The following is a 72,089-nucleotide window of genomic DNA, read 5'->3' on the forward strand; positions in this document are numbered from 1 at the left end:
AAAAGTGAGATAACGGAGTTTTACATAGATTCATGCAGTTTTTGAGCTCAGAGTTCAACATAAATGCATGCAGTTTTTGAGCAAAGTACAATGTAACCCTGTAAGTACAAATTCACCCCACAAAATATGCGTGTGCATGTGGGACTTTGTCTGTGTGCGTGTGTGTGTGTCTGAGTTGGGGGTTGTGAGTGTGAGAACGTGTATGCGTGTGTGTAGTGAGTGCAGAGTGTCTTAAGTCTTTGAGGGGGTGCGTGTGTGAGTGTGGGAGTGTGTGTTTCTGTAAGGGTGTGTGTGGGTGTCTGTGTGCGCATCTGTGTATATGTGTGTCCGTGTGTACGTGTGTATAGGAGTGCCTGTGTGTGTGTGTGAGAGTGTGTGTGTGTAGGAGTGTTTGTGTCTGTGTATAGTGCAATGGTGGTCACCTGTGATGTGACATGAACCCAAGGTCCCGGTTGAGGCCCTCCCTATGGGTACCGAACTTAGCTATCAGCCTCTGCTCGGCCACTTTTCGCTGCTACCTGTCCCAAAGCCCGCCTTGGAGGATGGTCACCCGAAGGTCCGAGGTCAAATGTCCTGGACCACTGAAGTGTTCCCCAACTGCGAGGGAACACTCCTGTCTGTTGATTGTTGTGAGATGCTGCCTGGCCTGCTGTGCTTTGACCAGCAACACATTTTCAGATATACACAGACACCCACACCTGATGAAGGAGCGTCACTCTGAAAGCTAGTGTGCTTCCAATTGAACCTGTTGGACTATAACATGGTGTTGTGTGATTTTTAACTTGGTTTATCAACATAAGTCATCCTTTATCTACTTGTGACCAGCCAGCTCGGTGTCAGTTGCCCGAACTGAGGAGATTCTAATCTCCTGGTTATTTTTTTTTCCCTTTCTTGCCTTCACACGACCACCTAACTGCAGTAGTGCTTATATTTTCCCCAACACCCATGTTGTATGTGTGCAGGTATGAGATACAGTGTACAAATCTTTATTCCATTTCCACCACCAGGAAGAAAGGGAACACTAGAGTGGCCAGTGGCAAACAATGCCTCTCTTCTCTCGGTTATATATTTTCTCTTTTGTTTACAGAGTCAATCCCCTAAACTGAGGAGACTTTAAACTCCTGGATATATTCTCTTTTTCTATCTTTGCCCCACTCTACCGCCTGACAGCGATAGTGCTTATTTTTCCCCAGCACCCATGTTGTGTGTGTGCAGGTGTGGGACACAGTGAAGAACAACAAGTGTGTAGATCTTTATTTATATTTCATCACCATCAGGAAAGAAAGGAAACACCAGTGTAGCCAGTGACAGAAAATGCTGCTTTTTTAAGTTTTTTTTGTCACACATCCAGCTTCCTCAACCCCCACACTACCACCTAACTGCGGTAGTGCTTATTTTCCCCAGCACCCATGGTGTGTGCAGTTGTGAGACACATTGAGAGACAAAAGTGCACAAATCTTTATTCAATTTCCACCACCAGGAAGATAGGAAAACACCCAGGTGGCCAGTGACAAAAAATGCTGCTTTTTTGGGTTTTTTAAAATTATTTTATCAAACAAATTACAAAACAGTTTACAAAAAACATTTACAGCTGTACAAGAGACAGCAATTTTACAAGGGAGAGGAGCAGCAAAACTAGGCCCCAAACCCTACTATTTGACATTTTATAGGGAGATGAGGACAAACCTCAAATCCCAGTTCTACATATAACAAGACAGTGACAATGACATTTGTACATTAAACAATACGGTTACATACAGAAGTGCAGACAATACAGACCCAGCAAGCCCCCACCCCTCCCACCTTCCGACCACTCTAAGGCAGCCTGCCCCTACCCACTTTCCAGTTCTCTGTCCACCCTGTGCCTCTTCCAGTTCTCGGTCCCCCCTCACACACCTTTCGACCACCTCTAGGACAGCCCGGCCCAGTACCCGCCCGGGGTGACAGCGGTTTGGACGGCCTACCCACCTTCCGGCTTCACTAACCACCCTCTGCACCTTTCGACCACCTCTGGGGCAGCCAGCCCCGGTACCTGCCCGGGGTGACAGCGCTGAGGATGGCTACCCGCCTTCTGGCTCTCGGTCTGCCCCTACGTACCATTGGGCTCTCACCCACCCCATTGCACCTCTGACCAGTGGGCTATCCTAGCACACCTTTCAACCACCTCTAGGGCAGCCCGTCCCCTTCTCTGGGACGACAGTGTGTAGGGTAGCCCACAAGCCTTCTGGATCTCAGCCGCCCCTACGCGCCTTCTGGCTTTCGGCTGCTCTGACACCTTTCGACCACCTCTAGACAGCCCGTCCCGATTACCCCTTATCGGGACGACGGCGCTCAGAACAGCCTACTCACCATCTGGCTCTCGGGGTGACTGGCATCAGGGTGGCCTACCCACCCTCTAGCTTTCAGGACAGTCTACCAACCTTCAGGTTCGCAGGATGGCCTACCCACCTTACAGCTCTCGGGGTGACAGCTTTCAGGGTGACGCATGAGCCTCCCAACTCACGACAAGGCCTGCCAGACCCAGGGACACACAAGACAGTGCAGGTGATAGATACAGGAAACACCACAATATATAAAAAAAACACAAAGTCCTTTCTGGTGCACAGTTCAAATCCATACATGGAGTCTTCAAGATATAAAATCCATTGCCAGAAAGAGTCCATTCCAGTATACAATGTGCGTGGTCAGAAATAGAGTCCGCTCCAACCTGCAGAGTCCATTACTAAAAACAGAGTCTGCAACCAAGGGCAGAGTCCACTCCTGAAGGCAGCAAATGCACACCCCACAGCACACAGTTGTTTAGTCTCCATAGAGTCCTGGCCTGGCCTAGCCTAGCCTTGGAAAACCAGGCCCACTCACAGGAACTGTACATTGTACAGGTGCAGTTAACTCACAGCAGTTTGGTCAACTCTTGAGGGAAAGGTGTTCTCCCAAACTCCAGGATACAGCAACTGCTCACCTCCCAGCACACACACAGGTGTTCAATCTTCAGAGGCCCAGTCCCAGGGCTAGGCCTACCCACAAGAACAGCTCCTCTGGTAGAATGTATGTCTTCCACAAAGGCTCAGTCCAATCACCAATAAAAAGTGAAAATACATACAAAAAGCAAAAAAAACTAGAGTCCAAGGGCTAAGTCCTACCATAAAAGTAACATTGTCCTTTTCTCAAAAAAAAGTGTGAAAAGAGTAACACACAGGCTGTAACCAGCCCATGTGAAACAACAATCCCCTAATGAGAACTGAGTTACACCTGAAACACATTGTGTACATCAGGAGTTTAACAATCAGTCCTCACTAAAAGGAAGGCCAGTTAACAAACTGGCTAAATAATTCAGCCAGTTCAGAAATCAGGTTTCCCCTTCCAGAAAAAATGGGAAGCAGAAACCAACGGTAACGTACTGATTGTAACACCAGCCAGCACAGAGTCAGTCCCCTAAACTGAGAAGGCTCTGAATCTCTTGTTTTTTTTTCACTTTTTCTTCTTAAACCCCACGCTACTGCCTAAATGCTGTATTGCTTATTTTTTCCACAAGACCCATGGTGTGTGTGTGCAAGTGTGAGACACAGTGAAAGACACAAAGTGTACAAATCTTTATTCAATTTCCACCACCAGGAAGATAGGAAAACACCCGGATGGCCAGTGACAAAAAAATGCTGCTTTTTTCTGGTTATATATATATTTTTTCTTGGTTATTTTTTTTTCCTTCTTTAACACCCACACTACCGCTTAACTGCAGTAGTGCTTATTTTCCCAGCACCCATGGTGTGTGCGTGTAGTTGTGAGACACAAAGTGCACAAATCTTTATTCAATTTCCACCACCAGGAAGATAGGAAAACACCCAGATGGCCAGTGACAAAAAAATGCTGCTTTTTTCTGGTTATATATATATATATTTTTTCTTGGTTATATTTTTTTTTCCTTTTTTTTTCTTCTTTAACACCCACACTACCGCCTAACTGCAGTAGTGCTTATTTTCCCAGCACCCATGGTGTGTGCGTGTAGTTGTGAGACACAAAGTGCACAAATCTTTATTCAATATCCACCACCAGGAAGATAGGAAAACACCCGGATGGCCAGTGACAAATAATGCTGCTTTTTTTTGGTTATTTTTTTTTCTCCTGTTCTTAATTTTATTAAACAAATTACAAAACAGTTTACAATAAACATTTACAGCTGTACAAGAGACAGCAATTTTACAAGGGAGAGGAGCAGCAAAGCCAGACCCCAAACCCTATCCTTCAACCATTTTACAGGGAGATGAGGACAACCCTCAAATCCCAGTTCCACATTTAACAAGACAGTGACAATGACATTTGTACATTAAACAATACGGTTACATACAGAAGTGCAGACAATACAGACCCAGCAAGCCCCCACCCCTCCCACCTTTCGACCACTCTAAGGCAGCCCGCCCCTACCCACCTTCCAGTTTTCGGTCCACCCCGTGCCCCTTCCAGTTCTTGGTCCACCCTCACACACCTTTTGACCACCTCTTGGACAGCCCGCCCCGGTACCCACCCGGGGTGACAGCGGTTTGGACGGCCTACCCACCTTCCGGCTTCACTAACCACCCTCTGCACCTTTCGACCACCTCTGGGGCAGCCCGCCCCGGTACCTGCCCGGGGTGACAGCGCTGAGGATGGCTACCCGCCTTCTGGCTCTCGGTCTGCCCCTACGTACCATTGGGCTCTCACCCACCCTGTTGCGCCTCCGACTAGTGGGCTATCCTAGCACACCTTTCGACCACCTCTAGGGCAGCCCGTCCCCTTCCCTGGGACAACAGCATGTAGGGTAGCCCACAAGCCTTCCGGACCTCAGCCATCCCTACGTGCCTTCTGGCTCTCGGCTGCTCTGACACCTTTCGACCACCTCTAGGACAGCCCGTCCCGATTACCCCTTATCGGGATGACGGCGCTCAGAACAGCCTACTCACCATCTGGCTCTCGGGGTGACTGACATCAGGGTGGCCTACCCACCCTCTGGCTTTCAGGACAGCCTACCAACCTTCAGGTTCACAGGATGGCCTACCCACCTTCCAGTTCTCAGGGTGACAGATTTCAGGGTGACGCATGAGCCTCCCAACTCATGACAAGGCCGGCCAGACCCAGGGACACAAGACAGTGCAGGTGATAGATACAGGAAACACCACAATATATATAAAAAAAGAGTCCTTTCTGGTGCACAGTTCAAATCCATGCATAGAGTCTTCAAGATATAAAATCCATTGCCAGAAAGAGTCCACTCCAGTATACAATGTGCGTGGTCAGAAATAGAGTCCACTCCAACCTGCAGAGTCCATTACTAAAAACAGAGTCTGCAACCAAGGGCAGAGTCCACTCCTGAAGGCAGCAAATGCACACCCCACAGCACACAGACCATCTCCCAGACCATCCAGGACCTCATCACCTCAGGGGATCTCCCATCCACCGCCTCCAACCTCATAGTCCCACAACCCCGCACCGCCCGTTTCTACCTCCTGCCCAAAATCCACAAACCTGCCTGCCCCGGCCGACCCATTGTCTCAGCCTGCTCCTGCCCCACCGAACTCATCTCCCAATACCTTGACACGGTCCTGTCCCCTTTAGTCCAAGAACTCCCCACCTACGTTCGGGACACCACCCACGCCCTCCACCTCCTCCAGGATTTTCGCTTCCCCGGTCCCCAACGCCTTATTTTCACTATGGACATCCAGTCCCTGTACACCTCCATCCCCCATCACGAAGGACTCAAAGCCCTCCGCTTCTTCCTTTCCCGCCGCACCAACCAGTACCCTTCCACTGACACCCTCCTTCGACTGACTGAACTGGTCCTCACCCTGAATAACTTCTCTTTTCAATCCTCCCACTTCCTCCAAACTAAAGGAGTTGCCATGGGCACCCGCATGGGCCTCAGCTATGCCTGCCTCTTCGTAGGATATGTGGAACAGTCCATCTTCCGCAACTACACTGGCACCACCCCCCACCTTTTCCTCCGCTACATCGATGACTGTATCGGCGCTGCCTCGTGCTCCCACGAGGAGGTTGAACAGTTCATCAACTTTACTAACACCTTCCATCCCGACCTGAAATTCACCTGGACTGTCTCAGACTCCTCCCTCCCCTTCCTAGACCTTTCCATTTCTATCTCGGGCGACCGACTCAACACAGACATCTATTATAAACCGACTGACTCCCACAGCTATCTGGACTACACCTCCTCCCACCCTGCCCCCCTGTAAAAACGCCATCCCATATTCCCAATTCCTTCGTCTCCGCCGCATCTGCTCCCAGGAGGACCAATTCCAACACCGCACAGCCCAGATGGCCTCCTTCTTCAAGGACCGCAGATTCCCCCCAGACGTGATCGACGATGCCCTCCACCGCATCTCCTCCACTTCCCGCTCCTCCGCCCTTGAGCCCCGCTCTTCCAACCGCCACCAAGACAGAACCCCACTGGTTCTCACCTACCACCCCACCAACCTCCGCATACAACGTATCATCCGCCGCCATTTCCGCCACCTCCAAACGGACCCCACCACCAAGGATATATTTCCCTCCCCTCCCCTATCAGCGTTCCGCAAGGACCATTCCCTTCGTGACTCCCTCGTCAGATCCACACCCCCCACCAACCCAACCTCCACCCCCGGCACCTTCCCCTGCAACCGCAGGAAATGTAAAACTTGCGCCCACACCTCCACACTCACTTCCCTCCAAGGCCCCAAGGGATCCTTCCATATCCGCCACAAGTTCACCTGTACCTCCACACACATCATCTATTGCATCCGCTGCACCCGATGTGGCCTCCTCTATATTGGTGAGACAGGCCGCTTACTTGCGGAACGCTTCAGAGAACACCTCCGGGCCGCCCGAACCAACCAACCCAATCACCCCGTGGCTCAACACTTTAACTCTCCCTCCCACTCCACCGAGGACATGCAGGTCCTTGGACTCCTCCACCGGCAGAACACAACAACACGACGGCTGGAGGAGGAGCGCCTCATCTTCCGCCTGGGAACCCTCCAACCACAAGGTATGAATTCAGATTTCTCCTGTTTCCTCATTTCCCCTCCCCCCACCTTGTCTCAGTCGGTTCCCTCAACTCAGCACCGCCCTCCTAACCTGCAATCCTCTTCCTGACCTCTCCGCCCCCACCCCACTCCGGCCTATCACCCTCACCTTGACCTCCTTCCACCTATCCCACCTCCATCGCCCCTCCCCCTAGTCCCTCCTCCCTACCTTTTATCTTAGCCTGCTTGGCTCTCTCTCTTATTCCTGATGAAGGGCTTATGCTCGAAACGTCGAATTCTCTATTCCTGAGATGCTGCCTGGCCTGCTGTGCTTTGACCAGCAACACACTTGCAGCTGTGATCTCCAGCATCTGCAGACCTCATTTTTTACTCTTTGGCTAAATAATTCAGCCAGTTCAGGTATCAGGTTTCCCCTTCCAGAAAAAAGGGGAAGCAGAAACCAACAGTAACACACTGACTGTAACACCAGCCAGCGCAGAGTTAGTCCCCTAAACTGAGAAGGCTCTGAATCTCCTGTTTTTTTTTCTCTTTTTCTTCTTAAACCCCACGCTACTGCCTAACTGCTGCAGTGCTTATTTTTTCCCAAGACCCATGGTGTGTGTGTGCAGCTGTGAGACACAGTGAAAGACACAAAGTGTACAAATCTTTATTCAATTTCCACCACCAGGAAGATAGGAAAACACCTGGATGGCCAGTGACAAAAAATGCTGCTTTTTTTTGGTTATATATATATTTTTTTTCTTGGTTATATTTTCTTTCTTTTTTTTCTCTTCTTCTTTAACCCCCACACTACCGCCTAACTGCGGTAGTGCTTATTTTCCCCAGCACCCATGGTGTGTGTGTGTGTGTATTAGTTGTGAGAGACACAAAGTGCACAAATCTTTATTCAATATCCACCACCAGGAAGATAGGAAAACACCCAGATGGCCAGTGACAAAAAATGCTGCTTTTTTTTGGTTATATATTTTTTTTATTTTATTAAACAAATTACAAAATAGTTCAGTTCACAAGAAAACATTTACAGCTGTACAAGAGACAGCAATTTTACAAGGGAGAGGAGCAGCAAAACTAGGCCCCAAACCCTACCGTTTGACCATTTTACAGGGAGATGAGGACAACCCTCAAATCCCAGTTCCACATTTATCATTACAGTGACAATGACATTTGTACATTAAACAATATGGTTACATACAGAAGTGCAGACAATACAGACCCAGCAAGCCCCCACCCCTCCCACCTTTCGACCACTCTAAGGCAGCCCGCCCCCTACCCACCTTCTGGCTCTCGGTCCACCCCGTGCCCCTTCCAGTTCTCGGTCCGCCCTCACACACCTTTCGACCACCTCTAGGACAGCCCGCCCCGGTACCCACCCGGGGTGACAGCGGTTTGGACGGCCTACCCACCTTCCGGCTTCACTAACCACCCTCTGCACCTTTCGACCACCTCTGGGGCAGCCCGCCCCGGTACCTGCCCGGGGTGACAGTGCTGAGGACGGCTACCCGCCTTCTGGCTCTCGGTCTGCCCCTACGTACCATTGGGCTCTCACCCACCCTGTTGCGCCTCCGACTAGTGGGCTATCCTAGCACACCTTTCGACCACCTCTAGGGCAGCCCGCCCCCTTCCCTGGGACGACAGCATATAGGGTAGCCCACAAGCCTTCCGGATCTCAGCTGCCCCTACACGCCTTCTGGCTTTCGGCTGCTCTGACACCTTTTGACCACCTCTAGGACAGCCCGTCCCGATTACCCCTTATCGGGACGACAGCGCTCAGAACAGCCTACTCACCATCTGGCTCTCGGGGTGACTGGCATCAGGGTGGCCTACCCACCCTCTGGCTTTCAGGACAGCCTAACAACCTTCAGGTTCGCAGGATGGCCTACCCACCTTCCAGCTCGCAGGGTGACAGCTTTCAGGGTGACGCATGAGCCTCCCAACTCATGACAAGGCCGGCCAGACCCAGGGACACACAAGACAGTGCAGGTGATGGATACAGGAAACACCACAATATATATATAAAAAAAAAAGAGTCCTTTCTGGTGCACAGTTCAAATCCATACATGGAGTCTTCAAGATATAAAATCCATTGCCAGAAAGAGTCCATTCCAGTATACAATGTGAATGGTCAGAAATAGATTCCGCTCCAAACTGCAGAGTCCATTACTAAAAACAGAATCCGCAACCAAGGGCAGAGCCCACTCCTGAAGGCAGCAATGCACATCCCACAGCACACAGGTGTTCAGTATCCATAGAGTCCTAGCCCAGCCTTAGAAAACCAGGCCCACTCACAGGAACAGTACATTGTACAGGTGCAGTTAACTCACAGCAGTTTGGTCCACTCCTGAGGAAAAGGTGTTCTCCCAAACTCCAGGATACAGCAACTGCTCACCTCCCAGCACACACACAGGTGTTCAATCTTCAGAGGCCCAGTCCCAGGGCTAGGCCTCCCCACAGGAACAGTTCCTCTGGTAAAATGTATGTCTTCCACAAGGCCTCAGTCCAACCACCAATAAAAAGTGAAAATACATACAAAAAACAAAGAAAACTAGAGTCCAAAGGCTAAGCCCTACCATAAAAGTAACATTCTCTTTTTTTGAGAAAAGGACAAAAAAAAGAGTAACACAGGCTGTAACCAGCCAGTGAATCAACAATCCCCTAATGAGAACTGTGTTACACCTGAAACACACTATGTGCATCAGGAGTTTAACAATCAGTCCTCACTAAAAGGAATGTCAGTTAACAAACTGGCTAAATAATTCAGCCAGTTCAGGAATCAGGTTTTCCCCTTCCAGAAAAAAAGGAAAGCAGAAACCAACTGTAACACCAGCCAGCACAGAGTCAGTCTCTTAAACTGAGGAGACTCTGAATCTCTTGTTTTTTTTCCTTTTTTTCTTTTTTCTAACCCCCACACTACCACCTAACTGCGGTAGTGCTTATTATTTTTATCTCCAGCACCCATGGTGTGTGTGTGCAGCTGTGAGACACAGTGAGAGACAAGGTGTACAAATCTTTATTCAATTTCCGCCACCAGGAAAAGTAGGAAAACACCCGAGTGGCCTGTGACAAGCAGTGCCCTTCACATCAAAGGGCAATGCTGTGTGAACAAACAGTGAAGGGGAGGGCAGGGAGTAAATCAAAATAGAGTTGGAGGGGGAAATGATGCACTCCACTCCCTGCGGCACCCACCTCTCCCTGAACAACTCCAGGGTGTTGGTGGACACCGCGTGCTCCTTCTCCAAGGACACCCGGGCCCTAACGTAACCGCGGAAGAGGGGCAGGCAGTCGGCCCTAACGACCCCCTCCACGGCCCGCTGCCTGGACCTGTTTATGGCCAGTTTGGCCAGGCCCAGGAGCAGACCCACGAGGAGGTCTTCAGACCTGCCCTCCCTCCTCCGCACCGGGTGCCCGAAGATCAGGAGCGTGGGACTGAAGTGCAACCAAAAGCAGAGGAGAAGGTTTTTAAGAAAATCAAAAAGGGAGTGCAAACGCCCACACCCAACATACACATGGTCCACGCACTCCACAGCACCACAGAACAAGCAGTTGGGCTGGGAGTGCGTGAACCACCGCAATCTGCGGTTGCAGGGGACTGCTGCGTGCAGCACCCTCCACCCCAGATCCCCAAGAGAGAGGACTCCAGCATAGAGGGCCCTCCACTGGGGATCCCCACCGCCCGGTGGCAAATGGGCACACCAGGGCGTGTCCGGGCGGTGGATGAGGGAGAAGAGGTGGATGGTGTGCAGCAGCAGTCTGTACAGGGCCCGCCTTTTAACATCCTTGAAGGGGACAAAATTAAAATTTCGGAGGCGGCTCAGGTTGTGGGGCACAGGCTCCCGCGGGAAGTACGGGACCTTGGGGCCGATGTGAAATTCCGTCCGGGCAGGGGTGAGCGCGGACGGGATCCCACCGCACACCTGAGCGTCCTCCAACTGGTGCACTACGTCGGGTCCGAGCACTGCCGTTTTAAGGCGTCGGATGCCGGTGGCCATGTACCAGACGTCTACCGCTGCCCTGCTCGCTATGTCTTGCAGCAACGTCCAGCCCAGGCCCCCGGCACGTCCCCGACCCTGGTCACCCTCGCCGCCACGGCCCTCCCCTCCGACAGCCACTCGAACCCGCGAGCACGGAGGTGCGGATTCCTGAGCAACGGCTCCCTGACGACAGCCGCTACTCCTGCCGGAGGGTAGGCGCGACGTGATTCGACCATGTTCCAGACAGTGATCAGGTCCTGGTAAAAGACAGGCAGCACCTGGAGGGCGACCTCCAAACCGTCACGATCGACGAACAGGAGCTGCCTGTCGTAGTTGAGGTTACGCACATGGCGGAAAAAAATACGTCGCCAGGGCGCACCACCTAGGAGGAGGCTCGACGTAAAGGTATCGCTGCAAGGTCTGAAAGCGGAAGGTCGCGACCTGGGTGCGGACGCACACCAGCGACTGACCGCCCTCCTCAATAGGGAGACTCAGAACCTGCACAGCGACCCAGTGCATCTTTTTGTCCCAGAAGAAGTCGACCAATGTTCTCTGGATGTCAGTGACAAAGCCAGGAGGAGGGACCAAAGTGACCAGCCGGTACCACAGCATGGCGGCCACCAGCTGGTTTATGACCAGCACTCGGCTCCTGTAAGATAGCACTGAGCAGTCCTGTCCAGCGGCCTAGGCGAGCCGAGACTTTGGCCTCCAGCTCCTGCCAGTTGGCCAGCCAGGATTCCTCGGTCGGGCTGAGGTAGACCCCCAGGTAGAGGAGATGGGTGGTACTCCAGCTGAACCCCCGAAACTCCTCCGGCAGAAAATCCACCCGCCACGGACCCACCAGTAGCCCGGAACATTTGGCCCAGTTGATCCTGGCGGAAGACGCCGCCGAGTACACAGCCTGGCACTCGCGCATCCTCCCCAGGTCAGCCGGGAGGGTGAAAGTGAGGAGCACGTCGTCGGCGTAGGCTGAAAGGACCACCCCCGCGCCCGCGCCGCGCAGAACCAGCCCCGACAACCTCCTCCGCAAGAGGCGCAGGGAAGGCTCCACGCACAGGGAATACAGCTGGCCGGACAGGGGGCAGCCTTGACGCACTCCTCTCCCGAAGCGAAGGGGCGCCGTCAGGGACCCGTTAACTTTAACCAGACACTCTGCGGCGGCGTACAAAAGTTGGATCCGGGCGACGAACTGCGTCCCGAACCAGAATGCCCGCAGAGTCCCGAGCAGGTACTCGTGATCGACCCTGTCGAACGCCTTCTCCTGATCGAGAGACAGGAAGGCGCTCGGCACACCAGCCCGTCGGCAGAAATGGATCAGGTCCCGGACCAGATGGACATTGTCTTGTATCCTCCGGCCCGGGACTGTGTAGGACTGGTCCGGGTGAATCATGTGGGCCAGCACGGAAGCCAGGCGAGAAGACAACACCCTGGCGAAGATTTTGTAGTCCGTGCTGAGGAGGGAGACCGGGCACCAGTTCTTCAACGAACGAAGGTCCCCCTTCTTTGGCAGCAGGACGATGACCGCCCTGCGCCAAGAAAGGGGCAGCTCTCCGGCATTTAGACACTCCCCCAGGACCTGTGCGTAGTCGCTCCCCAGGACGTCCCAGAATGCCTTGAAGAACTCCACAGTCAGCCCGTCCAGCCCCGGGGATTTGCCCCTCGAGAGCGCCGGTCAGCTCCTCTAAGGTGATGGGAGCGTCGAGCCTTCCGACGTCCTCCGGGCTGAGCTGCGGCAGGTCCTCCCACACTGCGGAGCATCCTCGCTGGACGGATCCGGAGAGAACAGGGCCGTGTAATAAGATCGGACGTGGGCCCTGATACCCTCCGCATCCGAGACGAGGGACCCGTCGTCGGCCAGCAGCACAAGGAGCTGCTGACGGGTGCCACGCCTTTTTTCCAGCGAGTAGAAGAAGGGGGAACCGCGGTCCAGGTCCTGGAGGAGCTGGAGCCGTGATCTCACGTACGCGCCCCGAGCCCCGACGAGCTGCAGGTCCCGGAGCGCAGCCTTCTTCTCTTCGTACACCCCGCGCAGGGCCGGGTCCGCGTCGGGCTGACCGAGGCGTGACTCCAGGTCGAGCATCTCCCTCTCCAACTCCCCGATCCTGGATTTCCGCCTCTTTGTCGACCCCCTCGCATACTCCTGACAGAAGACGCGGACGTGAGCCTTGCCCACGTCCCACCATAGCCTCAGGGAGGGGAAGCTTCCCCGCTTCCTTCTCCAGCCGGCCCAGAAACGACAAAACGAGTCCCGGAACCGCTCGTCCTCCAGCAGCAGGTTGTTAAAGTGCCAGTACGCGGAGCCCAACCTGGCACCGAACGGAAGGAGTTCCGCCCACACCAGGTGATGGTCCGTGCACGACACCTGCCGCGTGGAGGCCTTCGGAAAACAGGAGGCGTACGCCCGCGCAACGTACAGGCGGTCGATTCTGGACGCTCCGACCCCAGGCCTCACGAAGGTGAAGGCGATGGAGTCAGGATGGAGATCCCGCCAGACGTCCACCAGGTCGAAGGACTTGATCAAGTCCCCCAACCTCCTCCCCGACGCCGAACTCGTGCGGGCACCGCCGTGGTCCCTGTCCTCGAGGACGCAGTTAAAATCTCCCGAGGACGGCGCACTGGTTCTCGTCGATGGAAGCGAGATGAGCGGACACTTCTTCAAAGAAGCTCGCTTGCCTCGGCCCGGCCAGGGGAGCGTAGACATTCACCAAGTGAAGCACTGCGCCCCCCAGCCGAACCGTCAGGTGAAGCAAACGGCCTGGCACTGGCTCCCTGACCCCCAAGATCTCTGGCTGAAAATGCGGGGCCAACAGGATAGCCACCCCGCCAGATCTGTGGGTGAGGTGACTCATGTAGACCCCCCCCTCGCCACTCCAGGAGCCAGGTAGCTTCGTCTCCCGGGGTAGTGTGGGTTACTTGCAGGAAGCACACCGCATACCTCCCGTTCCAAAGGGCCGAGGGGGTCTGGAATCTGCGCTGTGACTCCCTGCTGCCGTTGATGTTGAGGCTGGCTATAGTTGTCTCCATGTCGGAAGTATAGTGCAACCACCACCAGTAAACAGTTAACAAAAACTATGTACATTTTTACTGGGAGGACGAGAGAGGGGCACAGAAGTCCCTCGCCCTCACCAGGAGTGCTCCCAGGAAGTTCCTGACTCGCTTTCGCTCATTCACATCAAGCCCGGACGCCTGGCGCGCAGCGTGGGCTGACCAGTACACTCTTTCAAAGGAGCTCCAGCGGTCGAGCGCCAGTTGGTCTCTATCCCGACGACTCAGAGTTTCCTCGACAAATTCCCAGAGTTCCTCGAGGGGGATGAGGAGATCGGTGGGGAGCACCTGGCACCCAAAAATCTCGCTGGAGACGGACTCCGCGTCATCCCCGGTGTCCACCACCGATCCAGAACCCTCCTCCGGGAGGTCGCCTTCGGTCACCGACCCCTCCCCCACCGAGAGGATGGGGGCTGGTCCGGCACCGCCAACTGGCCTCAAACCTCCAGTGACCCCACCCCCAGGGTCACCTTCAGTACCTTCCTCGGCGCACCCCTTCCCGGAACGCCCTGAGTTCGGGTCGCCGGGTGGCAGAGGCTCGGGGCCCCGCTCCTCTCCTGACACCGGGACGCCCGGCTCGGGGAAAAGGTCCTCCCCCAGGGCCAAGGCCCCTGGAAAAACAGTCTGGGAGGGAGGAGCGAGGATAACACCTTCCTCGCCTCCACCGCTCAACGACCCAGCAGTGAATAAAAGACTGTCGTCTACACCATGGCCCATGTTGTTATTAAAATCCTCCCCAGGGGCTGGAGGAGTTATGGCGGTGGAAGGCCCGGCTGTCGCCCCTGGGGGTTTGGGCAGGTCGGGCCATGGTGCAGGATAGTGGGGGGACACCATCAGCTCATCGCCTAGAGAGGGGAAGCACCACCAGCACTAAAGGGGGGAATTTATGGGTCTTCCCCTCCCCGCCCGCCTTGGTGGTCATGGGGCCCGAGGTCCCTCCCCCCAGCCTTTCCCAGAATACAATTGGCTGGGGGGATGCAGGGGGCGTGGCCAGGGTGGGGAGAGTCAGCTGTGTCACTTTCTGCCCCGCCCCTGGTTTATCAGGTGATGGCGGGCGGGGCAGGGGCCCAGTTTCCTCTCCGGGACCCAGAGACACGGTCGCTGCAGGAAGAAGAGCAGCGGTGGTTCCCCCCAGGTTAGTGCCAGGGGGTAGCTGGGTGGGGCGGGGCTCGGTTTCTAGAGGAGGGGTTGAAGCCCCAGGTGTTCCTGTAACGAGGTGGAGGTGGGGGGTGGGGGGGTCGGGGTCAGTGGGACCGGGATCAGGTACGGGTTTGGGGGTCAGGGTTCCTGCGCCGGGGTGACGCTGGCACGGCCGCAGGGGCATTGTTGTGCCGGGGCAGGGCAGGTCGTGGGCTACGTGGAGGGGAAGGGGATGGGGATAGGGATACGGTGGTCTCCCTGTGGGCGGGCTTGACGCGTTGCGTCTTCCTGAGCGCCTTTTGTCCGGTCAGACGCTCACCCTTCTCCCTGCCAGAGGCTGAGGCACTGGGAGCCTCCAGCTTAGCCCCCGGTGCTGGGGCTTTTGGTGTTGACTTTGGGGGAGGGGGAGTGGGTGCGGCGGCGCCACCCGCAGCCGTTGGGGTGGGCTGGGCAGCCTTCTGGGTGGGGCAGTTTTTTCTAATATGCCCCACCTCGCGGCACAGGTGGCACCGTCCAGAATGCGCGGTATGCCGCGCCCTCATGGAGGACAGTGAACGAGCCTCCGTGACCTCCTCCCGGGCCAGGCAAATAAACACCTGGCGTCAGAAGGAGTATACGTGACGGATGGCGGGGTCCTTAAGACCGAGCAGGAGCGGTTGAACACCTGACCGGATCTCCCCCAAGGTGTTGAGGTGGGGAAGAAGGAGTTCACTGGCAATGAAGGGCGGGACGTTGGAGATCACGACTCTCTGGGCCGTGACCTCCAAAGGGTCGACGGGCAAATGTGTCCCGCCCACAGTGAGCCCCCTCTCCATGGCCAGGTGGACCGCCTGCTCGGTCTTCAGGAAGAAGACGGCCTTCCCGTACATGCGGGCCGCAGCAACAATGGCCAGTGGGCCGACCACACTAGCCATGGCCTTATTGCAGGCCTCGATGGTCATGTTGGGATGGGGATAGGCCTTTACCCCCCAGGCGTTTGGTCAGGTGCCTGAAGGGGGATGCGGTTGTGGCCGGGGTTGGGACAGCCGAGCCTAAGGCAGCGGCTACACCGGCGTAGGTCCGGCTGAGCCCTGCGACCTTCGGGCTCGCCATATTCTGCTGCTGGAGGTGGGCCTTAGGCTGTAGTAGTGGCAGAAATCCTGGGGTCGTGACCAAAGCCAGTCACCTGAGGAGAGTCCCAGGCAGCGATGGTGGAAACCGGCCTCAGGCAACGGCAGTGGCAGAGGCAGAGTTAGGCTTCAGGCGAGTCCCAAGTAGGCCCTTGGTCACCGGTAGGGGCAGGCCTGTTGGGGAGGGTCCCCAAGACAAGTCCCAGGCAGCCCCAAAATTAAGTCCTGGGCAGCAGTGGTGGAGGTGGGCCTCGGGTCGCAGCAGTGGTGGAGGCTGTGGGGAGTGGCCTCAGGCGAGTCCCAGGCTGCAATGGTGGAAGCAGGCCTCTGGCGACAGCAGCAGTTGAGGCAGGCCTCTGGCGAATCCCAGGCTGGCCCTTTGTCCCAGCAGTGGAGGCAGACCTGTTGGGGAGGGACTCCCAGGCGAGTTCCAGGCAGCGGCGGTGGAAGTGGGCCACAGGTCACGGCAGTGGTGGAAGTTGTGGGAAGTGGCCTCAGGCGATTCCCAGGCTGCAGTGGTGGAGGCAGGCCCAGGCGGGGTCCCAGAGACCAGCAGTGGGAGTGGGCCCCAGGTCAGCTCAAACGCTAGGCCCAGAACACAAAGTCCTCTTCCTCTTCCTCCACAGGCACACACTGCCACTGGTCCAACTCCTGACTGGGAAAACACCCGAGTGGCCAGTGACAAAAAATGCTGCTTTTTTTTGGTTATATATATTTTTTTCCTTTTTTTTTTAAACAGTCCAGCAATAATGTCACTATGTCATCGCCTCCACTTTCCTGGTTATACTTTTTTTTTAGGGAAAACACCCGAGTGGCCAGTGACAAGCAGTGCCCTTACAACACCTGGTTATTTTTTTTTCTTTTCACATCAAAGGGCAATGATAGTCCTTTTTTTTCTTTTTTTTTATGTATTTCCCCCACACGACTGCCTAACTGCGGTAGTGCTTATTTTTTTTCCCAGCACCCATGGTGTGTGTGTGCAGGTGTGAGACACAAGGTGCACGAATCTTTATTCAATTTCCACCACCAGGAAGATAGGAAGACACCCGGGTGGCCAGTGACAAAAAATGCTGCTTTTTTTTGGTTATATTGATCAGCCAGGGCTTTCCTGATTGAGGTTGTTAACCTGAGCCAATCAACGATCTCGTAGTCAATGAGGTCAACTTGGTTCCAATTGCTACAATACTCCATTCCTTTTGCAAATAAAAAAACTGTCATTTCATTCCTGTTATGTCCCTCTTTTAATATCTATTGTATTGCATCTTTTAAGTGGCATTGCAGTGGAGAGAGTAAATGAAGTCTACTGGCCTCTGTGTTGCAGACTGAACTTCCTTCTGGTGGCCCTGCACCCCCATCAGATTATTCCTAAAATTGTTTTGTCAGCCCTTTTTTATTTCACCTCACAAAGTGTGAACTTAAGTGCTTCTTCAATCAACCCAAGAGTGTGACTGTCAAGCTATGTGTCCTTCAACCGCCCCCATTCCAGTACACATTGAACTAACTGGCCAGCAGAAAGTGTTCTACATACTGGTGATTAGTGCTGCATGTGCATCCCTGGGAGGGGTGTGTGTGTGTGTGTGTGTGTGTGTGTGTGTGCTCGCGCTTTCTGATAGGCAGTCTACAATGTGGGAGAAGCTCAGTCAATCTGGGCCTAACCTAACTTGATGGTAAAATGTACACAGGGGAACCTTTGCGTTTCAATTATGGAATGAGTGACAAAAGAAGGATATTTGCTTTGAACATTAAAAATAAAATCTGATTAAAAATGAAACGTATACTGCTCAAAGCAGAAGATGAAATATGAAAATAAATTGAAAGTGATTCAATTCAAATTTAAATCACCTGCAGGAAGGTTTTGCGCAATGCAGATTTGGGAGTATTAGTGTCTATTTTTGGGTTCACGAATGCCATTTTGGATAGTGGAGTGATAGTCATAGAGGTGTACAGCATGGAAACAGACCCTTTGGTCCAACTTGTCCATGCTGACCAGACATCCCAACCCAATCTAGTCCCATTTGCCAGCACCCGGCCCATATCCCTCCAAACCCTTCCTATTCATATACTCATCCAAATGCCTCTTAAATGTTGCAATTGTACCAGCCTCCACCACTTCCTCTCGCAGCTCATTCCACACACGTACCACCCTCTGCGTGAAAAAGTTGCCCCTTAGGTCTCTTTTATACCTTTCCCCTCTCTCCTTAAACCTATGCCCTCGAGTTCTGGACTCCCCCACCCAGGGAAAAGACATTGTCTATTTATCCTATCCATGCCCCTCATGATTTTATAAATCTCTGTAAGGTCACCCCTCAGCCTCTAATGCTCCAGGGAAAACAGCCCCAGCCTGTTCAGCCTCTCCCAATAGCTCAAATCATTCCAACCCTGGCAACATCCTTGTAAACCTTTTCTGAACTCTTTCAAGTTTCATAACATCTTTTTGATAGGAAGGAGATCAGAATTGCATGCAATATTCCAACAGTGGCCTAACCAATGTCCTGTACAGTCGCAACATAACCTCCCAACTCCTGTACTCAATACTCTGACCAATAAAGGAAAGCATACCAAACGCCGCCTTCACTATCCTATCTACCTGCGACTCCACTTTCAAGGAGCTATGAATCTGCACTCCAAGGTCTCTTTGTTCAGCAAAACTCCTGAGGACCTTACCATTAAGTGTATGAGTCCTGCTAAGATTTGCTTTCCCAAAATACAGCACCTCGCATTTATCTAAATTAAACTCCATCTGCCACTTCTCTGCCCACTGCCTCATCTGGTCGAGATCCTGTTATAATCTGAGGTAACCCTCTTCACTACATCTCCAATTTTAGTATCATCTGCAAACTTACTAACTGTACCTCTTATGCTCGCATCCAAATCATTTATGTAAATGTCAAAAAGTAGAGGACTCAGCACTGTTTTCTTGTGGCACTCCACTGCTCACAGGCTCCAGTCTGAAAAACTAACCTCCACCACCACTCTCTGTCTTCTACCTTTGAGCCAGTTCTGTATCCAAATGGCTAGTTCTCTCTGTATTCCTTGAGATCTAACCTTGCTAATCAATGTCCCATAGGGATCCTTGTCGAATGCCTTACTGAAATCCATATAGATAACATCTGCTGCTCTGGCCTCAGCAATCCTCAATGTTAATGTGTACATTGAATGGCTGCTATGAGAACGCAGAGCAGGAGATCCCATGCTGCTTTGATGCCAAAGTGTACAACACTCTCTGAACCCTATACATCTCTATAACTCTACACTTTGTACATTACAGATGACATTGCTTCAGAACACAATATGCAAATGGGCTGACTGGAAATACTGAACTAGACGGAATACTAACACAAAAGTCAAATGTTTAGAACATTGTTCTTTGAATATATTCACAATCCCTAAATGTACATCTCTCCTGTGTTTTCGCCTTGTATGCCAGAGGCTCTCCATGTTATCTGAGGTTATGAATAAGTGCTGCCACTAGCACAACCCTGGCTGCAGATGAAACAAACAACAAGATGACTGGTCTCATTGCCACACAGCCTCCTTCACTGCAGTTGCTATGGGTTTATTGCGATGTGTCCATTGTCCCTTGAGCAGGATAAGTATTAAATTGCTGTTCACACCAGCACCAATTGGTTGTTGCTGTATTACTCCACATTTGTTTTATTTAAAGGTATCTCCTTATGTGACTCAGATCAGTGTGAGCATGGAATAGTAAATAATAATGGGATGTTGGAATCTCTTCCTCTTGGTTGCCTACATCATTTTGAAAAGTAGATTCCAAAGCTTCCTTCACAGGAGTGGAAGTATTTGTGAGAGAAGGAGTTGATTGCACCTTTGCCCTGAGAAATTGAGGAACCTACTGTTGTTGATGTTGTCACATGTTGAACAGTGAACTCTAATGATCTAATTTAATCAAGGCAAACGATGATGTTATTTCCAACAATTTACCTTGGAATAAAACAAATTCAAATCTGTAATCCTGTTCAACTCAAGTGTGGTTATCTTCCTCATTGATGCTCAGTTTAGTTTCCACCAGAATTCTTTAGATCCTGAATTTGAGCCAGCTTTGGTTTAAACATGGAAAAAAGAGCTGATTTATAGAGATAAAGTGAGAGTGACTTCCCTTGATATCAAGGCAGCACTAGATCGAGTGTGGCAGCAAGGAGAAAAGTAGACCCAGTGGAAGGAAAGAGGAAACTTCTCTGCCTCAGAATAGTGCCCTAGACTCAACTATTTTCAGCTGTTTTATCAATGACATGCCTTCTGTGATACTGTAAACCTCAGAGCTTTCATAATCTTTCAGGGAATTGAAAGAATCAGCAATAACTCTTTCTGGAATAAACTGTTTCTTGAGATGAAGGGAACAAGGAAAAACTATTCTAAAGGAATGAAAAGCAAAATACCAATTAAAAATCCCTGGGAGGGAGTTGAAGCAACATAAATGAGTTGTCTCCTGGGTAAGAGGAGGCAACAATGTTTGAAAACCTACTGCCTTGAGACAACTAGGCATTTAAAATTGCTTGCATAAGGAATAACCTGAGGTGAAGCGGTTAATGGCAGGAAAGTCTATGTTTTGAACAGACAGTTAACACCCTGAATGTAGCAAGGGATAGAAAGATTATTCCTGATAAGAAGGCAGGCTACAGACTCGATGACTCCGGAAGTGTAATTAATATTGTGGATGATCAGATTTAAAGGATTGTCAATATCAGGAACTTCACAAAACAGAAAATTCTGTAAAACTTCAAAATTCTTCAGCAGCAGAACTTTGGAGAACAACATTACACGAGGATCGAACCCTGGACATCCAGAGACAGACAGACACTTAGTTGGAGTTGTAGCTGAATTTCAGTTAATCAGGTATAGTTAAATTGTGAGGCCTAATTTGCTTGTTTGAGGGGTCTTATTTTGGTTGCTATAGGCATTGAAGTTTAACTAATTGTTTCAACATTTGATCTTGAAATTTCTTAATAAGTAGCTGAATTAAAGGTAGCTTGTGGCAATTTACATACAGCACCATCATAAGAGCACAATTGTGGCTGTTTGCTATAGATTTTTGAGAAGATGTTTAGCTCAGATTGGTGATGTAAGTTAGCTCACTGAGCTCTAAGGTTTGTTTTCAGACGTTCATCACCATATTAGGTAATGTATCAGGGAGAGACTCTGGTGAAGTGCTGGTGGTATGTTCCCCTTCTCAATAATTGGTCTTGGTTTCTCAAGGTGGGTGATGTCATTTCCAGTTTTTTTTTCTAAGTAAAGTAGATAAAGTCTAAATCGATGTGTTTATTGATAGAGTTCTGGTATCACGATTCCTCAGATACTCCTCAGAGTCTGGACAATATTTAGGTTTGGTCTGACAAGTGGCAAGTTACATTCACACCACAAGAGTGCCAGGCAATGACCATTTCCAACGAGAGACTTATGTATTGAAATTAGGTCATTTGCACCTAGACATTTGTTCCTAAGATACATAGTCATTCTAAACATAGTATACATAAGATCAAACCTTTTTCCTCCTTTAGTAAACATTTTCTGATATCTTTCAGAGTTGCTACTTCTTTTTGTGCACCTTTATGTCATGAAACATTCTGATAGTGATCCTGTCTTACAATTGTCCTACACAATAAATCATCACATCTTTGTTAGATTTTTCCTGTCAGTTCTAAGTGGTTCACAGTAATTTCAACATTGATGCAGTGTCAAACTTCCATATTTGTTCCTTATTCACATCTTTGATACATTTAATGCATAATGTTACCTTCTGTACCAAGAATCTGATTGTGTACATCTGTACATTGTATTATACAAGCTAGCATACATGTCAGGCTGAGTCCTGACAAGTAAACTTCTAGCAATTGTTATAGAGTCATTCTTGTAATCATTGCATTTGTATGTATTTGTAATGAGTTCCTAGCCAGGAAATCAGTGGGGACAGGAACTTGGAACTTGGCAACTGTATATTGGGATAGTGATAGTCCTGCTCTGCTGGTAGGAGATAATTCACATGATGAATTTTATCACTTAGGTCCATGTGCGTACACACACAGACTATTTGTTCACTGCCCCTTTGTTTGAAGGTCTTTAATTGCTGAGCTTCACAGTGAGCTGGCAAACTGTTTTTTTTCCCTTACTGAATGGTTTAAATGAGTTGATGTACATCATGCTAAGCAGCAGCTTATTGCATTACATCGGATGCCTAGATTCATACCTATTACATATGACTTAGTTTACTTTTGAATTTGCATAACAAAGTGAACACTATTGACATAAGATGAGGTATGGGAAATTAAGGAGTACTTTACGTGAGAATAGAAATGCTTAGTTACCATAACAAACATGTTTTTGTATCTTTTAAATTAGATTTTTGAGACTTTCTCAGTTTTATTATAGCTTGAATTTTTTAAAATAAATGTGGCAATGTGAATGCTTTGTTATATTGAAAGAACAGTTTTAGTTAGGTACTTTATGGTTCACATTGTTGTGCATCATAGGTCTGTTTTATTTTTCATAGATTTTCATAGTCCATGCCAACCAGGTATCCTAACCCAATGAAGAACCCTATCACAACTGATCTAACCTTAGAGATTCTAGGGTAGAAATTTGTCTGAACTGTTGACACAAAATGGTGTTGTATTGGCTGTTGGTTATATGCAGAGCCTAATATTTAATTCAACTGGTTCAAGTGAACTGAATATCAGTGGCTATGTAGAAAGGATGGTCAATCTGTTTTTGTCCATTTAAGTCAGTGTCCAAAGTGAATTTCTACCTCTCTTTGTCTTTAAAGTGTCAATTCTTTTGTTTTTAAACAAATTGGTGCAAATTAAGGCTAATTTAATTCTTCTCTCTCATTTCTTCTGTAAAATTCTGTTCTTTTTTTATTTTCAGAATTTCCCTCCAAAGGTTAAGTGATCATGTGGAAGGAATCATAACAAATTCAGTCATCACAGCTGAAATGATTACTGTGCTGCTGTGGTGTGAAGTAGGTCCAGACAGGCAAGTTAACTTTGCCAGATTCACCACAGTCATCGAGTCATAGAGGTGTACTGCGTGGAAACAGACCCTTCGTCCAACTCGTCCATGCCGACCAGATATCCCAACCCAATCTAGTCCCATGTGCCAGAACTTGGCCCATATCCGCCTAAACCTTTCCTATTTGTAGATACCTTTGAAATGCTGTAATAGTACCAGCCTCCAATAGTTCCTCTGGCAGCTCATTCCATACACGTACCACCCTCTGTGTTAAATTTTGCCCCTTAGGCCCCCTTTATATCCTTCCCCTTTCACCCTAAACTTATGCCTTCTAGTTCTGGACACCCCCACCACAGAGAAAGGACTTAATTTATCCTATCCATGTTCCTCATGCTTTTATAAATCTCTATAAGGTCACTCCTCAGCATCTGACATTCTAGGGAAACCAGTCCCAGCCTATTCAGCCTCTCCCTGTAGCTCCACCAACTCTGGCAACATCCTTGTAAATCTTTTCTGAAACTTTTCAAGTTTCACAACATTCTGCCAGGAAGGAGACCAGATGTTCATGCAATATTCCAAAAGTGGCTGAACCAATGCCCTGTACAGCAGTAGCATGACCTCCCAAATCCTATATTCAATGTTTTGACCAGTGAAGAAAAGCATATCAAAGTCCTTCTTCCCCATCCTATCTACCTGCAACTCTACTTTCAAGAAACTATGAACCTGCACTCCAAGGTCTCTTTAGCAATACTCCCCAGGACCTTAACATTAAGTGTATAAGTCCTGCTCTGATTGCTTTCCCAAAATGAGCACCTCATATTTATTTAAATTAAACTCCATCTGCCACTCCTCAGCCCATTGGCCCATCTGATCAAGATCCTGTTGTACACTGAGGTAACTTTCTTTGCTGTCCATTACACCTCCAAATTTGGTGTCATCTGCAAACCTACCAACAGTACCTCCTATGTTCACATCCAAATAATTCATATAAATGATGAAAAGTAGTGGACTCAGCACCAGTCTTTGTGGCACTCCACTGGTCACAGGCCTCCAGTCTGAAAAACAACCTTCCGCCACCACCCTCTGTCTTCTATCTTCAAGTCAGTTCTGTATCCAAATGGCTGGTTCTCCCTGTATTCCATGAGATCTAACCTTGCTAACCAGTCTCCCATGAGGAACTGTGTCAAATGCCTCACTGAAGTCCATGTAGATCACGAGAGTGTGGTGCTGGAAAAACACAGCAGGTCAGGCAGTATCCGAGGAGCAAGAAAATTGATGGTATGGGCAAAAGCCCTGGCAAAAGCCAGGCCTTGCCTTCACCTCCATCATGTCCACTGCTCTGCCTTCATCAATCTTCTTTGTTACTTCTTCAAAAAACTCAATCAAGTTTGTGAGACATGATTTCACGCACACAAAGTCCTGCTGACTGTCCCTAATCACTCCTTGCCTTTCCAAATACATGTAAATCCTGGATCTCAGGATTCTCTCTCAGGCTCACTGGTCTATAGTTCCCTGGCTTTTCCTTACCACTTTTCTTAAACAGTGGCACCACGTTTGCTAACCTCCAGTCTTCCGGCACCTCACCTGTGGCTATTGATCATGCAAGTATCTCAGCAAGGGGTCCAGCAATCACTTCCCACAGAGTTGCCGGTCCACATAAACAGGTTGTGGGAATTTATCCACTTTTATGCATTTCAAGACATCCAGCACCACCACCTCTGTAATATTGACAATTTTACGGCTGACAGCTTGTTTCTATTCAAATTTCTCAGGGGAACTAGAGAAAATGAAGAAAATCCTCCTTCTTCAGTGAAGAGAAGTTGGATTTTTTTATGGGAAGAAGTGCGGCAGGTGGTTGAAAGAATTGTAGAGATGAATTCCACTGTTAGTCACAATGTTCAGGAATTAACTAGTAAAGTCAAGATTTAAAATTAAATCTGTGCTGAGGCACAGAGAGTGACCATAGATCACAGCATTAATAGAGAAGGTTGTAAGCATGGTTGATAATTTGGTGAGAGAGGGAAATGATGATCCAGTTTCCTGACTCGTATTTAGTTTTAGGTGGAGACATGAATATCATTGTATTTGGATTGTGTTTTATGAGCTTCTTTATAGGGCAGTAACCAGTTGGTGGTCAGTATCCACAAGAAACTGAGCAGCAATCATTGTCCTTTAAATTATGAGTCTGAATGGAATGATGCAAGGTAAAGGAATTGTGTTTCTATCGTGTTGGCTTGATTATGTTCCTGAATGCTGCATAGCAATGAAATGAGAGCTTTCCTCTTCTAGGCCACAAACAAGTTGTCAGTGTCCACAATGACAGCGTTTATTGCTGTTAAATCTGAGCCCTGTTGCATTGCAATGCCCTTTTGTGCTATTGTATGCTGTGAAAATGATAGAAGTATTCTTCAGTCAACAGGTCTTTCTTCATTAATTACAATTACTTTATTTACACACATAAAACTGACGTTTTTTACTGATTCACTTAGGATGTGGACGGTACACTACTCATTGTTAATTGCTCTTAAGTAGATGGTAGTGGGCTGGCTTGTTACCTGATGTAGTATATGCAATGAAGGTACTTCCACTGTGGTGTTAGGCAGGGAGTTCCAGTAATGTGACCCAAGGAGCAATAATATATGTGCAAGTGAGTATTCCAAGTGAGCTATGTAAATTGATAGGGCACGTGAAGGTGGTAGTGTGATGTAATATCTTCTGCTTTTTTCCTTTGAGGTGGTAGATCTCACAGGTTTGTTAAGTGCCACAGATAAAGTCTTGGCAAGTTGCTACAGTGCATTTTGTACAATTGCAGCCAAGATGCAGGATGCCAGTGACTGATGTCCAATCAACTGCCTTGTATTGTTTTGGGTAGCCTTGAGCTTTATGAATGTTGATGGAGCACAACTAATCCAGACAATTGAAGAATATTCCATCACATTCCTAATTTATGTTTTGTGGATGGTGAACAGGCTTTGGAGAGTTGGAAAGTGAGCTCCAGAATTCCTGTGTTTGCCCTGTTTTTGTAGCCATAGTAATTGTGTAGTTGCTTTAGTTAAGGTTCTAGTCAAAGATAACTTTGTTGGATGTCAATGAAGACTTTAATGATGGTAATGCTGTTACCTGTCACGGAGAAATAGCCATTGCCTGGTACTTGTGGGCAACATCCTACTTGCGGAGACAAAATGTTGAATCACAGAATCTTTGAATTATACAAGATGTTCTTTGGGCCATCAGGTCTATAGGACCAAAACTACACTATCTACAATAGTCTCACTTTCCAGCACTAAGCTTATTGCCATGATGTTATGACATTTCAAGAGGACATCCAAGTGCTTTTTAAAAAAATGTGAGATTCCTGTCTCATCTACCCTTTCAGGTAGTGCATTTCAGAATCTTAGCAATGTCTGGATGATAAGAAAATTTCCTCAAATCACCTCTAAACCTCTTGCTTACATCTTTAAAGCTTGCCTCTTGTTAGTGACCCTTGAACTAAGGGAAACAGCTACTTTATATCCACCTGTCCATGCCCTCATAACCATATGTACCTTTCTCAGGTCCTTCCTCAACCTTCTCGGCTCTAAAGAAAACAACTTAACCTTATTCAGCCTCTCTTCATATTTGAAACACGCTATCTCAGGTAACATTCTGGTGAATCTCCTTTGCACCCCCTTCAGTGCAATCACTTTCTTCCTACTGTACAGAGATCAAAAGTGCACACAGTATTCCAGCTGTGGCCTAACCAAAGTTCTGTACAGCTTTAACATGATCTTCCTGTCCTTGTTATTTGTGCCTTGATTGATAAAAGTAAGTGTCCTGAATGCACTCTTAATTACCTTATTAACTCCTCTGACCACCTTCAGGGATCTGTGGACAAGCACCCCAAAATCACACTGTTCCTCTGAGCTTCCTACATGCAGCCCCCTACTGCCTCTGGTGCTGGACTCTTTCATTATCTGGGGAGCTCCACATGGAGCTGAAAATTGTATGAATATTAGCAATCATCCCAGTTCTGACATTATGCTGAAAGTAAGGTCATAGATGAAATAGATGAAAATGGTTGGAGCCTGGACATTATCCTGAAGAACCATTGTAACATTCTCCAAGGACTAAAATGCTTAACTTCCAAAAACAACCATCTTTTGTACTAAATGTAATATCCCTCTTATTCTGATTAACTTCAATTTTATACACTTGATTGAAGAGGCTCTCAGTGAAATGTTGCCTTGAGATCAAGACTATTCATCCTCATTCCACTTCTGAATCTAAATTCTTTTCTCCATAGTAGACTAAGACTGTAATATGGTCGAGAGTTGAGTGGTCCAGGCAGAATTCAAACTTCTGGTTGTTGCTGTGTAAGTGCTTTAAATACACTTTCCATCGTTTTGCTGACAATTAAGAGTAGACTGATGAGAAAGTGATTGGCTGGTTTGGATTTCCCTTTTTTATGTGGACAGAACATAACAAAGAAAGTATCCATTTTATTGTATAGATGCCAATACTTATATAGCTCGGATAAGGCTATGGTTAGTTTTAGAGCACAGTCTTCAGCATTACAGCTGAGAGATTATCGACGTCTGTAGCCTTCACTATATCCCGTTTGCTCAGCTGTTTCTTGACATCACATGGAATGAATCAAATTGTTGAGGACTGGCATTTATGATGGTTAAAACCTTAGGAAGAGGTAAAAAATAAATCATTCTCTTGGAAGTTTTGGCTGCAAATGCTTCAGCCTTGCCTTTTGCATTGATGTGCTCGACTCCGCTATTAATGAAGAAAGACACGTTCACGGCGCCTCCCATTTAATTGCCTATCATCTTTCATTAATTAATTTATTTTTATTATCATCGCTAATTGCCCAGAGGACAGTTAAGAGTCAACTACATTTCTGTGGGTTTGTGGTCATTTCTGGGTCATACAAGAAAGGATGGTAGATTTCCCTCCTGAAAGAGCATTAGTGAACTGGATGGGTTACCCTCACAATTGATAGTCATTACATGGTTTTCAGTAGGCCAATGTGTTACTAAATTTCTTTTTAATGAATTCAACTTTTACCACCGGCCATGGTAAGATTTGAACCCATCTACAGAGAATATTGCCATTGTGTCACTGCTTCCTAATTGATGTGATAGGACTGAAAAAATTTGATCTGATCCATTGATGCTTTCTATAGCATGCTGTTCTGCTTATAGCATATGTATACCTTGTAGCTTCATCAGGTTGCCACCACAGCTTTAGGTATGTGTGGTGCTGCAAGTTTAATTGGCTGGATTATTGGTTTACAGAGCTGCGTGATGCCAACAGTGTGGGTTCAATTCCCATTGCCGGTTTGAGGTTTCCATGGAGGGCTTTCCTTCTCAACGTCTTTCCTCATCTGAGGTCTGGTGGCCCTCTAATATGGCCTGGTAAAACCTATGGCAACACAACAGCACCTGACATGCATCTTCACACTAACAACTGAGTGAGAGTTGGTCTCTGGCTTGATAGTAATGGTAGAATGAGATATAGGCCAGGCTATGTGGAGACAATGGTGTAATGATAATGTCACTAGGCAAAGAATCCAAACATCAATGCTCTGGGGAGGTGGACACAAGTGGTACTGTGGCAGCTGGTGAAATTAAAATTGAATCAATTCACAAATCTACAATTGCAAGCTAGTCTCAATAATTATTGACCATGATATCATTGCCAATTGTTGTAAAAACCTACCTGGTCCAGTCTTGATACTTATGGAGGGCAGTCAGCCATTCTTACCCGATCTTCATATAGCCACACAACAGACTTTGAGGGAAAATTTTAAGTTGTAGCATTAAAGGCACAGTATCAGCATGGACATCAAATTAACAAGGTAAAAACAATGACTGCAGATGCTGGAAACCAGATTCTGGATCAGTGGTGCTGGAAGAGCACAGCAGTTCAGGCAGCATCCAACGAGCAACGAAATCGACGTGACGTTTCGGGCAAAAGCCCTTCATCAGGAAATCTTCAGCTATGGGGACAGTTTGAAATAGTTGAGACAGCTTTCCTTGGAGAAAAGAAGGCTGCGAGGAGATTTGACAGAGATTTACAAAATCATGAGTGGACTGGAGGGAGTAGGTGGGGTGAAGTTTTCCCACTCACAAAAGGAACAAGAATAAGAGGACATTAGGATTAAAGAGATTTGCAAAAGAAACAAGGGAGATGTGAGGGGAAAACATTTTCACTCAGTCAGAGCGTGAAATGCTCTGCCTGGGTGTGTGGTGGAGGCAGGTTCAGTTGAAGTATTCAAGAGGGCACTGGAAAATCATTTTGATAGAAATAATGTAAAAGGGTCGAGAAAAGCAGTAGATTGGCACAAAGTAGGGATGCTCACTTCATGAGCTGGTGCAGACATGATGGGCTAAAAGGCCTCCTTCTGTGTCGTAACAATCTGTGAATCAAATGCATGTTGTTCAACATGAAGGAGCACTGATTCAGCTGTTGTGGAAGTGCTACCGCAATTATAACATTAGGGCAGTACGGTGGATCAGTAGTTAGCACTGCTGCCTCACAGTGCTAGAAACCTGGGTTTCTTGCAGTTTCTTGTGTGAGACAGACCCAACTCCTCCCAACAGTCTTTCTAGATATTTTCTAATCAACCTGCTCAGAAACTGTGCTACCCACATCTGGAATATGATAGAATATGAAACTAGATCTCCTGCTTCAGAGGTAGGGATTCTACCACAATACTACAAATGCCATATAACAGTCTTTGTACTGATGCTGATTCTTACAAAATGTAAATAGTTCCTATTTGTTCGACAAGACTCCTCTCATTAAACCACAAGGTTTATTCTCACATACTAGCCCACGTAAGCTTCTAAAAAATATACACACCGAAAGGATACAGATTGTAACACACAGAATAGTGATCATTGTGTCCCAACAGTGTGGAAGCAAGCCATTCGACCCATCGAATCCAAGCTGACCCTCCAAAGAACATCCCACCCAGACTCTCACCCCTATGCTATTTTTCCATGGCTAATCCACGTAACCTGCACAACCCTGAACACTGTGGGCAATTTATCATGGCCAATCCCCCTATAATGCACAGCTTTGCACTGTGAGAGGAAACTGAATACCCACACAGACACTCACCTGAGGTTGGAATCAAACCTGGGTCCCTGGCACTGTGAGGCAGTAGTGTTAACCATTGAGCCACCACCATGCCACCTCATGATAACGCAGAACAAAGACTTAAACCAAAAATCATCCTTCCTTCTACAGCGCTGAGTTCATGATCTCAGCCTTAATGTTAAAGACTGAACCCCAAAGCAAGTTCTCGCCAAATTATGGCAGTGTCCTATTGCTCCTGGTGGTTGGTTGCAAGTAGAATTAGTAGTTACTGGCAGCAGATTGCTTTCCTATCTTGGCCTTGCATAGACAAAGAGTCCAGAAGAATTGTGAAAGAGGTAGAATGATCTACATTCAGAAAAATTAGATACATAGATCAAACTGCTTCAGCCAAAAAAGTAAGGATTTGAAAATGAATAAATTTGAAGACTGAATTAATCAATTGCTGTTTTGTGGGAGGCTTGATTGCCTTCTGTGGTTATATTGCTGTCAGCATGGTAGTTAACCAGATATTTCCAATATAGTTTGAACATCTGAGCTGTGGGTTCTCAGCTGTGCTCCTGTAATTGTTGGCTGGATAGAAAAGCATGATCCAGAAATCTACAAAATTAGGGCCGGAGGATACTATTTGATGCACCCAGTGTGAGAGTATTTTTGAATATATGATTTGACCTGCAGTGACTTTCTCCTTCCCAATGCTGTGAAAGAGGTGTCATTGATTTCTGTGCTATAACATATAATTTTTTTTTGGAAGCCAATAAAGCATATTTTTTCCCTTTATCTCATTTCTAATTAAATAGTGGCATTGAGTTGATGATATATTCTTCTCTGGAGTAGACAATGATAAATATCCATTTTTAAATATGATCTTATTTAGCATTCAGCACCTGTTATGAATATATTAGTTGCAACCGTTGGTCTCTTCAGAATTCTGCTCACTTCTCCGAAAGGCACAATGATTCACAAGATTACTGCAACTGCCTAAAAATTGTATGTGCCTGAAATATTCATGAGGTCTGCAGTAGCTTAAGAAGTGTCATTCTGATGGTATATGAAAACAAATGACATTCCTTCGAAATGAATCAATTATGTTGCAAAAATGTTCAAAAAGACAGTGATTAATATAACAATCATGATCCTAAATCAATTCTGAAAAACAAAATCTAGCTCAAGTCAATGAGTCGTTTTTTTTTTGTAGAAACATATTAAGTTTTGCATGCTCTGAAAAATTTACTTTCTGACTAGTTCAGGTAGTCTGTTGCTACTGGTAAAATCACATCTTACATTCCAATGAAATAAACTGTAATTGAATTAAAAATGTGTGCGATCATTACCAGGTAGTCATTTTATCTTAAAAAGTTCTTTACTCAGATTAGGCCTTAGCAAGTCTCCGATGGTGCAAAAGCCTTTATCTTGTTTCCAAAAAATTATCCTGTTCCGTCTCTGTCTTTGGCTTCTCTAGCATTTGCATGTCGCCATTGAAGATATACTTCATAATCTTTGAATCAACTTTCACAAGACTTGCTACACTTGCCAATTATCTGATTGACAATATTGTTGACTTGCTCCAACTAAAAACTGGCAAAGCAAATGACATCTTTGTTATCTTTTACAAACATAATCATGTCTCTGGCCTTGCGTCCATCAGATTCCCTTGCATTAGGCTGAGTCAAGATTGTAAAACCACAGTATTTTGCTTGTCCTTAAGCTCAGCTTTCTCCATCATACCTGCTTTATTATCAAGATGGTTATTGTATCTCCACAGCATTGGTTGCCTTTCCTCAACATTATCCTCCACTGCTGCTGTTGAAACACCAAGTCCAAGACTAAGTTAATTGGAGATCAAAGTTCAATAATACTGTCCATACTATTATCCTTGCCTCAATCCTCTCTAACACATACACTCCTGCATTGACAACATCTGTGGAAAGAAAGCAAAGTTACCGTGGAGTCTAGTGACCCTTCTTCAGAACAGAAGCTGCCAGACCTGCTGAGTTTCTCTGGAAATTTCTGTTTTTGTTTTTTGATTTCCAGCATCCACAGTTCTTCGGCTAATTTTACTTCTATTAAATAATTTTCTGTTGCTCATCAGATCATTGACTCATCTTGGATGGTAATGCAAAACAGGCAATGGCAATTCACTAGGCCATCTTACATTCTGCATGCCTTTAGTTTCCATTGACTTTTAAAGATTTATTGTGCAGAAGGCAAGCTTGATCTATGGGGTGGAAAACTTTGATCAAGATGTGAAAAATGTTTGGAATTGAATCTGAAGCTCAATTTTGTTTGCTTGCTTTACTTTTCAATTACTTGATGACTTTTATTTAGCGGAGAAAGTGAGGTGTGCAGATGCTGGAGATCAGAGCTGAAAATGTGTTGCTGGAAAAGCGCAGCAGGTCAGACAGCATCCAAGGAACAGGAAATTCGACATTTCGGGCATAAGCCCTTCTTCAGGAATGAGGAAAGTGTGTCCAGCAGGCTAAGATAAAAGGTAGGGAGGAGGGACTTGGGGGAGGGACAATGGAGATGTGATAGGTGGAAGGAGGTCAAGGTGAGGGTGATAGGCCGGAGTGGGGTGAGGGCGGAGAGGTCAGGAAGAAGATTGCAGGTTAGGAAGGCGGTGCTGAGTTCGAGGGATTCGACTGAGACAAGGTGGGGGGAGGGGAAATGAGGAAACTGGAGAAATCTGAGTTCATCCCTTGTGATTGGAGGGTCCCAGACGGAAGATGAGGCGCTCTTCCTCCAACCGTCGTGTTGTTATGGTCTGACGATGGAGGAGTCCAAGGACCTGCATGCCCTTGGTGGAGTGGGAGGGGGAGTTAAAGTGTTGAGCCACGGGGTGGTTGGGTTGGTTGGTCCGGGTGTCCCAGAGGTGTTCTCTGAAACGTTCCGCAAGTAGGCGGCCTGTCTCCCCAATATAGAGGAGGCCACATTGGGTGCAGCGGATGCAATAGATGATGTGTGTGGAGGTGCAGGTGAATTTGTGGCGGATATGGAAGGATCCCTTGGGGCCTTCGAGAGAAGTAAGGGACTTTTATTTAGCATCAGGCATCTCAGTGGGTGAAATGCAACACAGTCAACTATGAGAATGCTAGGGGGCAGTAAGCTGCATCATAATGTTAGAGGAGCAGTGTAGGAATCACTTGCACCAGACAATATCAGTGGCAATGCGATCAGCGACTTCAATGTCACAGATTCCTTCCCAGCACCTACAGGAGTTACACTAAGAGTCAGACAACTGCCTTGTATAAACAACGGATATTTTCTTTTCTTACAATGAAAGAATGATAAATGGCAGAAGTGGTGTATGCGATAAAGAAAATCCTTTATATTTTCATAGGTCAATGCATGCAATTACATTTATTTAAGGTATTTACATGCCTCTTGTTTTGAGTATTGATGCTTTCTTTTATTAAATAGAGTGATGAGACAGTAATGTCTGATATGCTTGGTGCTTTAGCAATGCCTCTACAGATAGAAAGAGCAAGTCCTCTCATTGACCAGCAGCCTTTGCATAATCTCTGGCACAGAATTGTATCCCAATGACATTGCGCCTGAATGTGATAAAAAGGAAGGATAAACATACTTGTGGGTGGCATGGTGGCACAGCGGTTAGCACTGCTGCCTCACAGCGCCAGAGACTGGGGTTCAATTCCCACCTTAGGCGACTGACTGTGTGGAGTTTGCACGTTCTCTCCGTGTCTGGGTGGGGTTCCTCCGCGCGCTCTGGTTTCCTCCCACAGTCCAAAGATGTGCAGGTCAGGTGAATTGGCCATGCTAAATTGCCCGTAGTGTTAGGTAAGGGGTAAATGTAGGGGTATGGGTGGGTTGTGCTTCGACGGGTCGATGTGTACTTGTTGGCCCGAAGGGCCTGTTTCCACACTGTAAGTAATCTAATACTGACCTTGTTATGGAGTCATAAAGTCATACAGCATGGAAACAGACCTGTCAATCCAACTAGTTCATTCCCACCATAATTAAACTAGTCCCACCTACTTGTGTTTGGCCCATATCCCTCCAAACATTTCTTAATCATATACTTATCTAAATGTCTTCTAAACACTGTAACTGCGCCTGCATCCATCACTTCCTTTGGAAGTTCATTCCACACATAAACCACTCTGTGTGAAAATTTGCCCATCATGACTTTTTATGAATCTTTCTTCTCTCACCTTAAAAATATGCGCTTAGTTTTAAAATTCCCACCCTAGGGAAAAGACACTTGCCATTCATAACAACAATCCAGAGAGTTGCCATCATAAACTCTGCTGATAATTGGGCTGAAATGCTTTAGAAGTCTAAAAAACCTTTAGAAAAATGGTGGTAGGTAGGAGAAGGCAGAGTATTTTGTGAATTAAAGGCATCATATTTTTAAAGAAATATCAATGAATGAAGTGGAGATGGTGATAGCAAGTGGGAGGAAAAGTGGGAAATATTAGTAAGAATAAATTGGAGCATCTGTTAAATAAAATAAGGCAGGGGAGTAATTTTGTGATGTGAGATTCAAATTGTCTGCAAGGATTGGGCAAATTACTTAGAAGCAAATGGAACTGCTAATAAGTGTAATATCTCTAACCAGCAGGATATCCCTGCAATGTCACGGAAGGTTCAGTGATCTGACAAAGGCAACCCAGGAAGTCGCAATATCTAGCTTTGTGTCAGGACTGATTAATGTCAGAGAAGCACAGAGACAATTGTACACTGCATGCCATTCCTGCACCAACATTATCCTGTGGGATGTCACAGTGATCACAAAATTAAAAACTACAGATACCCTATCAGCTAGATCTCTCTAAATCACCTTCCCTCACATGTGGCATAGCCTCATGAAGCACCACCATTCAATATGTTGTCACGCATTCTTTAATGTTCACTTTGAAATATTAAAAGATAATAGTAATGAAAAACTTCTGAGAATGTTACAGACCTTAAAAGCCCTGCTCATACCAAAGAAAATTTTCATAACAACTGAGCGTGACTGTTACGTATCAAACATGTTAAACCAAAACAGCAAGAGCTATTGAGATCTTTATGAGTAAATTCTCACCAGCAGCAGAAGACAGAAAATCACGGACCCTGCATACATGCTAGAGGGTTTTGCAGCTCAGCTGAACATTTGTAAATTTAAAGCAACTCGTTTGCTTAATGTTCATAAAATGTGGACATTATTAGCTAGACTACCATTTATTGTCCATCTCTAACTGGCAAGGTGAAAGTGGTCGTGAGCTGCCTTATTGAATGACTGCCATCTTTGTATTATAGGGATACTCACATATAGGGATACCCACAATTACAGGATTGTTGCCAAGTGACAGTGAATGGTGATATATTTCCAATTTAGGATGCTGTGTGGCTTGAAGGGGAAATTGGAGGGTGTGGCATTCTCATGTATCTGCTGCCTTATCTTTGTAGGTGAGAGAGATCATGGATTTGGAAGATGTTTTTGAAGGAGTCTTGGTGAGTTACTGCAGTGCACCTTGTATAAAGCACACACTACTGCCATCTGTGTCCATGGAAGAGGGGCTGAATGCTGAAGGTGGTGGATGAGGAGTATGAACAGTAGCAGAAAACACAGCTTCTACTTAACTGAGGGACTAAGTGAATCACTATCTTGTCAAGGTGTGGGCATTGCTTACTATGCAGATATAACTATTTCAGTAAGATACATAAGGCAAGGAGGAGTCAGACACTGGAATGAAAAAGAAGGGGGATGGGGTAGGGAAAAATGAACAGATCTGAGCAACAAATATAAGGCTTTTTTTGTAAACTTACCTGTATCAGCAACCTTCCCTTGAGGACCAGAACAGAAGTTGAATCTTTTGGTGGAGGTCATTGCAAAACAAGAATTACAGTGTTGGGGTCACAACCCAGAATATATTAATTTGCGTCAGTCTAATACATTGTGTTCAGGTGGCATGTATAATGATGTGTTTTATTTATGTATGATTCAGAGACATGATGTAGCGAGAAAGCAAGCCTGCAAACATTTCAAACGTTGATTCTGTAATTTCTAATTTTACAAGGGCAACATACATGTTCAACTGTTCTATTAATCTGTATTAATATGTCACAAAATATGTTGTTTATTTTGTCTTCAACATCTCAACCTGTTTTCTCTGTTCTTCAGCGGTATCTTCACCTCATACTCAAAGTGGAGCCATTGTAATTTGATCTTGATGAGATGTTCCTCAATTTCCTGCAGCTGTTATGCACATATTCTTTGCAATTTGATTACAAGTTGTTAAATATTAGTTATGAAAGTAAGTAGAAGACAACAAGGCAGACATTGGAGTAACTGTCAGCTTTTTCTTTTCATTTGTGGGATGTAAGTGCCATTGGCTAGGTCAGCATTTATTGTGTATTCCTAATTACACTTGAGAAGTTGGTGATGATTTGCCACCTTGAAGAGCTGCAATCCATTTGGTATTTAGGAGATTAGTAATGAGGAGGTATCAGGCATTAGGGAGGCTTCATTCAATGTGTTTGGCCAACAGCTTTGACAAAGGGTCAGTTAGACTTGAAATGTCAGCTCTTTTCTCTCCATACAGATGCTGCCAGACCTGCTGAGATTTTCCAGCATTTTCTCTTTTGGTTTCAGATTCCAGCATCCGCAGTCATTTGCTTTTGTTAGGTAAATATCTTTCCTGGTGGTGAATATTGGCACTTCTCTGGGAGATTGGGTAGAATGCAAAAGTGCAGGATTCATTGTAATGTTAACATTGTCAACTGATCTTTCCAAAATGAATTATTCTAATGATAAATCTTGAATCACTGAAAAACTCAGGAGCCAGGCTACCTAACCTGGAGTCATCTCCCAAACTTCTTGATAATGCACACCTTTGGTACTAGGTCAGTCTAGAAGTTGTCAGTGGATACCTTTGAAAAGGCCAAATAATGCAGCTGACTGTGCAGTTAAATAATGTTTTGACAAAAAAATCATTTGCAGAGAATGGTCTGACCACAAGAAAATCAATAGAAGAGAATATTTGTCTTGCTGATGAATTGATTTCACTCTGAGAGGTTGCATTGATACTTAATTTGCAAGCAATTAGTTCAAGTGACTACATTATACTACCAATGCCTCTTTTCAACACAGACCACTTACTGGGTTAAACCAATTTCTCTTTCATCATGACTTTAGTTTGGAAATAATGAATGACATTAACCATATTCTGTAATTACAGTGCCTTCTTATTCTCTTGTAGGAGGATTGTTTTATTGTTCTATCAAGTTGTTGCAATGGGTAGAAGATGTGAGCTAATGTTTTGAATTATGTAGGTGTGAAAAATGTAAAACATAAAGATTGGAAATTTAATGGGCCACATAGCATGTATTAGTATGGCGGGGCTGTGAGAAGGACATGTTTTCTCAGAAATCATGGAACCATGGAAGCCTAACAATGCAGAAGGAGGCCATTTAGCTCCTCATATTGTATTGGCGCTTCAAATGAACAACATTATTGAATATTAATTTCCTGCTTTTTCCCGATTGTACGTTATTTTTATTCACTTAATCATTCAACACCCTCTTGAGTACTTCAACTGAATCTGCCTCCACCACACTTCCAGACAATGCATTTCATATCATAATATGATAAAGCTTTTTACTCATATCCCACTTGCTTCTTTCATAGATTGCTTTAAATCCATCTTCTCTTAGCCTTCTTTTCTTCAAGGAGAACAGTCCCAACTTCCTGGGAACTGAAGCTTGTCACCCTTGGACGCACCCTTTTAAATCACTTCTGCACTCTTCCCCTTGCAATCTCATTGTTTGTATAATGTAGAGTTCAAATCGGTATTCAATACTCCAGTTGAGACTGAACAAGTGTCTTATATAAGTTCAGCATCACCTTATTACTCTATGCTCCTATTAACAAAGCTGAGGATGCTGTATGCTTTACTTACTGTTTTTTCCACTTGTTCTGCTGTCTTTATGTTGCTTTCAGATTTTACTCGCAACTCCATAGACAGTGGACTTTGCACATCGACATTGTGTTTGAAATGTTAATTAATTGGAATTTTATTGGACATTTCTGATTTTCCTAATTGTGCACACAAACCAAGTGGTTTCTGAACCTTGCCTAGTTAGACAAAACAGCAAGGAAATTTGGAGCTTAGTCTTGGCTCTTTCAACCAGCCATCAAGGGAACCAATGTGTTGTATTGAGGAGGTTAATGGACAGAAAGCATTGCTGAATGTTGGCAGAAGAGAGCAAAGGTGCCATCACTGGAATGGCATGTTTCCAGGTTTTTTAAAAACAGAACCTTTTACAGAATATGAGTGCTTAGGCCATCATTTATTGCCTGCTCCTAATTACCTTTAACAAGGAAGTGGTAAGCAGCCTTCCTGAATCAGAGCAGCTCCTGCGATGCAAGGACACAAAAAGTGCAGGTATGAAGGGAGTTCCAGGATTTTGGAACTAGTGACGATGAAGGAATGATTACGGTGCTGAAGAGTGTGGTGCTGGAAAAGCACAGCTGGTCAGGCAATATCTGAGTAGCAGGAGAGTCAATGTTTCGGGCATAAGCTGAAAATCCTAATGAAAGACTTATGCCCGAAACGTTGATTCTCCTGCTCCTTGGCTGCTGCCTGACCTGCTGTGCTTTTCCAACCCCACTTTCTTCAACTCTAGTCTCCAGCATCTGCAGTTCTCACTTTCTCCAAGGAATGACATTGTCCCAGGTCAGAATGGTGTGTGCCTTGGGTGGCAACTTGCAGGTGATATTGTTTCCATGTATATGCAGCTTTTTTAAAAACTAGACCTTGGAGATCGTGGCTTTGGAAGGTGCTATTGAAGTCGCTTTCATGAATTGTTGCTGTGCACATGGATATTGTTCTCCGTGGGCGAGCGAGTGAATGTTTAAGGTGTGGATAGGATGCGAATTAGGCAAGCTGTGTTATGAATATTCATGCAAACATAAGAACATGTGAATTAGGGGAAGTAGGCCACAGGTCTTTGAACCTGCTCCAGCATTCAAAAATTCTGACTTGATTACTCTACGTGCCCCCTCCCGCTGATAACTTGCCATCATCTTGCTTATTAAGAATATAACTATCACTTACTTAAAAATACTTGAAGAGTCTGCGTCCACAGCCTTTTAAAGAAGAGAATTCCAAAGAAAACTAAAAGAAACAGTCTAGCAACAGAACGAGAACTCAAGTTTTTGCTCCAGCACAGAGATACCTACTCACTAACTGAAAGCAAAACTAAAAACCCTGAATAAAAAAAACCCAAAAGAACTGCAGATACAGGAAGTCAGAAACAAAAGCAGAACTTGCTGAAAGAAGTTGCAACTGACTTTTTCCAGCAATTTCTGTTTTGCTTTCTAAAGGCCCTGAGTCTGTGTGAGCCTAATTCCACCTAACAAAGTTTCTTTTGTCTAATTTTAAAACAAAAACAACATCCAGAGAGCTCAAAGCTGTTTACTTACTGCTTCTGAAGCAGACATTTGGTACCACTGTGGCATAAACTCTCTGCAAGAGAAACAGCACAGAACAAATCTCTCTGAAAGGTACAGCACCATTACACTCTGGTGTTCCTGACAATGCCTTCTGCACTCTTTTTTGAAGCGGGGTTGATTCCCTGCTTTGAAGGTAGTGGTACAATGGAGGATAATGGTAGAGCCATGAGACTGCAGATTGTATTGGAGTACAGTCCCACTGCTGCTAATGGCCCACAGTGCGTCATGAATGTTCAGTCTTGAGTTGCTGCTTTTATTCAAAGTCTATCTCACAATAGATGTGGTGGTAGTATCACTCAACGTGATAGAGGGTATTCTCAAAGTGAAGATGTGACTTTGACTCCACAAGAACTGTGTGGTGACTACTTCTACAGATGCACCTGAGACAAGCAGATTTGTGAGGATGAGGGTTAAGTCAGGTTTTTCCTTTTGTTCATTCCCTCATCACTCACCACAGACCTTATCTAGAAGCAATTTCCTTTAGTCAGTTGTGGTATTGCCGAGCCACTTTTGGTTATGGCTGTTGAAAACACTGATGCAGAGTAAATTTTGTGTACTTACTACTTTATTCTGTGGATCTGATTGTCATAGAATCATAGAGCCATAGAGTTGTAGAGCTTGGAAACATGTCCGTTCCGACCAGATATCCTAACCTAATCTAGTCCCATTTGCCAGCATGTGGCCCACAGGCCTCTCAACCCTGCCTGTTCATGTACCCATCCAGATGCCTTTTAAATATTGTAATTGTTCTGGCCACCACCACTTCTTCTGGGCAGCTCATTCCATACATTCCACTCATAACATGAAAATGTTGCCCCTTTGGTCCCTTTTAAATCTTTCCCATCTCACCTTAACCCTATGTCCTCTAATTTTGGACTCCCCTACCGGAAAAAAGACTTTGGTACTTCACACTATTTGTGTGCATCATGATTTTATAAACCTCTATAAGATCACCCTTCAGCCTCTGACGTTGCAGGGAAAACAGCCCCAGCCTATTCAGACTCTCCCTATAGTCAGCTGAAAATGTGTTGCTGGTCAAAGCACAGCAGGCCAGGCAGCATCTCAGGAATAGGGAATTCGACGTTTCGAGCATAAGCCCTTCATCAGGAATGCTCGAAACGTCGAATTCCCTATTCCTGAGATGCTGCCTGGCCTGCTGTGCTTTGACCAGCAACACATTTTCAGCTGTGATCTCCAGCATCTGCAGACCTCATTTTTTACTCTCCCTATAGTCAAACCTCCAACCTTGGCAACACCTTTGAAAATGTTTTCTGAACCCTTTCAAGTTTCACAACATCTTTCCCATAGTAGGGAGACCAGAATTGAATGCAGCATCTCAAAAGTGGCCTCACCAATGTTCTGAGATCACAATTCCTATATCAATGCACTGACCAATAAAGACAAGTGTACCAAACATCTTTTTCACTACCCTGTCTACCTGTGGCTCTGTACTCAAGGAAATAAAAACCTGCACTCCAAAGTCGCTTTGTTTAGCAATACTTCCCAAGACCTTATCATTAATTGTATAAATCCTGCCCTGGTTTGCTTTTCCAAAATGGAGGACCTCACATTTATCTAAAGTAAACTACATCAGCCACTCCTCGGCCCATTGACCCATCAGATCAAGGTCTCGCTGTTCTTTGAGATAACCTTCTTCACTGTCCACTACGCACCTATTTTGGTGTCATCTGCAAACTTACTAAGCATTTCTCCTACATTCACATTAAAATCATTTACATAAATGACAAAAAACAGTGAACCCAGCACCGATCGTTGAGATACATCTCAAAGATGTTCTTAACAGAAAAACATATTGGAAATCACAAACACTTCTGAATGTGTTCTAAAAACTTTCCTATTTTCTTCATTTTAAGAACTAATGCAATTTTTTAGAAAAGTAAATTTAACAGACGATTTCAGCTTCCAGGAGAATCCAAAGGCAATTTAAGAATGACCACTGCAGATTAATGGCAAATTGTGAATGTGGAGTATTGAATCAAGATTCTGGTGAGGATGACATCTCTATAAACTGGAATGGGTTACAGCTGAACAGAACTGGGACTGAAGTCTTTGGGGCATTTTGCTTGTACCATTGAGAGGGCTTTGGCAGGTGTGTGGGAACCAAGAGAGAATAGTGAATGACTAAACCAGGGTTTGGAGATACAGGTTGCACTAACATGGAGATTAGCAAGTTAACAGGTGAGGCTGGAGAAAGAGGGAGAGATTTCATGTATGTGAATGCACAGAGTATAGTACGCAAGGTCAGAGAATTACAGACACAGATTACAATGTGGAATTATGATTTGGTGGCAATAACAGAGACCTGGCTTAAGGAGGGGCAGACTTGGTATTCCTGGGTATTAGTGGCTCAGGAAAGATTGAAAAGGGAGAATAGCAAGGTACAGCAGTATTGATTAAAGGGTTCAGTGCAATATTGGAGAGAGAGATGTTTCAGAATGTTTAAGGATAGAGTCAACTTGGTAGAGCTAAGGAGTAAAAGGGGTACAAAACGTTGCTTGGTGTATTGTATATGTTGACAAGCAGGAGGCTGGAAGAACACAACAAGCCAGGCCGCATCAAGAGATGAAGTCGACATTTTGGGTGTAACCTTTCTTCAGGACTGAGGGTGGGTGTTGGAGGAGCTGCAGATGAAAAGAGTGGCAGGGGCAGAATGGTGAAGTGGGGATAGGTGAAGACAGATAGAGGGTACGTCCTGGTTGGTCAATGGGAGGAATGAGGAGTGGAAGGGATGGGGAGGTGCTGGGAAGGGAGTTAGGGAATGGGAAGGAAGGTTATTTGAAATGAGAGAACTCAATATGAGTCCTCCAGGCTGTAGGCTGCCCAGGTGGATGATGAGGTGTTCTATAGGCCACCAACTAGTGCAAAGGAAATAGAGGTACCAATCTGCATAGAGACATGCCAGCATAAAAGATCAATTATAATTGAGACCTTCAGTTACCTAAAAATAGTCTGGAAAACTGGTAGTGTAAGGGGCAGTGAGGAGCAAGTATTCCTAGAATGTGTTTTCTACAGCAGCATTTGTCCAGTCGAACAAGGAAGCATGCACAGCTGGACCTGGAAATTAGGTGGTCGAAGTGGATCAAGTGACAGTACGGTGTCATTTAGGAGATGACGACCATTGTACCATAAAGCTCAGGATGGTGTTGAAAAATGATGCGTAACAGTCCAGAGTAAGAAAAAGATCAATATGGCAGAGGACGACTTCAATGGAGCAAGAACAGAGCTGAGCAGGACTGATTAGAACAAGCGGTTTGTCGGAAAAACAGTAACTGAGCAATGGGCCACCTTGGGTGACAGAGGAAGTAGAAATTTGGATTAGAAAGACAAAGTGCCCTCAAGACACAAGACAGGAAGGCGGAAAATATAATTGAGAATTAACAGGAATGCCAAAAGGTATAGAGAGGAGGTGAAAAAGCTGAGAAGTCAAGAGGAACTATGAGAGGGACAAGCAGCTAACACAAAGAGAAGGACATAAAGTCTTCTTTAATCATATAAATAGTAAGAGAATGGTTAAAGAAGGAGCAGGTCTGATCAGAGACCAAAAATGGGATTTACTAATGGAGGCCTGGAGCATAACTGAGGTGTTAAATAATTTTGCATGTATCTTTACAATGAGGAAGATAATGCTCAGGCCTGGGGTAACAGGGGAACAAACTTTAGCATCAAAATTAATAAGGATTGTGTCTTGGATAGATTGTTGGTACTTTTTAAAGGCACCAGGATTGAATGAGATGTATCCAACAATTCTGATGGGAGTGAGGCTAGAGGTTGTACTAGCCATAATCTTTTAGTCTTTCCTGGACTCAAGGGAGGTGCCAGAAGATTGGAGGATTGCAAATATTATGGCCTTATTCAAGAACATTTGTAAGAATAATCCTTCAGTGACAGGCCAGTTAGTTTAACTTTGGCGATGGGGTAACTTCTAGAAACAATTATACAGTCTAGAATTCATAATCACATGGAAAGAGATGAATTGATTAGGTTAATCAATCCATCTCTATTTCTAAAGGGGAAATTGTCTCTAACTGACTTGGAGTTTTTGAAGAGGTAGCAGAAAGGTTTGATGAGGGTAATGCTGTTGATATAATGCTGTTGATGTGATGCCGTTGATGTGATGTACATGAACTTCCAGAAGGAATTTGATACAAAACCTCACCAAACCTCCTGTGAGATTATAGCATCGACATAGATATATAATTGGTTGCATGATAGGAAACAGACAGGAATGGTCAATTAATATTTTTCGGACTGGTGAAAAGTTCGTAGTGGAGTTTCCGAGGGGTCAGTATTAGGACTGTTGCTTTTCGTGATATATGTTAGTAATCTGGATCTTGGTGTGCAGGGGGCAGTTTCAAAACTTGCAAAAGACTCGAAACTTAGAAGAATTGTAAACCGTGAGGAACTCCAAAAGGATACTGGCAACTGGTAGAATGGGCAGATGAGATTCAATGCAGAGAAGTGTGAAGTGATGAACCTCAGTTGGAAGAACATTGAAAGACAATATAAATTAGGAGGTACAGCTCTAAAGAAGGTGCAGGAGAGAAGAACCTATGAATATATGTGTGCAAACAATTGAAGGTGGCAGGTCAGGTGACAGGCCAGCAGTTAATAAAGCATACAGTGTTCCCAGCTTTATTAATAATGGCATAGGGTACAAAAGCAGGAGGTGATGGTAAACTTATAAAAATACTTATTAAACCCCAGCTGCAGTCTGGTGTACAGTTTGACTGTCCAATTTTTGGAAAGATATTAATGAATTGGACTGAGTGCAGAAGTGATTTACAAGAATAATTTCAGAAATGAGAAACTTCTGTTAGGACAATATATTGAAGAATTTGGTACTGTATTTCTTACATAGAAAAAGACTGAGAAGAGATTTGATGTAGATTTTTAAAGTCATGACTGGGCTGATAAAGTAGACAAGGAGAAGCCAGATCTGAGTATCAAAAAAACAAAGAATGAGAGGCCATAAATTTAAAATGATGTGGAACTGAAACAAAGGTGGTGAAAGAAAAAAAAATTCACACACTAAGTAGTCAGGATATGAAATACATTGCCTGGAAATGTGATGGAGGCAGGTTCAATTAAAGCATTCATGAGGTCATTACAAGTTCATTTTGATAGAAATGTTGTTCGGGGATATAGGAAAAAGGCAGGAAATGGGCACTAGGTAATAGAACCAGTACAGGCATAATTGGCTGAATGACCTCCTCTGCACTGTACAGATCTGTGAATGAATAAAGGAGGCTTGTGGCAAAATAAAGAGGATGGAAAGGCCCTCACTTACTTTTTCTTTAAATCATGTCTCACTAACCTGATTGACTTCTTTGAAGAGATGACATGGAAGATTGATGAAAGCAGAGAAGTAGATGCCATCTATATGGACTCCAGCAAGGCGTTTAACAAGGTTCCACATATTAGACTGGTTAGCATGATTAGATATCGTGGGATCCGGGGGAGTTAGCCAATTGGATACAAAATTGGCTTGAAGGTTGGAAACAGAGGGTGGTGGTAGAGGATTGCTTTTCAGACTGGAGGCCTGTGGCCAGTGATGTGCCACAAGGAGCAATGCTGGGTCCACTCCTTTTTGCCATTTATGTAAATAATTTGGATGTGAAAATAGGAGGTATGGTTAGTAAGTTTGCAGATGACACAAAAATTGGAGGTTCAGTGGACAATGAAGAAGGCTACTTCAGAGTACAATGGGACCTTGATCAGATGGGCCAATGAGCTGAGGAGTAGCAGATGGATTTTAATTTTGATAAATGTGAGGTGCTGCATTTTGGTAAGGCAAACCAGGGCTGGACATTTACACTTAATGGTAGGGCTCTAGGGAGTATTGCCTATAAAGAGACCTGGGGTGCAAGCGCATAAGTCCTTGTAAGTGGAGCTGCAGATAGTTAGGGAGGTGAAGAAGACACACTTGCCTTTATTGGCAACAGAACATTGAGTTTACGTGTTGGGATGTCATGTTGTGGCTATACAGGACATTGGACGTTGATGAGGCCACTTTTGGAATATTGCATTCAATTCTGGTCATCCTTCTATATGAAGGATATTGTTAAACTTACGAGAGTACAGAAAGGATTTACAAGAATGTTGCTGGGACTGAAGGGTTTGAGTTATAGGGAGTGGCTGCATAGGCTGGAGTCTGTTTCCCTGGAGTAACAGAGGCTGAGGGGCCTGGATTGGGCAAATAGCCACGGTCTTTTTCCTGAAGTAGGGGAGTCCAAAATGAAAAGGCATAGGCTTAGGGCAAGAGGGAAAAGACTTAAAAAGAACCTGAGTTGTAACTTTTTCACACAGACAATGGTGTGTGTATGGAATGAGCTGCCAGACGAAGTGGTGGAGGTGGATACTATTATAGCACTTAAAAGGCATCTGGATAGGTATCTGAAAGGGAATGTTTTAGGGGATGTGGGCCAAATGCAGGTAAATGGGACTCGGTCAGGTTGGGATATCTGGTTGGCACGGATGAGATTGACTGAAGGGTCTGTTTCTGTACTGTAAAATTCTATGATCCTACATTACCTAGCTGTTAATGAAGGGTGTTTTGGGTGCGATATGGTTTAAGGAGGAGTGGGTGAAGCAATCATAGTTTTCCACCACCTGTATTCTGTGCTGATATTTTTGATGGTGCAGCACAACCGCTCATGTTCCCCACATAAAAATGTAGATCCAATATAAGTACCTGCTAGTCTATGCGATGCTACTCCAGTCATCTCTGAGTTTATGGAAGATGGACTCTCTCAGTGTTGGAACTATCACCAGATTTATCGGCCAGCTCTGAGTTTTGATCCACACTCTGACTGGAAGCAAAAGACAATTTCTCAGCAGATGGCAAACAATCCTGTGATAATGGATCTTTTTGGAGAAATGTAGGATGTGCAGAAGATGAAATTGTTAATGGTGACAAGTAAAGCCAAGTTTCCGAGAGAATTTGTGTTCCTTTATTTATCTTTCCAGTCATTTCTGACACAATTTAGATCAAGTTGTGATTATCATGACTAAGAGTTAAATGTTTGGAGAAAGTTTGCGACCTTCAAGAACCAGGTGGACAACATCAGGAGTTATGTTTATTGATGGTTATTGACTTTGTTTTTTATAGTAGTGAAGATAGCTGCTTGTTCAATTACTATCCAAATCATTCTTTAGTGATTTGATTTATGGCTTTCCTCCAGATGGGGTGTTAAGCGTTTCACAGATGGTGGTGATATCAACAAGGAGAACTATATTCTTTTTGATTACGTTTACTAAATGCTTAATGAAGACAAGAATCAAAAATTGGGACATGCATGCTTCCCTGGGTAATGTAATAAGAAATGGTCTTTTTTTAACCTTCTCTGAGGAAGTATCGTATTTAAGTCATCAGAACAGTACAACAGCTTCGACTCGTGCTCTGATGAATATTTATCAAAGCCGCAGTCAGATTCTGAAATGCTTCTCTTTAATCAAGCATCAAAGAACTCTATAGGATTTACAAACCAGTCATGATACTAATATTAGGCTTGCTAAGCTCTTTTACATTAAACATTTCAGATTTATTAACATTTATCTCACCAAGCTCAGATTCTGATACACACAAGCTGTTCAGTGAATAAAGTAATACATTCACGCCAAAGCTTCAAAACGAGTCAGGAAACAAATAATGCACCAGCCATTGTTTATCCATTTAAGAATCATAATTAGCAAAGTCTAAGTTAAACATTGAGTATATGGTGGGCTAGGTTGTATCATTTGAAAATATGTCTAACTGATGGAATAAATAGTCTACAAATTCAGTGTTACAATTCAATCTATGTCACAGATTTAAATTGCTAAGATGACATAAGTAAGGATTTGACTCTTTGGACAACTGATGCATTAACTATCCAGAAAGTAACTCTGTTGGATACATTACCACCTACACAAAAGTAATTGACCCTATGATACCAGTGAAGAAGGGTAGTGTCACTAACAGTGACTCGTGAATTTCCTTATTTAACTTGTCACCTTTCAATGTTGTTAAAATTTTCAGCATTAATTATGGTGAACACTGACATTTTCTCCACTGTTACCTCTGCAAGATAGTCATATATGATCTAATGTAACTCCAGTAGTTAAGAAAGAAAAAAATTGACTTGTTATAACCATCCATTATGGTTTTCTATGAAATCTGTTGGTTAATAGATACTGTGTTGCTATTTTTGACTTGAGTTTATTATGAATAGATTAACTTATTGTTGGTTTCCTTTTACCTAGAACTGATGTGTTTTTTTTTCTACACCTTAGCCCATGTAACGTATACTACAATGAGTCAGAGTCTTGTAAGTCAGATGTCTTTAAGTTTATTTACAACATTAACTAATTACAAGGCAACAACATCACAAACTTACACATATCGTTTGGGTTCAGTGTTTACTGATATTGCTGTTCATTACATAAACAACTGACTGACTACACTGACTGAAGTATAGAAAGAAAGTGCTTGAAGAAAACACAGACATGTTTACACTAGAACATCAGGTGGCATACTACTGTCTTAAAAGTATCGTGCCAGTGTGGTCTAATATTCATGCCATCATACAACATCCCATTTTCCTTTTAAAGAATGAGAACGCTTTACTGATAAAATGTACAAACATACATTTAGATATATTCTGCTGAATCTTATGATATTTTGGCCCAGTCCAAGTTTCTTTGCGTTTCATGGAAAGTTTCTCGCTATAAAGCCTAACAAGAATGTGGAAGCCAATGTATCAACAACTATTGCATATATGGCATCCTTGATTTGTTGTATTAAGGGGAATTTTATGAAATAGTCTGTTATCAGAATATAACTATGTCCTTGGACATTGAAAATGTCAGTGACAATATTGCACTGTGGCCAGAAAGAAGCACTTGGGGAAGGAGAGTTTCTTGTGGTTCTGTTCGCCGAGCTGGGAATTTGTGTTGCAGATGTTTCGTCCCCTGTCTAGGACATCCTTAGTGCTTGGGAGCCTCCTGTGAAGCGCTTCTGTTTTGTTTCCTCTGGCATTTATAGTGGCTTGTCTCTGCCGCTTCCGATTGTTAGTTCCAGCTGTCCGCTGCAGTGGCCGATATATTGGGTCCAGGTCGATGTGCTTATTGATTGAATCTGTGGATGAGTGCCATGCCTCTAGGAATTCCCTGGCTGTTCTCTGTTTGGCTTGTCCTATAATAGTAGTGTTGTCCCAGTCAAACTCACGTTGCTTGTCATCTGCTAAGGATAGCTGGTCGTGTCGTTTCATGGCTAGTTGGTGTTCATGGATGCGGATCGTTAGCTGTCTTCCTGTTTGTCCTATGTAGTGTTTTGTGCAGTCCTTGCATGGGATTTTGTACACTACATTGGTTTTGCTCATGCTGGATATCGAGTCCTTTGTCCTGGTGAGTTGTTGTCTGAGAGTGGCTGTTGTTTTGTGTGCTGTTATGAGTACTAGTGGTCATTTCTCTTGGATATTGAGGTTGATACGATTGATATTTTGCGCAACTTGTTTTAGTTGATTGATGTCTTTATTGATGTGAATTCATGAGCCAATCTCTGGTGTATTTTTTGTATCTATATGGTTTACATGAACATGCTGATGTGGAGCTGGTGGAATTATGACTTGTTTACCTTTGAAGATGATGTGATATTATATAAAAAAAATCTTGGAGATATCTAGTTTGTCTCTGAATGGTCAGAAAGAACAGACTTGCTCAGGGTCCTGTTGGATGCATTCAGGCTATCTGTTGAAGATGATCCTCTTGAGCAATTGCATCTGATCAGCATCCACATTAGTTTGCTATATCTGCTCTGCCTCGCTGAGGTCAAAATGTATGAGATTGACGTTGTGCTCTGAAATCTTTGGTATTGCAATCGACAGATTTATTACTGTAATAATATGTCGATCCATGCACGCTGACAGATTAATAATAGATGCTTTAATGATGCAAAGGTTTCAGATGTCCTTTTCTGGGAGAATCGTATTGGCATTTCAGATAATACCATTCCATGGGGCGTCATATCCATTGTAAGCTGTCAGCTTACCTTCAGCAGACCTTGCCCCATCATGCTGGGTTCCTGGCACACACAAGACCAATTAAGACATAATTGTCCTTGTACTAATATTAACCTGGATTATAGTACATGTTGTTCATTCCATTTGGAGTACACATTGGGCTAAAGGCTTCAGCTTTTCAGCTTTTCTGCTGTGTGCCAAGTTTACCACATTTACTGTCTGCCTGGAATTTGTGGGCTGTCAGCTTACAGTTACCTCCTGGACTTCATTGATGTACCATGAATGGAACTTTGCAAGCCCCTTTGGCATTGTCCCTTGGCTAGTTCTTCTTCATATTTTACTGTAAATCACGTTCGTGTACATTGGGTTTTCACTGGGCAATCAGGTTTCCTATATATTTTAACCTCTCCTGGAATATAGCTTGCTCACAACATGCAATTGTGGATGAGACAATCCACATTTGGATGTTTTACTGCACATATTGATTCAAACATACAGATATAGAGTCACACAGCACAGAAACAGACCCTTTGGCTCAACTCATTCTTGCTGACCAGGTTTTCAAAGCTAGACTCATTTGCCTACATTTGGCCCATATCCCTCTAAACTTTTCCTACACAAGTACCTGTCCAAATGTATTTTAAATATTGTAACTCTACCTGCCTCTACCACTTCTGCTGGTAGCTCATTCCATCTATGCAACACTCTCTTTCTGAAAAAGTTGCCTCTCTGATGCCTTTTAAATCTTTTCCCTCTCACCCTAAATCTACGTCCTTTAGTTTTTAACTCCCGTATACTAGGGAAAAGACCTCACTATGCACCTCACCCCGGGACCTCCTACCCTCCAGGGAAACAAGTCCCTCCTTATAATTCAAACCCTCCAGTCTTGATAACATCATTGTAAATCTTATTTTGCATTCTTTCCAGTTTAATAATGTCCTTCCTATAGCAGAATGTCAAGCACTATATGCAAACTCTAAAGGTGGCCTCACCAATATCCTATACAGCCGTAACATTACTTTCCAACTCCTATACTCAGTGCACTGACCAATGAAGGTAAGCATACCAAATGCCTTCTTCAATATACTGTCTACCTGTGATACCATCTGCAATGAATTATGTATCTGAACCCCTAGGTCTGTTTATTCAGCAACACTTTCTCGCGCCTTGTAATTAATTGTATAAGGTAAAAACAATGACTGCAGATGCTGCAAACCAGATTCTGGATCAGTGGTGCTGGAAGAGCACAGCAGTTCAGGCAGCATCCAACGAGCAGCGAAATCTCGTTGGATGCTGCCTGAACTGCTGTGCTCTTCCAGCACCACTAATCCAGAATTAATTGTATAAGTCCTGCACTAGTTTGTCTTACCAGAATACAACACCTTATATTTATTTAAATCAAACTCCATCTGCCACTCCTCGGTCCGTTGGCCTAGTTGATCAAGATCTCTTTGAACTCTCAGGAAACTTTCTCCACTGTCACCAATTTCGGTGTCATCCACAAACTTACTAAGCATGCTTCCTATGTTCCTTAGGCATCTCCAGAAGTGCCTTTCTGATGGATGTGATGGATGTAGAGGCAATGGCCAGTTCCATAAGCTTTTCACCTAAGTTAGCTTCAGTGAAATCATATTCCATACCTTTGCATTGACACGAATATGAATTGGTTGATTGTTTCACCTCATTGACGCTGCTTTGACATGAACTCAAGCCTATGTATCCTGAAATTGATTTGAACGTTAAGATGATATCATAAATCTAAGTAATTTTTCAAGATTTTTGAAGTCATTACTACAGGATTCTTAACGCTTCAGTGCCAAAGCAAGAAGAAATTTGATTACGTATTATTCTTCATCAATTTTTTTGCTGATCTAGACAGTAAGGTGATTCTTTCTTTAAAATATTGAAATTCTGACAACATGTCCAAGTGTGTTACTCATTGCTCAATTGTTTGCTTTCTGTTTTTCTTTTGTAGCTTTACACTCTCTAGAAAACTTCCAAGCAAAAATCTATGTTGTGGGGTGGTGTTTTCTTGATTGTTTTTCTTGGCTTTAATGTAATTATCTTCTCTTTTCTTGTTGGTGTAACCGTAAAAGTGTCAGTTGGAAGATGCTTGTTTTGTGTTATTGCACCTTCAGTAATTGCAGGCTTGTGCCTATAAGGAGATTCACATTGATAACGAATGAGTTGTGATAATCACATCTGTCTTTTTGCTTTGTTTTTGTGCCTTTTTGTCCAGGACCAGCTAATGGCCTTGTATAGATAAACCTTTTTAACATAGAACATCCACTTTTATCTTTTGTATAAATTTGAAGAATGATTTTCTTTGCAGCCTGCCGCTGTCCTTTCAGTATCTTTAAAATTTACACTTCTTTTGTAGAGAGAGGGAGAGCACCTACTGAGTTTCAGTGCAGGTATGTAGCACTTTAGTCTTGCTTGTAGCACATTAGTCTTGGTTTCAGCTGTATTCAGCTCTGACGTTGGACAATTAGATGAATGACTGTTGGGCAATGTTTTGCTACTGGCACACTGTTGTTTCCTTTAGAACCATGAAAATCATTTGCTGCCACTAAACAGCCGTCACAACTAGCTTTTACTGTCTGCAAATTGCCACCATGATGTGATTTACGGTTGAACCATGCAATAGTCCATGTAACACACACTGCTTAAAATTCTTATGAGACAAATACCTTGGTTTATTTACACAACAACCATGTACAATGCTACAATATCACCAAATTCATAGTTTCATATAGCATAGAAAAGACCCTTCTACCCAAGGTGAAAACAACAAATGCTGGAGATCACGTGAGTCAGACAGCATCCGTGGACAGAGAGCAAGCTAAAGTTTTGATTTGAGATGACTCTTCATCAGAGCTGAAGTGAAGTGTGCAGGGGACAGCATTTGTGCTATAGTTGGGTTTGGGGGGTTGGGGTGTTGGGGGGCTGGGGGTAGTGGGTGTAGACTGCTGGTGGTAAAAAAGATGTTGATAGTGCAGGTTAAGTAATTGGAATGTGAGAATGACAGAACAATGATGTGTCTACCTCCCAGACTGGCAGGACAGACAATCTCACTGGGGTGTGGGGAGGGGAGAGAGGATGTGATGACAGAGAATGTAACAAGCTAAAAGAAAGGAAAGAAATGGGAGTGGGCTCATAATTTGAAGGTGTTGAACTCAATATTAAGGCCACAAGGCTGGCTGGATGATTCCTGATGAAGGGCTTATGCCCGAAACGTCGAATTTCCTATTCCTTGGATGCTGCCTAACCTGCTGTGCTTTAACCAGCAACACATTTTCAACAAGGCTGTGAAGTGCCTAGTCTGAAGATGAGATGTTGTTATTCCAGTTTGTGCTGTGAATCACTGGAACACTGCAGCAGGCTGAGGACAGATATGTGGGCATGTGAGCAGGACAATGTGTTAAAATGACCAGCTACAGGAAGGTCAGGGTCCTATTTGTGTACCGAGTGGAAGTCTAGACTAGGCACCTTATAGCTTTCTGGACTTAATATTGAGCTCAACACCTTTAAATTATGAACAAACTCTCATTTCTTCCCTTTCTTTTAGCTTGTTACATTCTGTTATCATGTCCTCTTTCTTCCTTCCCCCCCCCCCCCCCCCCCCATCCCAGGGTCTGTCCTTTCAAGTCTGGTAGTTAGACACACCATTGTTCTGCCATTCTCAAATTCTGATTACTCAATCTGAACTATCAGCATCTTTTCTTCACCAGATACCCACTATCTCTCCCACCCCACAAACTCTAGCATAAGTGCTGTCCCCTCCGCCCTCCACCAATTCTGATGAAGAGTCATCTAGATTCAAAATATTAGCTTGCTCTCTCTCTCTCTCTCTCTCTCTCCATGGATGCTGTCTGACCTGCTGTGACCTCCAGCATTTATTGTTTTCAGTACAGATTCCAGCATCTGCAGTAATGTGCTGCTTCAGCCCAAGGAATCTGCATCGGTATCATTACCACTAAAGGTGCAATAATCCCAATTTCCTGCACCTGTCCTATGTCCTTGAATGCTATGATATATGAAGTGCTCATCCAAATATTTTTTAAAGGTTGTAAGGTTTCCAGCCTCCACCTTCCCGGGCAGTGCATCCCAGATTTTCCAAAATCTCCTCTGAATCTCCTACCTCTTACCCTAAAGCTATGCCTTTAATATGACTAACCCTCAGCTAAGGGGCACAGCTGCTCTCTATTCACCCTGTCAATACCTGTAATAATCTTATAGACTACAATCATGTCCTCCCTCAGTCTTCTCTACTCTAAAGAAAACAATCTAAGCCTATCTAATCTCTTCTTATAGCTCAATTTCTCCATGGAGAAAGTGAGGACTGCAGCTGTTGGAGATCTGACTCTTCAACTCATTTTCTCCGTCCCAGGCAACATCCTGGTGAATCTCTTTTGTAGCCACTCTAGTGCTATCACATTCTTCATGTAGTGAGGTGACCAGAACTGCAAACAGTATTCCAGTTGTGGCCTGACCAATGCTCTGTACAACTCCAACATTGCCTCCTTGCTCTTACACTTTATGCCATGACTGATGAAAGAAACTATCCCATATGCCTTCCTAACTATCTTATTCACATGCTCTACTGACTTCAGGGATCTGAGAATAATTACCCCAAGATTCCTCTGTTCCTGTAAGCTACCCAGTATACTGCCATTCATTAAATACTCACTCATTTTGTTTCTTCTTTATCTTATACTATTCAAATGGTTAAGTCCCATCTGCCACTGGTCTGTCCATCTCACCAACCTATCTATTTCTTCCTGGAGCCACAATCATCCTTTGCACTATTAAAGACTCTCCCAATTTTTGTGTCATCTGCAAATTTGCTTAACATTCCCCTGCATTTTCATCTATATCATTTATGTTGAAAACAAATCATAAGGGTCTCAGTATTGATCCTCACTGTACACAGCTGGACACTGGCCTCCAGTCAGTCAAACAGCCTTCTACCCCTACTTTTTGTGTCTTGTTTCTAAGCCAGCTTCCAATGCATCTTGCTAAGTTTTACTCAATTTCATGTTCTTTAGCCATCTCAATTAGTATCCCATGTGAGACCTCGTCAAAAGTTTTGCTGAAATCCCTATAAACTACGTCAACTGAATTTTCCTCATCCACAAGTGTGATCACATTTTCAAAAATTTCTAACAAATGTGTCAGGCATGACCTCCCTCTGATAAAGTCCTGTCGACCAACCTTAAATAACCCATGCCTTTCCAAGTGGGTATTAACTCGCTCCTTCAGCCTTTTCTCCAATAGTTTCCCTACCACTGAGTTGAAACTCCTGCTCTGTAATGACCTGGTTCATCTCTACCACCCTTCTTCAAAAGTGGAATCACATTAGCCATTCTCCAGCCTTCTGGCACTTCCCCCATGACCAGACAGGAAAGAAAATAACACTTTAGTGTTATTGATGTTGTACACTACACACACTGGTGCCATTGCACAGAAGCAAAAGCTGAAAGTAAATTGTGTACCTTTATAATAGAACATCACATGCTGTGGGATGACAGTGCCTGTGTAGTCTGGGATTTATTCCATAACAGGAACATCACAGCTTAACACAGAAATTGAACTAGAGCAGCTAGTTATGTGCAATCTTGAACACTTGACATCACGCGAGGTAGTTGTTTAAAAGGGATAAAGCCGTCAAAGAATCTGTTAAGTTTCTTGTGTTTGATCTTCCTTTACTAAATGGTAATGTTTAAACAACATTTCTAGTAACTGATCTGGGGTTTAATTTTTTTTACCTCACAAACATTGTTCATGAATATTTATTGTTCAAAGTTTACTGTATGATTCTGCTTACCACAAAATTAGAGTTGACTGATGTTGAAATAGAGTTCAACCTTGCTTTAAAAATATATTAAAAAGTGATTTAAAGTTAATAATTGCAAGAAACAAATTATTTTGTGGTGAAGACCTTACAGAACAAGTTATTGTAAATAAACGTCCGAACATGCAGATATATGCATTACATTGTGATATAGGTCCCTTTCTATTATAAGATTGTCTTTATTAAATGACAGGAATTTCAGTAATCATTCTGCAAACACTTTTATGGAATATGGTCTTTGAAATGCAAAGGGTTCTCTTGTGAAATGGTATGTCTGCATTTTGCATTCCAAATCATTCATTTGTTGACTTTGCACAAGTTCATGATAAGCCATTTAACTTGGAAAATTGAAGATGGCTTTCAGGGTGATGGCATTCATGTGCTTTGTTTCAGAAGAAGCAAGTCATAAAGTCCTGCTAAAAGATATTGAAACAATAGCAGTTATCTGCAATTAGCAAGTTGCATACCTGTTACCATAATCCTGTACTATCAAATTCTGGTTCAGGGCAATGAAGTGAATTATATCTAATGTACTGAAGAGTTTGGCCAGGTTGAAGATTCATAAGTACTTAAATCACATTAACAGGTTAACTTCTTGAGACCTGACTTCTCGAGGACTTTATTTTCCTTTCATACAAATACATTTAATATTCATTAAAACATGAAAGAAAAAATGTTGCATTTATACTGCCCCTTGTATAGGTTATTAAAACTTATCCAAGGTATGGCGTTATAGATATAACCTTTCCTTACTATTAAGGTAGACCATTCCTCCCCCTTCTGGTAAAAGTCTTTTGTTACATAATTTTGTAGCCCCAATTTTATGCCAGTGTGATGATCATGTACAAGTTGGTTGGGTAGTTAAAAGGAAACTGCATCCGGATGTGTACCAGAACCATAATCTAACTTACCTGAAAACCAGGTTGGGAGCAGGGTTCACCACAGCTAGGAAGCTTTCCTAATGAAGGGCTTATGCCAGAAAGATTGATTTTCCTGCTTCTCGGATGCTGCCTGACCTGCTGTGCTTTTCCCGCACTACACTCTCAAATCTGATCTCCAGCATTTGAAATTGCAAGCTTTCACCTGAAGAAGGACTGGAGTCCAAAAGCTTGCAATTTCAAAGAAACTTGTTGGACTACAACCTGTGCTACTGGATGGATGACCGAGGTCATGGATAGGTCAGGGGCCTGCCTAAAATGAAATCCAGCATTTAAACTGGATATTATTTGAAGTCTGATTGACCATCTGGTACCTGTATAGAAGGCGCATGATATATCTCACCTATTTTGTAATATCCTGATGAATCCACTTATTCATGATTTTAATGTCCTTTTTTTCCACATAGAAACATAGAATAATTAGAGTATTTGGATTACTTTGCAAAATGGAAATTCTGTTTGACAAATTTATTGGTGTTTTTTGAAGATTTATTAGTAGGATAACTGAACAGAAGTTGTAGACAGTATTTTGTGACGTGCCACACAATAGGTTATTGGGCAAGATGATGGGAGTAATGCATTAACATATGTAAAGGATTGATTAATAGAAGGGAAACATACACTGGACATAGACATGACATTTTCAAGTTGATAGGCTCTGAGTAGTAGAATGCAGTAAGGAACAGTGCTGTGCCTCAGATATTTACAATCCATAATACTGACTTAAAGGAAGAAACAAAGAGTAATATTGATGACATAAAGGTAGGTGGAAAATCAAACTCTGGGAGGATACAGATACCACAGAGATATAAACAGGTTGAGTGAGTGGGCAACAGGATGGCAGATGGAGAAGGGTGAGGCTATTTAGTTATATGCAGAGAAAATTAAATTCTTTGAACATGTAAATGTTGATGTTCAGAAGGACTTGGATATGATCATACAAAGAATGCAAAATTTAGGTACAGAAAATAATTAGAAAGGCAAATGGCATGTCAGCCTTAGCGCAAGGGGATTAAGGTAACCTTGCTACAATTTGGATAACATTGGGAATACTGTCTGCAGCTTTGGTCCTCATACTTACAAAATGATATACCTGCAAGGAGATGGTACATGAAGATTCACTAAATTACTCCTTTGGATGAGGAGGTTGTTATATAATGAAAGGCTGAGTAAATTAGACCTATATCTTCTGGAGTTTGGAAGAATGAGAGATAATTGCATTGAAACATACATGATTCTGAATGTCCTTGATAAAGCAGATGCTTAGAGCTCATGCCACTTGTTGGGAATTCAGCCTCAGGATAGAGAGCTAATCCATTAAAGTGGAGATATGGAGAAATCTTTTCACTCAAAGAGGTTGTGAATCTTCAGAATTCTTTATCCCAGAGAGCTGTGGATACTCCATTGTTGAAAACACTTAAAACTGAAACAAGCAATCTTTTCACCTGTCAGGAGATCAAGAGTGTGATATTCTACAAGTGTAAGTGAAATGGGCTATGACAAACTGTGTGGCAGAATCAAGTGACAAGTGCTATGAGGCCCACCATTGAGATCATCTCCCTCCATCTTTTATACTTTTCACAAGCAGTGTGGTGAGATTCCAATCAATTGGAATTAATGTTTGTTAAACATCTTATTAACATCACGTTAATAATTATTAATTATTAATTTTCAGCCTTCCATTTTACCAAGCTCACCAAATGAGCTGGACATCAGGAAAACTTGCCATGGAAACCCGGGCAGATACTTGGCAAATTCAGCTCACTGCTTAATTTGAATGGTATCCATGTTGAAAACTAGGCACCAATATCTCATTTCATGCTCCAAGGGTGCTAGCCACAGGCACACTACATCCACAGACATTGGCATCTAACATGCCAGCTTCTAAAAACCCTCATGATGCATCTCCGATCCACCTACAGACACTTATGTACTTCCACCTCAGGCTGCACTGACTGCTGTCATTGTAATGTAGCTGGAAGGACACTGTACTCTGCAACATTAACCAGTGCATGGACTGACCAAGCTGCATCTCTAGGCTCTTTATTTGCTGTCACTCATTTCTAAGCCCACCGTATGCTCCCAGCATCCATGTTTTGCAATGCCTTGCCTTAATTCTGCCCTTCTTAAGAGAAATTAAAATTTGACATGTTCTTACAATGTGGAGATCTGGTTCAGATCACAAGAGAGTTTTATCATTACACTCCAAGTTCCACTACTATGTTAGCACATACTGGGCTGTGGGAGTCAACTTGCTTAGAAAAGCAAGCAACTAAATCACGTAAATAGCTGAGGTTACTGAGTTAAGTGGATAGGCCATAGCAGGTCTGAGTTTATAACAACTTAATTTATAATGTTGTTGTCCTTATCTTCAACTTACCTAACATAACAAGGCTTACTTTAGGGCCCTCTGATAGTGTAGTGCTAGTGTCCCTATCCCTGGTTTGGGAGGCCTGCATTCAAGTCACACCTGCCTCAGAAGTGTGTAATAACATCTCTGAGCGGGGTGATTAGAAAAATAAGTTAAATAATAAAAAAAAGGCTTTCTTTAGGACGTCCTAAGATTTAAGATCATGCAGTTAAGCGTGCAATCTTTCACTCTTAGTTTGGCATGCCTTTCAATATTGAACTTCTTTACTATATTTAATATTCGCATGTTTACAGCCAGCATAATTCTCTACAAGACTCTAAAGTGTTAAAATAATGAAAGAATGATTTGAAACCAGATTGGATTCAGAATTAATTCATGGAAAAAAATTGAGAGCAGAATATTCCATCGTCGTAGTGTGAACCTAGTTTAGATAAAATAGAATCTCTGTATCAGTGGAATTGGTTTTATTCCCCTCCTTTTACAACAATCACTTGGCAGGTATGTGAGGAGGGTTACATTCATGTTCACAAGGGTAACCTCAATCTCAGCTTTATGTGTTTTACGTTAAGCCACTTTGCCTACTTCTTCTATATATCTGGAAGAAGGGTTACACCCGAAATGTCAGCTTCTCCACCAGCCTGGCTTGCTGTGTTCTTCCAGACTCCTGTCCGTCTACATATGTCTGGTCTCAGACACGATTTCTGTCACTGCTACCTAGGTGCAGCCATGCGCTTATCTCTTCCCAGGAGGAAACAGTTTGTCTTGTTTCCCTGCCTTTTGTTTTCAGAAAAGAAACATATTATGCTATCAAGCTAAAAGCTATTCACATCCTTGTGATTATATGTGTCCCGGTTTAATGGCATGTTGCTAACGACATAATTGTCTGGTTAACATACTGAATAGAAAATGTGTTTAATTAAATAAAGTAGATATTTCAAGTTTTTTTTAAGTGGAGAAGCTAATTTGAAATGAATTCTGGGTATCTCAGATACTTCTCAGTTGTGGGACTAGGTGAGATTTTATCAGCTTTGGGTGAAGTGTTTGGAGTCTCATTCCTGAAGAAGGGCTCATGCCCGAAACGTCGATTCTCCTGCTCCTTGGATGCTGCCTGACCTGCTGCGCTTTTCCAGCAACACATTTTCAGCTCTGATCTCCAGCATCTGCAGTCCTCACTTTCTCCTTGGAGTGTCATCAGTCAGCTAGAGAGCTGTTGAGTAACCCATGGCTCCTCTTTTTGGGAAGACTCTCTGATTCCCATGCAAATCATTGTGAGGCCATCAGAGGGCCTCCCCCAGCGATCAGATACACTGCAGTAGACAAGCAGGAGGCTGGAAGAACACAGCAAGCCAGGGAGCAATAAAGGGGTGGAGAAGTCAACTTTTCAGGTGTAACCCTTCTTCAGGACTAAAGGGTTACATCTGAAACATTGACTTTTCCACTTCCTGATGCTGCCTAGCTTGCTGTATTCTTCCAGCCTCCTACTTGTCTACCTTGGATTCCAGCATCAGCAGTTTTTGCCTCTCTGATCAGATATACTGTAGGCAGACGTACTGCCCAGTGAGAGTGATGGCTTATCAGAGGCTGGCAGCTTTGTTATCTGCAGCATCACTGAGGAGGCTGTGACTGTTGCCAGATGAATGCACCCATCCAATCCCAGAGCCCCAGGATTGCAACAGACCCAGGCCAGAGTCATGCAATTTGGGGGCAACTTTCACAAAACGGCAGAGTGGGGAGTTGTGACAAAATGGGTCTTAAAGGGCCTCTGCTTCTCATGTCCACTCCTTTGATGAGTTCAGTTGAGCAACCTTCTGACCCAGAGGTAACATGCTGTCTGCACAGTAAGCTGGGTGATCCCATTGGACATGAAATATTGCCTATAAGCAGTCATTAATTGGTTATAGGTCCTTCCCCATCTTAATGCTGTTACTGTGCTGAACTGGAGTTTGGAAAGGCTATTAATGAGGTTGCCTGTGATATACCTGACCTCATCTCTTCCTGCCTGAAATCTAATACTGGTGGGGGTGGAAAATCAGTGGTTTCAGGTATACCCCCAGCTACGACATCAAATGCTTTTCCTGACTCCAAGCTTGGCACCAGTGAGAGTACTACATTCACATTTTGTTTCATCTGGTCATAAAGTTTTAATCAGTTTAAAAAACATAATGTATAAATAGGCAGTGGTACAATGCTAACTTGCGGCTAGCGTAAAATGGGTGATATTGGATCGGTCACTTGTTATAGGCTGTGCCTAATTTTCGGAGGAACATAAAAATGAGTTTAACATACAATGGTGACTTCTCCGAATTTTCTTTAGAAAAGCTAATGATTAATAATTTGCATCAAAAACAGAAATTGCTGGGGAAACTCAGTGGTTCCAACAGCATCTGACAGCAAACTGGAGAGAAAGCCGAGTTAATGTTTCGGGTTTAGTGACTCTTCATTAGAAATTCTGAAGAAGCATCTCTGGAGTCAAAATGTGAAATCTGCTTTCTTTCCACAGACGCTGCTGGACCTGCTGGGTTTCAACAACAATTACTGTGTCAGTTTCAGATCACCAGCATCCACAGTTCTTTGTTTTATCTTTGTTTTATAATTTACCTAAGCTGTTTAAGCTTTGCATTATCAAGATCTACAGAATACTACTTTCAATAAGAATATTTTAATTTATGGATTGGCCCTGTCTTCATTATTGGAAAATTCTATACTTTAGAGTCATAGAGTCATAGAGGTGTACAGCACGGAAACAGACCCTTTGGTCCAACTCGTCCATGCTGAACGGATATCTCAACCCAATCTCGTCCCACCTGCCAGCACCTGGCCTATAACCCTCCAAGGGTGGGGGTGGGGAGAAAGTAGCATAGAGTACAATGGGTGAGTGGGGGAGGGGATGAAGGTGATAGGTCAGGGAGGAGAGGATGGAGTGGATAGGTGTAAAAGAAGATAGGCAGGTAGGACAAGTCCGTACAAGTCATGAGGACAGTGCTGAGCTGGAAGTTTGGAACTAGGGTGAGGTGGGGGAAGGGGAAATGAGGAAACAGTTGAAGTCCACATTGATGCCCTGGGGTTGAAGTGTTCCGAGGCAGAAGATGAGGTGTTCTTCCTCCAGGCGTCTGGTGGTGAGGGAGCAGCGGTGAAGGAGGCCCAGGACCTCCATGTCCTCGGCAGAATGGGACGGGGAGTTGAAATGTTGGGCCATGGGGCGGTGTGGTTGATTGGTGCGGGTGTTCCGGAGATGTTCCCTAAAGCGCTCTGCTAGGAGGCGCTCAGTCTCTCCAATGTAGAGGAGACCGCATCGGGAGCAACGGATACAATAAATGATAATAGTGGATGTGCAGACGACACAAAGGTTGGAGGTGACATTGACAGGATGCAGAGATGGGCTGAGACATGGCAAATGGAGTTCAATCTGGATAAATGCGAGGTGATGCATTTTGGAAGGTCGAACTTGAAAGTTGAGTACAGGATTAAAGACAGTATTTTTGGCAGTGTGGAGGAACAGTGGGATTTTGGTGTACAGGCACATAGGTCCCTTAAAATTGACACCCAAGTGGACAGGGTTGTTTAGAAAGCATGTGGGTGCTTTGGCTTTCATTAACAGGGGGATTGAGTTTAAGAGCCGTGAGATCTTGTTGCAGATCTATAAAACTTTGGTTAGACCACATTTGTAATACTGCGTCCAGTTCTGGTCACCCTATTATAGGAAAGATGTGGATGCTTTGGAGAGGGTTCAGAGGAGATTTACCAGGATGCTGCCTGGAATGGAGGGCTTATCTTACGAAGAGAGGTTGACTGAGCTTGGACTTTTATCATTGGAAAAAAGAAGGAAGAGAGGGGACCTAATTGAGGTGTACAAGATAATGAGAGGCATAGATAGAGTTGATAGCCAGAGACATTTTCCCATGGCAGAAATTGTTAACATGAAGGGTCATAGTTTTAAGCTGTTTGGCGGAAAGTATAGAGGGAATGTCAGAGGTGGGTTCTTTACTCAGAGAGTTGTGAGAGCATGGAATGCGTTGCCAGCAGCAGTTATGGAAACAAGGTCATTGGGGATATTTAAGAGACTGCTGGACATGCATATGCTCACAGAGATTTGAGGGTTCGTACATTAGGTTTACCTTACATGAGGATCAATGGTCGGCACAACATCATGGGCTGAAGGGCCTGTTCTGCATTGTACTGTTCTATGTTCCATGTTCTATGTTCGATGTTCTATGTGCACTATGACCCCAGCGGGTGGTATTATCGGACAAATCAGATTTCAGAGTGAAACATAGCATCATAGACCACAGATTTTATTTGTTTTGTTTTCCATGAAGTTCATTCATGAACATACTGAAGAGCTTGCCAAAGTTGTTTTAATGAAAGATTAACAATATTCATTACACAAAGAAAAATACAAACTATATTATATGAGAGAAGAACTGTTGGAACAACCTCAATTCAAACACAAGAAAGATTCATTTATTTTATTCCAGAAATACTCTTACAGACATTCAATGCTCAGTAAAGAATCAATCCTATTCCATGCTAAAGCATCATGATTAGCTCATGCTTAGTTAACCAATTATGGCCATAGTTGTTTTTCTTTTAGCAAATTGCTGCAGATTCATTCAATGATTTTTTTTGACTGATGCGCCTCTTTGAGACTTTAAAACAAATTGGCAACTCAGCTCACTACTACTACACATGAGTTCCCTAAACTCACACATTCAATAGCCTTGTAAGATATTATCCTTTCTGACACCCTAACAGCTTTCTGCTTCTGGAAATTTCTTCTCCTTGACTTTTAAGCATCTCAGAACTTCGCTCCAGCCCTGACTGCATTGAGGCTGGTAGCAGCAGCATCTTTGCTGTTATGGGCCTCTCCCCCCTGCTTCTGGCTGCTAGTCTCTCTTTCTAGTTATCAAAATTCAAGTCAGCAAACATGTTAACAATTGTGTCTCCAGCTTGCTTACTGATCCCTTACCTGAAATCACATGACTTATGGGAAATGCTGATTTGAACTCAGTGTTCAAAAAGACTTTCTGACATTTAATTAAAAAAAATAAAATCTTCATAGAACTGAAAAAAATAAAATCCATTTTCCCCTGCTTTAGAACCTAATCTCTGTCACAACTCACCAGGATAGCACAATGGAGATCATGGCCCATTATTTCTGGAGTTGTCGCAAAAAACAGGAAGTTTTTAAGTAAGTACACACATTTCTGTCCTAAAGTGGAGTCACACCTGAGTGGAAATATTACCTCTGCTTCTCTCTCCACCGATGCTGCTAGATCTGCTGAGTTTCTCCAGCATCTGCATTATTTTGCTTTTACTCAAAATCTTCCAATTTTCTTGATATTCAGACCATGCTGAAAGAAAACACAGTTCTCTGTACTGGACAAGAAAGAGGGAGGTGGGCTAATAGCAGAGGTTATTATAGTTTCCAGAACAAGTAATAGGATAGAGAATGTGGAAAGAGTCAGGAATCTAACTTCAGGTACAGCAGATAAGGGTCAAAAAGTGTAGTGCTGGAAAAGCACAGCCGGTCAGGCAGCATCCGAGGAGCAGGAGAGTTGACGTTTCGAGCAAAAGCTCTTCATCAGGAATCGGGGACAACTATGAGAAGGAGGACAGTCAATGCAGAACTAAGGGTATTGTATTTAAATATACGCAGTATACAAAACAAGGTGAGTTTGTATTGCAGATTAAAATTGGCAAGTGCAATGCTGTGGGTATCATAGAGACATGAATGCATGAAGACCAGGGCTTGGAACTAAATATCCAAGGATACACAACCTATTGAAACAACAGGCAGTTGGGCGGAGGGATGTGGGGATGTCTTGTTAGTAAACAGTGAAATTAAATTGACAACAGGAAGTAATATTAAGTTGGAAAACATAGAATCTCTGTGGGTAGAGTTGAAGAAGCACAAAGGAGATAAGTTACCAATGGGCATTATATACAGGCTTCCTAGCAGTAGTCAGAATGTGGAGAAGAAAATAAATTGGGAGCTAGAAAAAGCATGTAAGAAAGGCAATATGTTTGGGGGACTTCAGTGTCCGGGTGGTCTGGGTAAATCAGGTTGGCAGTGGATCTGCAGAAAAGAATTTGTCTAATGTATATGAGATCTTTTTTTGGAGCAGCTTGTGGTATAGTCCACTAGGGAACAGGCAATATTAGATTTGGGATGAGGCAGACTTGATTAGGGAGCTTAAGGTGAGGAAACTCTTAGGGGGCAGTGATCATAACATGATAGAATTCATGCTGCAATTTGAGAGAGAGAAACTGGAATCAGACATAAATAGCATTACAATTGAGTAAAGAAAACTACAAAGACATGGGGGAGGAAGTGGCTAGAGTTGTTTGGAAGGGGAGCCTACAGGGAAGATAGTGGGAGCAGCAATGGCAGGAGTTTCTGGGGTAATTCAGGAGGCACAGCACAAATTCATCCAAAAGGAAGAAGAAAAATATTAAGGGGCACATGAGTTAGCCATGGCTTCAAAGGCAGTCAGGAACAGCAAAAAAGCAAAAGTCAAAGCTTAGAATGTAGTGAATATTAGTGGAAAGCCAGAGGATTGAGAGGCATTTAAAAACCAGTAGATGATAACTAAAAAAGCAATAGCATAAAGGAGATTAAACTTGAGAGTAAGCTAGCTAATAACATACAAAATGATTGTAAGAGCTTTTGTTTAGATATGTGAAAGTTAAGAGAGAGGCAAAAGTGGACATGGGACCACTTGAAAAGGAGGCTGGAGGAGTAATAATGGGAACCAAAGAAATGATGGAGGAACTATAGGTACTTTGTATGAGTTTTCACAGTGAAGGATCTGAGCAACATATCAAAACTTCAAGAGAGTCAGGGGACAGAGGTGAGTGTAGTAGTCATCACTATGGAGAAGGTGCTGAAGAAGGTTCCAGGTCTGAAAGTGGGTAAATCACCCAGTGTTTTGAAGGAGTTAGCTGAGGAAATTGTAGAAGCATTGATGATAATCTTTCAAGAAACATTGGAGTCAAGAAGGGTCCCAGAGGACTGGAAAATGGCTAATCTAACACCCCTGTTTAAGAAGGGGGGGAGGCAGAAGACAGGAAATTATCAGCAGGTTAGCCTGACCTTGGTTATTTGTAAGGTTTTAGAGTCCATTATTAAGGATGAAATTGCAGTGTATTTGGAAGTTCATGGTAAAATATGGAGGTCATACCTGACAAATCTGTTTGAATTGTTTGAGGAGGTAATGAGCAAGCTAGACAAAGGAGAGGCAGTGGACGTCATCTATTTGGATTTCTAGAAGGCACCAAACATGAGACTGCTAAATAAGAAAAGAGCCCATGGTGTTAGGGGTAAGGCACTGCCATGGATAGGGGATTGGCTGACTGGCAGAAGGCAGAGAATAGGGATAAAGAAGTCTTTTTCAGGATGGCAGCCAGTGACTCATGGAGTTCTGCAGTGTTCTGTCTTGGGACCACAACTATCCAGGTTATACATTCACGTTCTGGATGAAGTAGCTGAGGGCACTGTGACTAAGTTTAGAGATGACATAAAGATAAGTGGAGGGACATGTAGTGTTGAGGAAGCAGGGAGACTGTAGAAGGACCTGGACTAGAAGCATGAGGAAAGAAGCAGCAGATAGAATACAATGTGGTAGAGTGTAAAGTTCTGCACATTGTGAGAAGAATAGAGATATAAACTATTTTCGAAATGGAGAACGGCCTCACAAATCTGAAACACAAAAGGGACTTTTTCAGGATTCTCTTAAAATTAACAAACAAGTTCAGCTGGCGGTTTGGAAGATAAATGCAATGCTGAGACTGTCTGAGGTTCTGGGCAGACTGGAATGTTCTGAGCAGTTTTAAATCTAAGGAAGGATGTGCTGGCTTTGGAGGGGGGTTCAGAGCAGGTTTACGAGAGTGATCCTTGGACAACAGTGAGTTGTGAACACAGCCCAGTCCATCACTCGAACAAGTCTTCCATCTGTTGACTCCAACTATACTTCCCACTGCCTCGGGAAAGCAACCAAAATAATCAAAGACCACTCCCACCTCGGTTTTACTCCCTTTCAACTGGCAGAAGATATAAAAGTTTGAATACATATATGAACGCATTCAAGAATAGTTTCTTCCCTGTTGTTATCAGACTTTTGAACTGACCTGTCAAATGTTAATTCTGATCTCCCTCTCTCTTTCTCTCTCTGCTGCTGTAACACTGATTGCTGTAACTCTGTCAATAGATGTGAAGCAGGAAAAGCACAGCAGGTCAGACAACATTTGAAGAGCAGGAAAGTCAATGTTTGGGCCGAAACCCTTCCTGACAAATGGTTTTGGCTTGAAACATTGATTTGCCTGCTTCTTGAATGCTGTCTGACCTGATGTGCATTTTCAGCTTCATATCAAAATGGTTTTGGCGGCACGGTGGCACAGTGGTTAGCACTGCTGCCTCACAGCGCCAGGGACCTGGGTTCAATTCCCGCCTCAGGCGACTGACTGTGTGGAGTTTGCACATTCTCCCCGTGTCTGCGTGGGTTTCCCCCGGGTGCTCCGGTTTCCTCCCACAGTCCAAAGATGTGCGGGTCAGGTGAATTGGCCATGCTAAATTGCCCGTAGTGTTAGGTAAGGGGTATATGTAGGGGTATCGGTGGGTTGCGCTTCGGCGGGTCGGTGTGGACTTGTTGGGCCGAAGGGCCTGTTTCCACACTGTAAGTAATCTAATCTAATCTGTTGATTCTGGCTTCCAGCATCTGCAGTCCTTACTGTATTCTGCAATCTGTCCTGTTACCCTGATGCACTTTGAATGGTACGAACTGCCTGATTAGCATGCCAAACGCACTTTTCTCTACATCTCGGTGCATGTGACAAAAATCAATCAATCAGTCAATCAAATTTAAGGGCTGCTTTCAATGGCCTCAACTTTGGGGCTGACAGGAGAAGAGAGGGATGGGGGCCTGGGAAGGAAAGGGAGGGGGATCAGCTCCCTCAAAGACCCCCTTATCACATTAGGCACTCTCCACCCTTTGGTGTTACTTATAATGCAAGGAAAGGGGACCTTTGAAGGGAGTGACCCCTCCCCTTCCTTCCCAGACCCCTATTTCTGGACTAGGAGGCCTGTGTTCAAATTCGAAAGTGTGCACAGGCATCTCTGAACAGGTTTATTACAGGTATATTAATTAGCTGTGGGGTTCCTGTGATCCTTGCTGACTCTTCAGCAATCCCTACTATCTGAAAAATCTTGACTTTGTTTTGTATCACTGCATGCTCTACGTTATGCAATTTGTAGGTGCAGTTTGTCTGTTTTATCATAAGGCATTGGCCATTCAGTTTGGCTTTTGGCAAAGATTGAGGGGCAAAGAACATTTCAAATAACCTCTGGTTGGCTGATACAAAATAAAGGTTCAGTTGTTCATTCTGTGCGTGATGTCTGAACTTAACAGGTATAAAGGTGATGGTTCTGCTAATAAGAAACTCAGTCTACTTTTACAAACTGCTGTGAACACAAGATAAAAGAGTTAGCAGGAAGCTTGTACCATAATAATTATCTATGTTTCCAGTTTATATGCCATTCTTACATTTAAAATTACAGTTTTCTTATCACTTTTTTGATAATTAACTCGTGTCTTCTCCTGCATTTTCCGGAGAAACGCAGAACAAATGCATAACTTTAAAAATAACGCTAATCTGTTTACATCACATTATATTCTTCAAGGTGAAGCATTGCAGTATAATGATAAAGTCAAACTTATTAATCTGAGTCACTGGAAGGGGAAATGTTGCTGACAATAATCTTTAAATGATATGCATATTGGTTTTTATCTCCAGACTTGCGATTTTTATTTCGAGCCTCATGTTAGCCACATGATAAATAGATCATCCTGCAATGTAGGACGATCTACTCATTTTGATTAAACTCCCACTGGTGTTGTTTACAAGGTTTGCAATCCTACACATTTGTTTTAATGACAGACAGTTATCCATTTAAATGTTAAATAGTGAAGAGGAGTCATGGATTACAGTTGCGTAGTTTAACACAGATTACACTACAAATCATGTTCAATAATCCCTCCATTTCTGTTCTGGTTAGATCATTTTGTTTTAACTAGGAGAAAGTGAGGACTGCAGATGTTGGACGGTCAGAGTCAAAAGGTGTTGGTGCTGGAAAAACACAGCAGGTCAGGCAGCATCCAAAGAGCAGAACAGTTAATGTTTCAGCACAAACTCTTCAGCAAGAATGTCAATCTGAACAACGAAGATGACTTAGCAATTCTTGATGATACTGTTGAGTAGTTTTGATGCCCTAACCTTTTTGTAAATTACATTCTTTTTGATTTATTGGATGGGGAATTCAAATATTTTCAAGTTATTTGAAGTCACGGTTCTTACACAGGATTTTCCTTCAAGGAGCAATTAAAGTGTTTTCTCCGACTCTCATAAGAATTGTGTTTCCAAAGTGAGTCTCATTTTGTTGATGGGAGAAATGCACCTGTCCTTGTACTTTACTAAAATTTGTTCAGAGAAACCAATATCAATTACCATCCCGAGTTTAGGTATGGTGCGAACTGTTTTTTATTTTACTTTTCATTGTTGGCTTGGAATTCTCATTAGAGTTTTAAAATCTGAAGTTAAAAATAAGCATGTAATTTAAAATTAAGTGCAGGAGCATCCCCTTCATTGCTCATGGAGGCACTGGGTTCGCAGACTGAAGAGCACTGTCCAACACTTGGAATGCTTTTCTCTCCTGAGAGCAGCTCCTGGCTGCTGCTGGCTGATGCCCTGACCTTGCTTGTCAGGCATGTGGGTACCTCTGTGTGTTCCAGAGATAGAGGGGCTCATTCTCCTCTTGCCATGACACTACTGCAGAGAGTTCATGTGTAAGAGATGCAGGTCAGCTTGCATCTCCAGTTCAGTCAGAGGGGTCCACGAGTTTCCAATGCAGCTTGAGGGGCTCCAGCAGTTTAGCACAGTATCTCTGTGGTTGTGGCACTTCTACAGACCAACTGAGTGCAGATTTGGCAGTTCTTTAAAGTTAGCATTTGCCTTTCAGAAGGTATGAGATTGGAGCTTCATTGCGAGGCCCCATGCTGCATCAATGACTTTAATCAGCCTTTAGTCATGTAGTACTGATCAATTCCTTCTGTTCAATGATGGTACCCACTCCTAGATTTGCTGCACCATAGCAATGAAACTCAATTCCTAGTCTGCATTTGCCATGCAGTTACTAGGCAGAGGCTATTTTGAAATCAGGCATGGTAGGACCAGTTTATTTTGTTTAGCTACTGGATGCCTGGAAGTTTAACCTCATGAAGCCATGCCAATAGCCTCTTCATTTCTCATGCTCCTTCACCTTCAAACCAATTTTATCCTAAATGCACCTCAGCCGCACATTTTGGAAAATTAATCCATGACCGAATAATTTTCCTGACACGTTTGTTGGGGGCAACTTTACAATGATGACCTCTTGCCATTGATTCCCCAACCTGAGTAAATAATCTTTCTCTTGTTTCATATTTACCATATGAAACAATTTACCAGTTCTACCTCCTCTCCTGTGAAATATTTTGTTTGTGTTCTTCTTTCCAGTGAAGAATATCTTTTTTCCCAATGAAGAGTCTCTCATGCCTCTCTTCATAGCTAAGTTCATTTTTAAATCCATGTCTTAGGTTTGATGGATCAATGATTATGCTTTTTCTGTTTTTGTGCCCCTTCTATGGTGGTTTGGCCAATTTTGATGGTCTAACAGTGACCAACTCTCATCTTTTACCAGCTGGTAAATAATGGACACATTGAGGAGCATTGACAAAAGTAAACATGTCATTTTTCTTCAGGTTTTATTGTCCTGGACTTTTTTGCAATAAATTATATATTTGCATTCCTAAGTTTTGGTTCCTCTATACTTCTTAGCGTGTCACTCAATTATATATTTGTAGCTCTCATATTTCCTCCCAAATTATGTTACCTCATACTCTTTCAAATGCTTTTGCATTCATCATTGATCTGCCTACTATGCTAACCTTGCACATGCCCTTTTCCAATTCTGTTTAATGATTGTCAAACTCAATTTTTGTCTTATTTACAAAATTTGATGTGCTCCTCAGGCTGAATTTAAACCATTACAATTTTATTGACATCAAAACCCATATGACTACAACAGCTTTATTTCCATTACCTACTCAATCAGACATTACATCTAAAAGGCTATCTTAAATTTGTGAAAGCAGCTATTTCAGGAGTTACATTTTGGTATGCAGTATATCAATAATTTCATACATGATAAATAGCAAATGTATCTTACATGAGATATTGAGGAGACTTCTGTTCCCGAAAGCTTTTTAATACATCTGAGTCTGCTATGGGCGGACTGACATAGATTGATTGCAATGATCAGTCAACTGCTCCACAATCAATGCAACGAGAGAGTAATAGATGTCAAAAATTTAACTGGTGTGTGTGTGTGTGTGTGTGTGTGTGTGTGTGTGTGTGTGTGTTCTCCTGTCTGACGATCAAGGCACAAATCCTTCAGATATTAACATTATTTCTGAGTTTTCCATTAATCATTTGGCAATGTTACAGAGAGAGAGCCTCCGTGGCATTCACTCTGCTGCATTAGAGGCTGCTGACTGTTTGTAGTTGGTGTTCAATAAGCACCTCTTTGGTCAAAACTTACTTTTATATCATGGTGAAGACAAAATATGTATAAACAATGCAAAAGATGGCCGATAACCAAATTTGGTCAGAATACAAGGCAGTAATGGCTAGATTAATCTGCCCAAAGGTTCTAAAGCATGTGATATTTTTCTTCCTACCCTTGGAATTCCAGTCATATGCAATGACCAACTGAAAATAATGCTTCAGACCGATGTCCAAGGAGTGAATAATCTTCATAATTGATTAATTTATTTATGAACCAGCCTGTATGAGCAGGTAGTACTTCCTGGAAGATTGGTTTCCTAATTTCAAGCCTTGATTCTGGATACTTCATTAGTGAAAACTAAAGATCTTTCTAAAGCAAGATGGTGGCCAAAAGGGAAGTTAGCACAGGTATTCTGATAAAGTGCTGGAGACAACATCCTTGCCTTAGAGGAACAACTGTATATCTATTAATATCGAAATTGAGGTCAGCATTTGATATAATGTGCTGACGGATTTACTCTTCTTACTC

The sequence above is a fragment of the Hemiscyllium ocellatum genome, chromosome 8 (assembly GCF_020745735.1).
Source record: "Hemiscyllium ocellatum isolate sHemOce1 chromosome 8, sHemOce1.pat.X.cur, whole genome shotgun sequence".
Taxonomy (NCBI): domain Eukaryota; kingdom Metazoa; phylum Chordata; class Chondrichthyes; order Orectolobiformes; family Hemiscylliidae; genus Hemiscyllium; species Hemiscyllium ocellatum.